General features: G+C 38.9%; 1 protein-coding gene across 5 annotated transcripts; it reads left to right on the top strand.

The window, feature by feature from the left end:
• Positions 1 to 35,292: 35,292 nt before the first annotated feature.
• On the top strand, positions 35,293 to 64,366 carry MDM1 (Mdm1 nuclear protein). Of its 5 annotated transcripts, XM_081060444.1 has the most exons (15): positions 35,303 to 35,482; positions 36,525 to 36,639; positions 40,043 to 40,413; positions 41,493 to 41,627; positions 45,942 to 46,109; positions 47,270 to 47,373; positions 47,455 to 47,554; positions 52,569 to 52,598; positions 52,935 to 53,110; positions 54,744 to 55,040; positions 55,828 to 55,940; positions 56,037 to 56,146; positions 60,296 to 60,545; positions 62,166 to 62,225; positions 63,506 to 64,366. In XM_081060444.1, the coding sequence occupies exons 1-15, from the start codon at positions 35,465 to 35,467 to the stop codon at positions 63,616 to 63,618; spliced, it is 2,160 nt and encodes a 719-aa protein (XP_080916570.1). In that variant the 5' UTR covers positions 35,303 to 35,464; the 3' UTR covers positions 63,619 to 64,366. The 5 variants fall into 5 exon arrangements, with proteins under 5 accessions (XP_080916572.1, XP_080916570.1, XP_080916571.1 ...); XM_081060446.1 differs by lacking the exon at positions 54,744 to 55,040 and having other exon boundaries at positions 35,293 to 35,482; positions 63,506 to 64,356; XM_081060445.1 differs by lacking the exon at positions 52,569 to 52,598 and having other exon boundaries at positions 63,506 to 64,356.
• Positions 64,367 to 72,089: the final 7,723 nt, after the last annotated feature.

Below are 72,089 nucleotides of genomic sequence, written 5' to 3'. Positions count from 1 at the left end.
CTACCTCCATCATTTCAGTTTGGGGATCTCCGTAAATTGCTCCTTGGGCAGGGAAACAGAATCCTTATAGATGGCTGGGGTGAGGTGCTACTCCAAACGGTTGCTCATGTAGCAGACATCATTGACGAGGCTGGAGTGCAAGAACGTAAGAAGCCTGTTTGTGAATACTCATGAGATTCCCTTGGATGCTTCCAAATATACATGGGGGGGAAAGATAACTGAGATTCCTCCTTATATGGCCAGGAGAACATATTAAATAAAATGTGAGTTGTTATTGTTAGTGTAAACCCATTTGTATCCACTGGCAGGGGAGGCATGGAGAAATCCGAGTTACATTTATAAATGTACATACATGAAATTGATATTGAAAGCACTGTTCTGTTCTAGGAGAGAGTTATGCAACCCATTCACAAACACTGTGGCAACATAGGTCTCTGTGAACAGGTGCCACGTTTAGTATGGATATGAAGCAGCAGATCTGCAATTATTTCTCAGTTCCCGAAGCCATTCTTGTCAATAAGTAGCAGTATGGCACAAGGCTTTTACCCATCACATGGGGAACACAGCTGGATTTTTATTTGTAGGTGATCTGTCTTGCCCCCTAGAATGTGTAATGGGACCTTACCATCTTGTTCTTCTGTATCCTCAGTGCCTAGAACAGTGCCTGACAAGTATTAGGTACTCAATCTTTGTGAATGAATGAGTGAATGAATGAATGAACACTTGGGTTTTATGTGAGATGGAAGCCATGTCTTTCCTTTCTCAGTTGCTGGTACTTCTGCCAAGTCTACCTTGAGTCCCTAGTCTATGGAAAATTCCACCCTCTCAGTGTAGAAACTGTGGGTGGTTCCCAGGGCATTATGGGTCAGCATGTGGGTGTGGATTCTTGTGCAAAGAGGCCCTGGGCTTAGCAGATAGTCCCAAAGTCTCAGAGGGACTTTCATGCTGAATACTATCAAGTTCATCTTCCTTAAAAAAAAATCTTATTTTTTTCCCATTATGAAAAAAACACATGCTCGTTAACTAAAGATCGAAAATGCTAGAAAAATATGAAGGTGGAAAAATTACCCATAATCCCTTTATCCCAACACAAAGCCATACTTCTCTTTCTCCCGGATTATCGAAACAGCTTTTAAATATACCCCCTTCCCTCCAGCCCTGCTAGTCCTCAAATCTAGTTTCAGGGCCAGGGAGAGAGCTTTATAAAACACAGACCTTAAAACACTTCAAAGGCTTCCCGTTGTCCTTAGTGTCCAAACTGCTCAACAGGGTTGGCTCTGTTTGTCTCTTCAACTTCCTATTCCTCTGAGCCCCTATCATATTACACTTGTGCCAAATGGAATTTCCTTCAATTCTTTAAACGAGCTGCACCTTCCCACACTGCCTCTGGTCTTTTTCACAAGCTGTTCACGCTGCTTGGAACACTATCCATCTTTCTTGATATTATTCTTTCTTTTCCTCTGTTTCCTTGTCTGTGTCTTTTCATCTTTTCTCTTTCTGATTCAGAATGTAGATACCACCTCCCCCAATAAACCTTCCCTGATGGTCTTTCCGCCTTTCTCTACCAAATCTGAGTGTGTAGGTCCTCCTGTTTGTTTCAAAAAATCCCACAGATTTCTCCCATCGTATAGCTTATTTCACAGTATTTTAGCTCTTGTCTGTGAGGGCATCTCTTTATCCTCAGTGCACAGCACAGTGCCTGGTGCACGTCACACAGCTTAGTAAATATGTGTAGAAGTGAATTTAAATTGAACCATTGTTTACATTTTAGAAACAGTCCTCTTAACTTTTGCTATAATCATATTGTGTTTTCCATTTTACATGAATTTATCATGTAAATTTTATGTTAAAGGCCATATCATATAAGCATTTTAATCCTTTTTTGATCTTATGGGTTTTTTAAACTTAATGTTATATGAAGTATTTTCATTTTCACTCAGTCTTCATAAACTTCATTTTTAATGACTGTGTACTATTCCATCAAGCAGATGTACACTGTTTAACATCTTCTACTGTAGGATGTTTAAGATTATTTGTCTGTCACAATTTGTTAATAATTTTGCTATAAATATCTTGGGGCATAAAGCTTTTTCATACGTTGAATTATTTCCTTGAAATACCCAAAGTAAAATTTTAAGGTCACTGGGCATTTAAATCTCTTAATACATGTTGCCTGATTGCCTTCACAGAGAGTTACAACTTATACAGAGGAAAAACTGAGGGTTGAGAGATGGGAGGAGAGGTGGGGATGAGGGGATTAGAAAGCACAGTCAGTAACCACAAGATGGCCACGGGGACACGAAAGACAGTTTGGGGAATGTAATCAATAATGTTGTAAAGGTTTTGTAGGGTATCCAATAGACACTTGTCTCATTAGGGAGACCGCCTCAGGGATGATGTAGATGCCTGATCACTGCACTGTACACCTGAAGCTGAAGCTGAACAATAATAAATGTCAACTACAAGTTTATATATATTCACAGGAAGTGGAGTACAGCATAAGGAATAGAGACAGTGGAAATGTAACGGCTGTGTGTGATGTCAGAGAAATAGTAGATTGGGGAAGGGGGATTATCACTGTGTGAAGGGTGTAAATGTCTGACTATTACATTGGTTTGTACACCTGAAGCTAACAACAAAAACCAAGCAAACAAAGGGTTATCAATTTATATTGCCACAAGCAATTTACATGCATGCTCATTTCATTCACCCTCACCAAAGTTACTTCCTTTTCATCCATTAAAAACTTCTAAAGAACGTGTACCTCCCAAAGACAACAGAACCGAGGACACAGGGCCAACATTTGTCCCTCTCCTGACTCCCTTCCCAGGGCAGTGTCTCAGCAACATTTGCAGAGTGCAGGCTTCCAGTTTTCACCCCACTAGGCCGTGCAGTTGCTCTGAACATCTCTTTCCTCTTCTCAGGGGGTGAGATAGCTTTCAGTTTGTTCCATTTATTCCATTTCAAACCCTTTAGATGAATCCAGGGCAACCTCTGCCCTCATTGCCCACCCTTCCATCGACACACATACAACACACACACACACACACACACACACACACACACACACACACACACACACCCCTGACACACAAAAAAGTTAAGGTTTACCTGAAGGCAATATCCACGGAGTCCACTTTCCCACTTACCTTATCTTTTTCCTGGCTCTCTGATTCCTTTGCATTTTCCCATATTTCCAACTTTTCCTCCCTCCCTTTTTTCCTTCCTTCCTTCCTTCCTTCCTTCCTTCCTTCCTTCCTTCCTTCCTTTCTTCCTTCCTTCCTTCCTTCCTTCCTTCCTTCCTTTCTCCATTTATTCAACAAATTTAGCATGCACCTACTAGGCCAAGCATAAGTGCTGGGATATGCAGAAAATAAAGTGGCAGTAGTTCCTAACTTCATGGAGTTTACATTCTAGATTAAAAACAACAAACAAACAAACAAGCCCATGCATGACAACGTTACACACTGAGCTGGACATTATGAAGGAAACCAAGGCTAAGAGAGAGAATCCTGGAAAAGGTCTTCAGATAGACTACTCCCTCCCTCTCCCATTCTTCCCCCTGACACCTAACTGTGCCTTTCTTCTCTGCATCGCTTAGCACACCTGACAGAATCTGTATAATATTTCCTGGTTTATATGTCTATCTGTCTCCCTCCACTGAAATGGAAGCTCCAGGAGGGCAGGGCTTCACAGTACTGCTGCCCCAGCCTAGTGCAGATGCTCAGGAAGTGTTTGCAGGATGGCTTCGTGAGTGGAAGGCCTTCAGGGAACGTGTGTGTGACACTGGGGCCTGAGGGTGAGAAAGAGCTGTTAGTGAACAGAGGTGACGTCAGAGGTCCAGGCGTAGGGAACAGCAGGTGCGGGGACTCTACCACAGGGAAAAGGAATGGAAAGCAGCCCAGCGTGGTTGAGTCAGGGTGAGCAAGGGGCAGCAACACCAAATGATGAGATTTGGCAGGCAGGCAGGGCCCCTGTAATAATACCAGGCTATGTAGGCCCTCCTTAGGGGTTTGGATTTCATTCCAAGGGCAATGGGCAGCCACTGAAAGCTTTGCTTTGACAGGACACCAGGATATGCCTCCCTGCACTGGCAGAGTATAACTAAACTATTTGTGGGAGTGGGGTGGGATGGGATGGGGGTAACTCACACGGTAATTTCTCATATATAGATTTGTTGTCACTCTGTGACCCATATTCTCCCTGGTGGCTGTGGACAACCAGACTCCTTCCAAGCCTGTTGTTTTAGGACACTATAATTATCAGGCAACACACATATAACTATATTCTCCTTGTTATCATGTTTCCTTATGTTTTGACATTCAGCCTCTTAATGGTTGACTCATATGGGAAACCTCATGTCTGAAGTGGGTCCAGAGCTGCCATTTTTAGGACGATAGTAGATCTAACTCAGATTTGGCAACTTGAGGAAACATCTTTTATATGTTGTGACCTTAACACGGAAAGTGGAGTCATGGCTATCCCTTGAACTCTTAACCTTTGGTCTGATGGCATGGAATTTTGTCCAGCCTGGTTTATGCTTTTCAGACAGTTTGGGGTCTGGTTCAGGGTCTTGCTGTGAGGATTCAGGTAAGAGCAGCAGAGGCTCCCAACAGGGAGAGCTCCAGAGAGCCGGGCTGATGGAAAGGACCACTGCTTCCTACCCCTTGTTATTGGTGGCCTTCTTTGGGGGACACCTTCCTCCTGCCTCTGATGCCTGCAGCTTTCTTTGGGGCTCATCCTTCAGCAATCCCCACAACTGGCCACAGCTTTGGGCTTATTTCACAGGAACCTCTTCCTGATCATTGCAGGTGCAAACAACCTCCTTCTCATCTCTCTATTTGCTGTCTAGGTCTCCTTTACTTTGCTTTTCCCACTAGGGAACACCAGCCATTCTGGTGCTGCATTTGTCAGCTCCTCTCAGTGGAGCCATGTCATTAGCTGTCCCTGAAGGACCTATTTCCCTTTACCCAAACCTGGGAACCAATGAGATCATTGGAGCTGGAAGGTGTGTGAGTAACAGAGTAAAACAGAAAGTGTGAGTGGACAGTAGGCAGCTGGCAGACTCAGGAGGCTACCACACGTGGCACATTAGAGATGCCATTTCCTTTCTTCCTAGAGAGGGCATGGAAGGGCCTTTTAGTTTTTTGATTGTGAGCAAACGGCCCTGCATGAATCCAATTATTGTAATTGAATTACATTTACAACAGACTTAGTTTAGCCCATGTTTAATAGAATATATGTAATTGTTACTGGGTTGCATGGCACTTAGGCACACCCTGTAAGCAATTTACTGATGTATTATTTCTTTTATTCAGCTAAACCACACTTTGTTTTTCTCCTGTCACTTTACTTCTCTTGCATCTATAATTGGCATCGATGGTATTCTGTGATAGCACTATATTAATACCACATGAGCCTATCACACTTTGTAGTGATTGTTATCCTGTAGGGAAAAGTAGACACAGAATCCATACCCACAAGTAACAGGTGGCAGGGGCCAGTACAGTGTTCTGATCCTGATTTTCTGACTTCAGCCCATCATTCTTTCAACAACATCATCAGTGGTTGCATAATCATTCATCCTGTACACCTGAAGGTCCTACGGTGTCATTTACCAGTAGCAGAGGGGAGTGGCTGTAGGAGGGTATGGACATTCTTGAAGCGAAGTGAAACAAAGCTTTGGATTCCAGAGACCATGGTCTTAGGGTAGAAAGGTAGTGTGGAGACAGAGTCCCAGAGAGCAGTTTCCAGGCTCTCAGCCTCACGTGGAAAGGTGCTGGCTCGGGTAGTAGATGGCCGTCAGCTGTAACTAGTTAGCCAATTAGCCTCAGATATAACTGCAGAGGCTGCACTGGTTGGTCAGTCGGTTGATTGGCAGGCAGAGAAGCGGACGGCAGATTGCAGGTCATGTGGATCCAGCCTCCAGTGAGACTATAGAGGTATGACTCCCCTACCTATGGCTCTGTGGGTGTTCCTTTTTGGCCTAGCCATATCCTGCGTTCTTATGTGGGGAGCGGAACCTGAGGCTCCGCAGGCCACCCTGCAGGACAGGTGGGAGGGGTGGAATGAGGTTTGAAGGAGGTGGGACTGACCTCCTTGACAGTGCAATCTAAGTGCTCTATTTCACCCCACCCCACTCCAGACCTGCACCTAAAAAATGCAGAACAAGTCTATACCAGGGTCAGTCTTATTATAACACCAGGAAGAAGAAATTTCCTGGCCAAAGAATGGCTTCCCTCACTTGCACATTGCTCAAAGAGATACAGCATTTTATTTCAAAACTACAGTAAACAGGCATAAAGTAAAGAATGTAAAGGATCTAGTCTTTCGGTATCTCATTGTGGGGATTGGGGAGAATGCCCTAGGAGGGTGGGGGGCAGGTGGAGCAGTTAATGAGAAGTGTGTGTGGGGCAAAGGAGCCGAAAAGGACATTAGAGAGACCACGAACTTCCCCACTCATCAATGTTGCCTCATGGTCCTGGCACCTTACAAAAAAATTAATCTCACAAGTCTATTCTGTTTTAGGGTGCCATGCCTATTCCGTAAGGAACAGAAATTTTCTCCACTTATTTCCTACTATGAGACTTCCATTAATTGGCTTGCCAAGGACAGAGGTTACTCTATTTCTAATGGCAATCAGAATTGCAGTGGCCTATAGAGTAAGCTGCTCATTTCAGACAGTTGAATAGCAGTGGGAATTTGTACCCTGCTTTGTGATGGTCATGTGAACGGTTTATTTTTCTTGGTCATTGAACCTCTGTACAACTGCAGAGAAGGTGACAAAAAAGTGTGAAAAGATGCTAAAGCCAATTGCGCAATCTGTTCTTTGTAGACTTGGGAGCTTCGCATAAAAAGCTACTTTAGAATAGGTCAAAGGTACCACAGCTGGCCAGTCATGGTTGCTATGGTAACCAACAAACATGTTTGGCTTCCTGAGGCCCTGCCCCTGAAGAGGATGATGGCTTTTGTTATGAAATTTGTGCACTTGATCTGCTTCTCCACTATTTGCTTTCAAAGTTGTTAATACTAATGAATTACTCACTACCCGCAGTCTATCTCTGCTCAGGTTTGGTGTTAACTACAGCCCCCTGCCTCCCTCTCCGCTGTGGTCAGTGTCTGGTGTGTGGTTCTGACCTCTTTCATGGCCTGCAGAGGTTTATGAGAACCAGTGAAAAGCACACAGGAGTTGGCGACGAGGAGACTAGAGCTCTGTTGTGTGACTTTAATCGCTATGGCCCTCTGTGGCATTAAAAGGTGTATAAAAATATCTGCCCTCCTTACCCTGTGGGGTTTTGTGAAGATATATGATAGTTTAGATGTAAAAATTATTTTAAATGTTTAGTGCATTATAGTCATTTAAGAGGGAGCATAATAATTTAACTTGTCAATCTTCAGATAGAATGCTTATTACATATGATTAATATGTTTCCTCTTAGGTATCAATCCTAATCGAATGATAGTGGCTGCCTCTGTGTTGAGAAGGATTCTGAGGCTGCATCTAAGCCCAGCAGGCAATGGTGGCCATTTGGTAATGCCTGCTATGCATACAGGAGGGAGAAGTGGTATCACAAGTGCTGTGTATTTGCTACCCTGGTTTAGGATGTTCCTCCATTGCTCCATCCTGCATTTAAAGGGTGAGCATTAATTACTCCTCTGAAGCTTGTTTGGTGCTGGTCTGCTAGAATCGATTCATGGGAGATAAACTCCTAATATTTCAAGTTGAAACCTGTAAAGACTTTGTTGTTTTAAAACAACATTTTGATTTCTCACTGGTAAAAGTGAAGTGTGTTTACTGTTGGAAATTTGACAAATAACAGAGAAGCAGACAGAGAAAATAAGAATGGTCCATGATTTCTGGATAATTTTTAACATTTTCATTATGGATTTCTTGCCTTTTGATCTGATTTTCTTTTTTTAAATGATCACTGGTTGTTGTGTGGAAAATTGTAGGTAGGCAATATGGGGGCAGAGAGATTGATTGGGAGGCTCTCATAGATGGTTTTGGGGGAGAGCTGCTGGTGGCTTGGGCTGTGGGCTGAATAGTAGAAATGGTGAGAAGTTGTTGGATTTGGTGTATATTTTCAGCAAAGAGACAATGGCACTTGCTAATGGATTGGATGTAAAGAAAGAAGGCATGAAAAGGATGATGTCCAGGTGTCTAGTTCCATTTCCGGTGAAATGGTAATCGTTTACAGAGATGGGAAGCAGCTGTGTGTAGGGAGGGGGACATGGTGGTAGAAATCAATAGGTTAATTTTTGTATATGAGGAGTTGGAGTGAAAATTTCACGCCCCAGTGAAGATTCTGAGTGGGCAGTTGGATATATGCTGGCAGTCCCAGGGAAGAGCATAGAGAGGATGGAAAAGAGATGGGACTGGTCTAGAGAGTTAAGTGCAGATGGAGAGGAAGTCTGAGGACTGAGACCTGAGGCCCTCTAGAATGGATCTGTTGGAAAAAGGAGGAGGATACCGCTCAGGAGACCAAAGGAGCATCTAGGCAGTATCTAGGAAGAAATCTAGGACAAAGCACACTGGCCCGTAGCCAAGGGCAGAGGGTAGCTCAAGAGAAAGGAAGTGCTTCCTCTTGCTTTGAACACACAAAAATACTTACATACATTTATGACATGTATGTATACATGCATATTTTGATATAGCATATGTACATTTTTACATTAATATAAGGGCTTCTTCATTTATCAAGAGCACTTCTTCATACCCTTTAAAAAACTTATTATTTTGGGAGCGAGGGGAGGGGAAAATTCTTATTATTTTGAATGACTTTAAAGTATTCCATGGACATCCTTGTATGTATATCTTGTGTTTCCTTAGATTATATTCCTGAAATAGAATTACTGGTGGATATAGCATCTTTAAGGCTTTTGATGTATGTTGTCAAATTACCTTTCAGAAAGGTTGTACCAAGGTTGTATACTCCAGCTGCCAACTGAAACCAAGTATTTGGCAACTACTTTTACCATTAATATATATATGTATGGTAATATAAAATCATATATGTAACTCTATCTAGTTTTTTTCCCATTTGCATGACTTGATTAATGGAGGTTTCGGCATAAGCCTTGTTGTATGCAGCCTGAGTGGTGAGCAAGTTCATCTCTGCACTCAAAACTTCTTAAGTATGAAAAGATGAGTATAAACATCACCCAAGTCAGCTATTCAGGCCAAGAGGGCTGGGGAGAAGGAGAAAAGCTGGTTCAGAGCCAGTTTCTAGGGCGAGGGGTGGAGTAGATCTTGGTCAGCAGCACAGGAGATTGTGTGGTTCCCACAACGCGCACCGCCTCCTCCCCTGCAGCCCTGACTTCCTGTGCGCCCCGCCTGGGAAAGGGCGTGGTCACTGAGAGGCAGTAGTAATTCTCATCAACTAGGCAGGGACAGCCCAGTTGTGAGGGGTGGTGGAGTCTCTGTTGCCCTGTGAACAACAATCCAACTAAATAACAAACATAAGACAGAGGGACCGAGGCAGACTGGCCCACATACAGTGTCCCTTGCTGACTGGGTGGAGCCACTTCAGTTCTGACAGGCCTGGTCTCTATGTAGCGATCTGAAGACTCCTCTGCTCGGCCTTTCTGGGCATCTGTCCAGCGGCAGTGGAAAGACCCTGTGTGTTTTGAAACTGCAGCAGGGCTCGGCAACTTGCTGTTTGTTGGTCCTCAGCATTGCAGAGGACAATTGCACCATGCTGTTATGCTACAGATGTGGAAATGGTAGATAGTGAGGTGATAGGAACCTGAAGCATGTGTGGAACATAAAGATAGGCTGAAAATGGGGACCGTGGCAATTTCGTATGTAATGTTTTCCATTTCATAACCATGCCAATTGGAACAAGAAATCTGAAAAAAAGAACAACAAAAAACTGCAACCCAAAGAAAAAAGAAAGCGTCACAATCCTTTGCTTTCTGGATGGCACCCGACACTTGTTTTATTTTCTATAGCAGCCAAGAAAGAATTCCTGAGAGAGTACAACCATGTAAATTAGCACAGGAAACCGTTCTGTGAGAAGTGAAAAATGAAAATGGAAAGTTTTCAATAGATATAAGACTGATAATTCAGTTTCTTCAGATGTTTTTCTTTTTAAATTGTAAAATAATACATTTTCATTTAAAATCATTCAACTAATAGAGAAACGTCTAAAGTAAAGCTAGGCTCCTCTTGCTTCCTTAAACCTCACTCCCACTTTCCAATAGTTTGGTGTGTATTTTTCAGAACTTTGATCATACAATTATGTTTAAATGAGTATATTACATGGCCTGTCCATATTATGTTTATCAAGCTGCTAGCATACAGTGTTCAATAACATATACCCAAACATACAATTTAAAAAGTGAGATTATACTATATGAATTCTGCAGCTTGTTTTAAATGCTATTTAAAGGTAATTTCTGTTTGCCTCTTGGCAGGTAGTTTAGTTTGATCTGCGCTTTATAAAAACAAAAATATTTTTTGAGCCAAAGACTACCAGACTCATACATTCAACCATTATTTGTTGCCTGCCAACTATGTATCAAGCTCTGTTGAAGATGCGGGGAGTGAAAGAAATGATAAAATTCCTTGCCCTTGTGGAACTGACAATGAATAAATATAACACATGGTATATCAGATGTTGCTAGTAGGGTATGATGGGGCTTCCTAAGGTTACGACAGGCCTCAGTAGAAAAGTGACATTTGAGCTGAGATCTGGAGGGGCTGGGTAACGCTAGGTGGAGATCTGGAGAAAGGGTATCCCAGGAATTAGATGGAGAAAGTGCTAGAATCCTGAGGAAGGAGGTACCTGTTTTGCTCAGACAGTGAAACGGCGAGTGTGGCTGGGGAATGGTGAAGGCAGAGAGGATTGAGGAGGTGGCTGGAAGGGATTGTGTGGGCCTTGTAGGCGTTTGGAAGCTTCTGGCTTTTACTCTGAGCGGAACAGTGTGCCACGGGGGTTTGGAGTAGAGCACTGTCATGATCTGATGTAGGTTATAACGTGATCTCTCTGGCTGTTGTGGAGAGCAGATTCTAGGAGCAAGGGCAGAGGTGGGGAGACCAGTGAGGAGGCTTCTGTAACAATGCAAGGGGAGTGAAGATGAGCTTTGAGCCGGGGAGGGGGGGGAGGGGGGTTGGCAGGGGGTTGTGACAATTATTGGATTCTGGGTGTATTTCCAAGGTAGAAAAAACAGGATTTGCTTATGGATCAGATGTGGGGTGTGAGACAAAGAGCAAAGTCGAGAATGATTTATAGGAAAAAGCAACACATGGAGTGTTCCTAACGAGAGATTTACTAATTAGTACAAGAAATAAAAACAACATGAGAGGATGAATAACAAGGGAGACTAGAGCAAGGAGACCTGCAGGAGTATTATGGACTCCGTTTTCCTTCACCCTTGCCTCCACAATATTGCATCCACAATTGGATGATGGGTCCCTGACATACACCAAGAATCCCTAAGGAGACACATATGGTTTTAAGACACTCAGGCCCATGACATTCCCAGTGTACACACAGGGGTACTGCCTCCTCCGAAGAGCTCACTTGTTCATAAACTGGCTGGTCCTTGAAACACCTACGTGCTCTCAAGACTGTGTTGTATACCTGTGCTGAGAAGAGCCGGTAGCATGGTCAGGTACAACACTCAGTGCTCTTCTCACCAGATTGGGCTTTTCAATCTCTATACAATAGTGGAAGCCCTTTCTTTTTTCTGTTTTTTTCTCTCTAAATTTATTGGGGTGACAATTGTTAGTGAAATTACATAGGTTTCAGGTGTACAATTGTGTATTACATCATCTATAAATCCCATTGTGTGTTCACCACCCAGAGTCAGTTCTCGGAAGCCCTTTCTTACAAATGGAAACATACCTTTCTTTCTTTAGTTTACAACATTCTACCCCCAGCCCCCCTTTTTTTTTTAACTCTTTTAAAGCTTTCCTTAAATTTCATCATCTATTCAAGATGTCTTATGTTACCATTAAAGTGGTAACTCACTCCAATGAATTCTCAAAGTGCTTATTTTCTATGGGGAGGTATGATACACCTCGGAAGAGTAAGGTTTTGGAGTCAGAGGAGCAGAGCCCTGGAATGAGACTTACTGAAGTTTTAATGCAGGCGTTGCTATTACCTGTGTGATTTTAGGCAACTTTCACCTCAGAGACTATAAAATGGAGTTAAAAGCAGGGCTGGCAGGATGACTGAAAACCATATGTGAAGAACCTATCGCAGTGTACAGACATTTGATAAACATTCGTCCTCTTTCTCCCTTCCCCTCTTCATTTGTTACTTTAGATATTCTACCTTTTAGGATTCTACCTTTTCAATTGTTACGTGTTCTATCTCTTGCACCAGACAAAAAGCTCTGAAGTTAGAAATTACGTCTTCTATTTCTCGACATCCCCCAAAGCATCCATCATGGTGCCTCGAACACGGAGATGATGAATGCATGTTTGCTGGTAGATTGATTGACGGATTTCTGGGCAAGGTGAAAGCTGAAGGACGTACTGCGCTCTGCAGTTAAGCACATAGCAATGAACTTCAAAAGAGGAAAATGAGCTTTAGCATTCACGGGGAAGGTCACTGCTTAGCGCCTCTGGGAGACAGGCTGCAGATGGATGAGGAGGCTGCTGGACGGCTCCGCTGTGTGGGCTGCAGACCCTGCTGGCTAGCGATGGAATGATTACCCAGCCAGACAGCAAGATCCTGATAACCTCACCAGGACCAAATTCATTTAGCAAGGCATTTCAACAGGCCGTCACTGTGGCACATGGATAGATTGATTGTACAGCTGTTACTTCGTGCTTACAAGGGAAATTAGGAGTAATTAATGGGCTGAGGCTCAATAGCAGTACTGTGTTGCAGTGAGGGATTTAATTTTCTTTCTGAGTTAAGAGAAAAGCACAAAGAGCTCACATATTTCGAATAGATGGATTGGTGATAGATATGCACTACTAATTTTTAAGTGTATGTAAAAGTTTTAGTTTCTAGTTTCTATTTGCTTTTTGAAAAGGTAATGAATGCATGCACATGATAACTCAAACAGAACAAAATAGAATAAAATGGTTGCTTCCCAGAGGCAACCACTATTGCTAATGTCTTGGGTGTTTTTCCAGAGAGGAGGCTGTGTGTGTGCGTGTGCGTGTGTGTGTGTGTGTGTGTGTGTGTGTGTTTGCGCGCTCTCCTTAGCTAGAAGTAGTTTTCAGAATCCCCCAACTTTTTGCGGTCTGCTATGTCTGTTTCGTTCATTTGTATGAGTATATCTCGGTGGCTGGTGCAGTGGCCAGCCCCTACACTCCAAAATTCATGGTCAGTTATTATTTGTTGATTGACTAGATTGATTTGTTTCAGTGACCAACTCGACTTATTTTAGCAGTTTTTTAAATGATTTCTATAAGCTTGGTACACCTTTATTGTGAGTTAACAAAAGATTATGCAATTTGACATGTCTAGAGGACAGAGCATCTTAATTAACTCTAATGTATTGGTACAATAATTTAAAACTACTGATGCAGAAACTGCCTGTTTGAATGTTGACTCCTCTACTGACTGGAGGAGCTTTAAATAAGATTGGCTAATAAGCACGGAAGATTAAAAAATACGTCAGAACACATGCAAATCAGTGTGGTTATTGAAAGTTGCTACTTTGGGAGACTATATATATTCACTTTTGCTTATATACACTTTTCTTAATTGCCTCTTTGAGTTCATAAGCCACATATTACTGTGGCGCTAGCTACTTTTATTGCATTGCCACTACTTCCAACATTACTATTTATTTAGTGAATAGTATGTACTAGCACCATGGAAGTATTTTATATGCATTATCTCATTAATCACATAGTAACATTATCAGGTAGATACTACTATCATCTGCATTCTATAGATGAGGAAACTAAGGCACAGAATGATTTCATTTCTTGCTTATATTCACAAAGCTAATAAAATAGTGGAATGGGGATTGGAGCCCAGCTTGATACCAGAGCATATACTTCTAACCAATATTTCAAAGTCACATCTCATTTTTGACCAGAAATCTAAATTCTTGTTGATTGTCCTTCCTATTTACCAAATTTAGCTTCAAATGACTTTTGGTTTTATCAACAAACAAAACCCATCTTAAAAAAGAATGATGTCATGTTAACACTGTGGTTTTTCAAAAGGTATGTATCAGTTGCTAAAATGAATTTAAAAAGAGGAACTCCTAAAATCGTTTACATCATTAAAATGAGCAATCAATCAGCTTTTTAAGGTTTCTACTTAGAAAGGGGTAGCATTTGTGTTTTTGCTTTAAAAAAAATTCTGTCCTTACATTTATTGTCACATCTCATATATGTACTTTATTTAAATGACAGGGAAATTCCTGTTAGGGTTATATAAATAGTAAATACCAAAGTGCCTATATTTCTTCACATTTTATCACTTAGGCTTTATAATCCAGATAGACTGAGGCAAATCTGAAAATTATGCAAAACGTGTCTTGCCACATCCCTTTATTTCAGCACTTCCTTTTAGTTATTTCTCCATCTCCTCTCTTCTCTCTTCACTCAAAAATGGCAAGAGTTCAGTGAGCCTCAGCAGCCTCATACAGAGCTCTCAAGTTCAAGGTTCCACCCTGTCTTATCCTGTCTGGATGCTCCTTTCATGGGTTCCAAAATTATCCCTCTCTTTAGCCATCTGACCCAAATCCTATTCTCACAGAATAACCAATAGCATGTAACTTTTAGGAGAAAAGATAGTAGAGAAAACTAATCCACAGAAAGGTGTAAATGGCTGATAGCCCTAGCTAAATATAGAGGTCTTGGCAGTAGCCCTGATATTTTGAAAGAGAAGCTTATTAGATCAAAAGGAGTATATTCATTCTGGGCTGAATACCACTGTAGTTCTTCCTCAACTATAACAGATTTGTACATGGGGATTTTTCTGGTCTTCTTCTACTACTGCTAATGTTACATCTATATTTTATGATGGCACCAGGGACCTATTTCCACTTTTGGAGTATTATATGGGCCACTTAATTTATTTTGGTTGGCAAAGAATGGGGTTGTTGGTTGGAAACACTGATGGAGTTGGGGGTAAGGGGAAAGTCAAATGTGTCTATGAGAAACACACTGAATTTATTCTTTTGGAGAGAAGTGTTTGTTGTGGCGGTGGTGATTGTTTTTATTTTTTAACAGAGAGAAACTGAAACCATAAATGGTCTTCGACATACCAACTTTTCTGTCAGTTTCCAAGTGAAATAGTATTTGGGGCATGCCACCTAGTGGTGATAGGTTTTGGTTTATTGCTCATGGGAAGAGAGTAAATCAAACCCTAGTAAAATCAAAGTCTCCTAAGCTTGAAAGCCACATGAGAGGCCATCGAGGTCATCTGATAGCTTTTAAGTACACAGGCAAGGACATCAGCCTTTCTGTGAACTCGAGACTGAAAGGACAGGGTGGTTCAAAGACGATGAAGCTCAGAAGCCGAGGGTCTCCCAGTTCCCCAGTGAACTTTGAACAGTGGTGGCCTGCCTGGCTGGGACACAGCTCTGTAACCCCACAGACTGTTTGGCAGTCCCAGCAACAAACGCTTAGAAGAAGACAATGCTCTTTCTGAGTCTTAGCCCCAACTTAACACATGTCCTCTCTCTGACCTCTTTGACTCCCTCTCCCTTCCCCCACCTCTTGGCTGTTCCTTCCTCTTTCCACATTCCCTGATACTTTTATTGCTTTTCTTCCATGGTTATGCTTTGTGTACCTATGAATCACCATATAATACTTTTTAAAAATTGCTACAGTTTCCTTTTTAAATTTCATTTTTGCTTTTTCTCCCTAAAAGGAAAAGGATTCATATTTAATGCAGAACACTTAGAAAACAGAGAAAAACCACACGCACGCACACACACACACACACACACACACAAGACCATCACCTACAGATAATCATTGTTTAACATTTTGGCAAAAATCCTTACAGATCACTTTTCCATGTGTGTGCTCGCGCTCGCGTGGTTTTTTAAAAAACAAAACCCAAAAATGACATAAAATACTTCTTTTCACTTAGTAATAGAGCATGAGCATTTTCTCATGTCAATAAGTGTTCACCTACTACGTGACTTTAGTAACTTCATCATAGGATATACCAGAATTTACTCAATTACTGTTAAATTTGAGGAAAGTGAGAATGGAGCGAATATTTTTGATTTGTAGTTATATCCAGTTCACACTTTATGGCATGTCTATTGTATGCTATACCATACAAGGCAATTTTCATATGAATCACCTTTAACTTTTGTAAGATACTTATGATCACCAATGAAGTAAGTATTACAATGCCATTTTACAGAAGAGGATACTGAAAGTCTGAGAAGTTAAATAGCTTGCCCAAGATCACATGATTGTAAGAGGGACACACAGAAAGAAAGCAAGCTTTGGTCTCTGGGTCTATAGTCCCTCAGCCACTTCCTGAGGTCCTAATAGATATTGAGCATGGCCATAGCTTTTCTGAGCATTCTTTCTCTTTGTCCTCAAGATATAAATAAAGAAAGAAATCTCCAAAAGGAGATTAGTGTCAAAAGGCTTTAGAGCTAAGGTGGGGAACATGAAAATAGAATACAGAAAGTGGCAGGGAAGCTACCTAGGGAGGGATTACTAGCTTTTCATAGCTCTGGGAATAACAATTACCAAATGCTCTACCCATAGATACAGAGAACAGATTGGTGGTTGCTAGAGGGGAGGGTGGGGGTGGAGGGTGGGCAAAATGGGTGGAGGGGTTCAAAAGATATAAATTTCTAGTTATAAGTCATAGGGATATAATGTACAGCATGGTGGTTATAGTCAATAATACCGTGTTGCATATTTGAAAGTTGCTAAGAGAGTAGATCTTAAAAGTTCTCATCACAAGAAAAAATTTTTTTTGTAACTATGCATGGTGAGAGATGTTTACTTATTGTTGTGATCGTTTCACAATGTACACAAATATTGAATTGTTATGTTGTACATCTGACCCTAATATAATGTTGTATGTCAAATATACCACAATAAAAAAAGTAAAAATTACTAAATGCTCTATATGCATTATCCCATTTTATCCTCAACAACCCTGTGAAGTATATACTAATATAATCTTCTTTTAAGGTTAGAGAGTAGTTGGTTCAAGGTCACTATGCTGGTAGGTGGCAGAGGCAGAATTAGAACTCAGTTTGACTGGTTCCAAAGCCTCTTTAACTGCCAAACTTCCTCTCCATGTAAATTAGATTCTATTAAGAACTTTATAGTGATACAGTCACAAGCCCACCCTTCGTTTTGAGGTTGTGTTTGAAGGGCCTTACTGGACAGATGAATGAAGAGGGTGGGGGGGAAAGAAGGAGACAGAAGACCAAAGTGAAACAAAGCCTAGAAAAAATGTAAAAAGCCTGAAAGAACGCCAGTTGCAATAAAAGTAACCTGTGGGGAAGATGGACCGGCAATCTGTGACACAAAAAGTTTGGCAAGTTATGCTGAGTTGTTGAAAAGTTTGAAATGCTGCTTTTTCTTGTATTGTAAGCGAAGGAGAAATATAAGAATAGTTGTTAGAAAGGGGTTTTCCTCCATACAATGCTAGTACATTTTCCAAAAATGATTAGCATGAAACCAATGAAACAGTCTTTCATATCAATTATTTCACAAGTTTATAATGTAGGGTAAAAGATTAGCAGCAATATACCTTTTCAGACTTTGTGTCCATTTAGACTGATCCTGTCGTGGTTTCTTAATCTCTGAAATAAAATGGATAATACTCTACTTCACAGGTGTTATGAAAATTAATGAGTAAATACTAAGAGCTTGGGGAGGGATTTAAAAGGGATATGTTAGTGCAGTATATGCTATTTTTTATACCCTCATTCCTATTCTGAAGACATAATGCTCTGATGGTGACACTGTTAGTCATCACCATGGAAACCAATGATATATGCCATCTTTTTCCTTTTTCTCCATCCTCAAGGCAGTTCCATAGGCTACCACAAAAATAAGATTAGTTCCCTTTTCTTACCATCTTTAATTTCCTTCTCTGGTTTGCAAATACCTTTACTGCCAAACTTTTCCTTGAATATGTCTCTATACCTCCACCTCTATACCTCCACTTACATCTTTCTTCTCTTGTTTTATTCCCCACCCCATTCTTACGGCTGTGATAATGGCCAGGGTATTTTACTGTTCTCTTCTACCTTGCTGTTCCTTTTCTCCTTGTATGTGGGAACAATCTTTGTTAATTCAACAAGTTATTCCATATCCCTATTAATGTCTGCATGGAGAAACCAAGCCAACTTAAAGTTATCAATTTTGTTATGGCTGCCAATTACTGAAATTTCAATGTCTATGTGTGTTTTGCTTCAAATAAGAAGATACCATAAATAGACAGCTGCAACTGTAATACTTAAAGACTAGTGAACTCAAATCAATAATACTAGGTATCAACTACAGGGTATCAGATGGATACTATACCAGGTTGTCTGTATTATTAATTAACGTTTTGTAAATGAGTTCAACTAGATTTTTGAAAATCTGATATTCTTTCTTTTCTTGAGAGATATTTGGCACATGAAGACAAGCTATCCTTGTTACAACACAATCTGGAGCGATGAATCATGCATTTCCCGGTGAATATTTTAAATAAGTATTTTCATGTTACCAAGTAGCTTTCAGTTATCAAACTAATACAGTGAGACCTGATCCTACAGTAACAGGAAACAGTTTCTTGCTTTGAAGAAGACATTCAGAACCACTCCTCTTGCAACTTTCTGCCAGTAAGTCATTTTTCAGTGTCTTTTCCCCCTCCCCTCGTTTTGAGTCACTTAATAAGAAAAACAGGAGAAGTATGCTGAGTTAATAGTTTTCTCAGCTTCCATATAATCCCCTTTAAAACACTCTCCTTCACTTTAGTTTCTCTTCCGCAGCAGGAGGCTAAGCATCTAAGCATCTGACATCTTGCTTCAGAGCAGCTGTGAGTGTGTGTGAAGCACCACAAAGCTGCAGGAGCAGCTTGGCTGAGCCCCTGACAGGGAGAAAGAATTGAAAGAATCGAAAGCTTGGCAGTGCAGTGGGTGCCCTGAGGACAGTATCCTTGTCTTTAAAATCTCTGTACCTAGTCTGGTTCTAACTCCAGTAAAAGTGGGTCTGAATGTCACCAAGTTCTCGTGGTCCCCAGTTCAGAAGACCGGTGGAGGGAGACAGGCATTACCTGAGGTGCCGTCTTTCGCTTAGCTTGCCATTCTGGTGCTGAAGTGAAAGCCTTGAGTTGACTTTTGTTTCTGGCTTACCTCTCCATGTCTGTATGTACCTTCTTTCTCCCCTCCTAAATGATCTTCTCATTGCTGGTTCTCATCCCAAACGCCAAGCTGAAGGTAGAATAAGTCAGTGCTTTGCTCTGCTAAATGGCAGTATTTGCAGGGGGCAGATGACCAGATGCTAGGCAGGCTGAAGCCTCGTTTAGTTCTTGTGGTTTTGTGGGCACAAAGGAACTAGAATGAGTTGAATTTCAAGTTAAACTAACCAGAGGACAGGAGGTCATTTGCTTGGTGGCCTCTCTGTGATATGGCCTTTTCGAACAGGGGACAGGCTCATAGTGGTCCATACTCTTTCCGCATTTCCTGCATTTCCCTTCCATCTCCCTCATTGGAATGAACCCTGCAGCACTCTGTGCCAGGCACTGTTATGAAGTGCTTTACACACTCGTGCATTCTTTCGTTGCATGTATATAACGACACTATTATTGTTGTGTTATTATTACTGTCTTTTTACAGATGATGAAATAGACATTCCATAATCATTCTCTAGCTCTGGTGCGGAGCTCAGGGTTTGGTACATATTGAGAGCTCAATAATGTTTGTTATTAAACTGAAATTTGACCAGTTTTAATGAGGTAATCTCCTCCTGACGGAGACCCTAGACTGGGATCAAGGTGAGTGTTTTCCTTAAGAGTATGGAGATATGGACTCATTACTCATCTCTAGGAGTTCTTTGGGGTTACTTTTATGTCTGATCCCACAACAGGATTGAAGGGGAGGACAAAGTTTTCCTTGACCCTCTTAGAGTCCCCTTGCTGGGTCTGAAAATTAAACTGAAAAAGACAGAGTAACGGGAGAGAAGCATACACACACTTATTGACTATAAGTTGTATGTGATACAGGAAACTTCATAAGGAAATGAAGACCCAAAGAAACAGTTTGACCTGTGTATTTTTATGCTTATGAAGAGTGGGCAGTTGTATAGCAATATGGGGTTAAGGAATATGAAGTAAGTGTAGTAAACTGGGGGAAACTTAGTAAGACCTGTTAGCATTCTTCTTTGTTTCTCTTTAGAGTGTAGGAAGCTCCTTTCCTCTGGGTATAGGAAGGGCTCCTCTCACATTAGGGGTTTATGACCTGTTTCAGGGAGAAGAGTGAGTGGGGGAGGGAGGGCCAACGTGAACTTCCTGTCATTTTCTCAGACGCCTTCAGCTTAAAATATTCAATATACCAAGGTGCCATATTTTGGGGTCACATGTCCTGAACTCCATCAGGGTCAGTCTTCCTTTCTTTGCTGCTGCTTGATTATAAAGTGGCTGGAAAAACCCCTTCTGATTATTCTGTAATGCTCAGATTTGTTAGGTTCTATCTGAACATATCCCAACACGTTGGTAGGCATGACTTATAAAGAGGGCTGTGTGGTCCGACATATTGGCTCCAATCAAGGAAGCTGGCTTCTTCACTGCAGGGCTTCCTCCCACTTTTAGTAGGCTAATGTGCACTGGGGATCTTCTAAAGGGGGCATAAATATTTCATCAATTCTAAGCAGTACTTGCCTCCCACATTTGATCATCTCTGAAACTAGCATGCTGCTTAAGGACAACGGTATCTTACAGCAGTTGTTGGCCAGGCAGCAGGTGTGCCCTGGTGGTCATTGCCTGGACTTGTATGAACTTAGTCACAGCTATTTCTGTTGTCATCTTGTCAACTGAGTTAGGTACATTCTTAGAACATAGGTGATGGTTAATTGCTCTTTAAATCATCTTCATAAAGATCACACCATGATTTGGCATTGAAACGAAAAGTTATCATATATGCCAAAGGTATGGAAACAGAGCAGTGGAGTATATGTAGGATGTTAGACCAGAAAAAAATTTATTATTGCAGGGTGAGTGACAATTCCATATTTTCTTGCAAAGCAATAACCGAGTGCTTGATAGAACTTAAGACAGACAGACACCGGTAGTTGAGACTATATTTTGTGACTGAGGTGGGTGCAAAAGAAATGCCAAGAGAGCAATGCAACTGAAATCAGGAGAACTGCCAAGTCTCTGGGACGATGTTGTGTCCTAGTTTGATTATCATTGCTTTTTCTTTCTTAATGGTAGTCAATCGATAGCTTTGTAGATTTGATGAAATATGTTAGTGTGAAGCATTTCCATCTTATTTGATTACAGACTTTTGTTTGTTTGCCCAAGAAAATCTCTTGAAATTACTGCTCTGTGGAATATATAAATATGATAATATCTGGCAGTTACAATTAGCCACTCACTATTTAAATATTTCACCTATATTAACTAAATGAATCCTCGACACCATCTCATGGTGTCGGCACTATTACTTCCATGTTGCAAATGAGGAAACTGAGGCACGTGGAGATTGAAAAACTTGCTTAAAAACATACAGCTAGTGTACTAGAGGTAGGATTCAAACCCAGGTAAGTGGATCCAGAATGTGTGTTCTTTACCACTATAGCTGATAATTTGGGAAACTCTGTCTGTCACAGACTAGGGGAGGAGAGTGCTGCCCATGTGACTCAGGGAAAAAATATGAATAAGTATCACAACCTCACTGACGCAAAATATTCAGCAGGGATCTACAGGCAAAAGTACAGATTTCTCTGCTCTTTGTTTATATCGTCAATGCATTATTACCTTTTGTATATGTCTAAATGATTTTCACCCCCTCCAATTTATGAAGATTGAGAAAGAAAGTCACTTTCAGTGGAGAAATGAAGCACTGCAAGTTTAACCTGAATAAAATACCAGGAGCAAGCGAGATAAATAGCCCCAATTTAGGCCATATCTGAATGCTCTGAAGGGATCCATTTCCTTACAGGTTGCTTCTGCAGTGAAGGGGAAGCTAGTGCTTTCTTTCACAAAGCTAGGGGGTACTCATAGAAATTAGACCACTTTGTGCCCCTCTTCCCATCTTTTGACTAGCTGCTATTTGTGAGATAAATTTCAGTGAACCAGATGGAGTCGCTGATAGATGTAACAATCTTTTATCAGCTCAGCCCCTAGGGAAGAGGCAGGTGACAGAAGGATTTAGGCAGTGAAATGAACTTGAGAACAAAAGATGGTCTCATTGCTTGGAGCCCCAGTGCTATTCAGGTCCCATTGGCTCAAGTTTCCCAGGCAGGTGACCATGAGGATGATTCTGCTTACTCCATCTCCTTAAGAGGTTTTGAACTGCAGTGGGATTTCTCCACATGTGGGCTGCTTCCTGAGATTAGTTTGGCCTTCCTGAGATATGTCTGGCTTTATAAAAGCCGCAAATGAATACAACAACTACTACCTTATGGTAATTTAAGGACATTATACTCTTCAGGACACAAAATGCTGTTCAGTCGCTATTTATCTGTGCCAGTTGGGTAAGAAAGGGAGATGATTCATAGGCCAGTCCAGTGGGACAAGTGAAAGGCTTGATTACATCTTGGTTCCAGGCTGTCTTGTGTAACAAATGCCTTGGCGTTCGTGGGTTCCAGAAGGACTGTAATGGTTACACAAAGTCCAAGATTTAACTTGGGATTGGCTTTTATAAGAGAGAACACACAGATGTTAGACCAATTGTGGATGGATCTTTTCTGTTCAGCACCCAAGGTGGATAAAAGATATGGATGCCAGTTTAGATGTGAATTGCAGCTCCAAAGAAAACAGATGGAAATGGCCATCTTTATGGCAGCTGGCTAAATGGCGACTATCTGAATATAAACAAAGGAGAACCTTATAATTCCCAGCGCTAAAAGAATGTTAACAAATGGGAAGTTCTGGTGCATGAACATAAGTCATCCGTGTATACAATAGCTGCTCCATACATATATTATAGTACAAACCAATCGGTAATAAAATTTTGACAGGGTTCATTACACTAAGTTTATAAATCAAGCTTCTGGGCTTAAGCATTAGAGATACTCTTTGTTCTGGGAAGCTGCAAACTAGAAGGCACTTGATAAGAAAGTGCTAGAAAGAGTCCAGCTGTTAGCTATTATCATGTTTCTTTTGAACGTACTACACAAGGCATGTATAGTTACAGAGAGAGTATCTAAGGAGATTAAAAACCATGGTTACGTTAACGCACACCTATCTCGGGGGATCTGGACGCACTTTCTCCTCACAATGTATGCTTCCTGCAGCTTTTCTGCTTCACCTGGCAGGTTGCCTTTGGAATATGTCATTCTTCAAGTTGCTCTCAGTAGTGTTGGAGGATAGAAGCTGAGGGGTTCAGAAAAAGTCTCCCCAGAATGTGGCCCTTTGGCATGTAGACTATTTTGAGCTGAAGACAATCAAAGCCCAAAAGATTTAGGAAGAACTTTTCCAGTAAGGCAAAAGAGACCCTAGAGGCAAGACAGCTACTAATTCACTCGAATGTCGGTCAGCAGTGTGTGTAGCAGCTGAAACAGCCGCATATGTTGAAACACAAATATGTTGCTGGAGGTAGAATGGCATATAGATAACTACTGTTTCAAATCGATGCTAATTGTCTTTAATAAAATTAAATATGAAGTCCTCCACCTATATGGAAATCATCTGAGCTTAGAAAAACATATTTATATACCAATGAGGTGTTATAAAATATCAATTATATTGCAAATTTTCTTAATTCATATTTCATGTTTCTAAAGCAAAGGTAATAACTATTTCGAGAACTTTTACACCAGGCTTGTAAAACCTTTTTGTGGGAACCAGGGCAGATACTCTAAAGGGCTAGCCTCTCACTGGGCATAGTCTTCTGAGGTAATAGGCCACTGTTTTCCTCTCTTTTTCTAAAGAAAAGCCAAGAGGTACAAGTTCCTACTTAGGCCACAGGAAAATGACTGATTTGTTTGACTCTTCAACTCACCACATTAGTCATGAGCTGGAGTCAAGCTACAGGCTTTCCTTCATACCCGGGAGGTGATGAGTGTTGGAGGGGCGAGCCCAGCTTTTGGGGCTGTTGCTTTCACTGTTAAGAGTGCAGCCTGTTCAGCCAGCCATCAAGCGATCACTCAGCGCTACGGTACTCACTTCTAAAGAGTGACTACGCTCGAGTTCAAGGTGGGTGTGGACGACCTGTTATTTGTGTGGAATACTTGACTGACTTTCAAACAGACACAAGTTAACACAGCACTTCATTATTTACGCATATCCCAGAGATCCTTGTGACAAGGCAAAGAAGAGAAGCATGTGACTTTCAGAGCATAACATGTCTCATGGATCTCCTTCTAGGTCAGGGCAGTTGCCAATTGACACAGATGCTTATTTCATAAAGAACTGCTGGTTGTGGTTGGGTGAGCTCTCCAAGCAATTCTAGTGACTTCATTTATAAAATGGAAGGGGGTGGAGGAGGTAGGACCAGATGTTTTTTTCAGGTCTCTTCTGTGATTCATTTACAATCAGAGAAATAAAGAAATGACAAATTGCACCTTATTTTTTTTAAAATGTGCTCCCTACTTACTCCTTTCCCTTCACAACCCAGAAAAACAGTTATTCTGTATCACTGAAATGCGGGTGAGTCCTAGGATTTCTTTTTCTTGGGTCTTTAATATATTTTTTACAATATAGTCTTCCTAGATTATATTTTACATTCCTTCATGTATCTTTATGTGGAGATTACTTTGGGTCAGTTATCAATCGTGGGCAAATTACTTAACCTCTCTGTGCCTCAGTTTCCTTAGTTGTAAAATGGGAATAATAATATTTCTGCTTTACAGAATTATTGTGAGCCCTAAATATATTAACATATATAAAGCTCTTTAGATTAGTACTTGGCATATAGCATGGTATGTGTTACTATTACTATTTTTATATTATCATCAAGGTTTTCAGAGCCTTTCCCTCTTACTTATGGCTTTCCTAGGCTCAGGGTAGGGAAGTAGTGGAGCAGAGATACTAAAGTTTAGAAAACACTACAACCTTCTAGGATCTTATAATCTAATACATATGCAAAAAATGGCGTATATTGGAAACTACATGGAGTAATATGTTACCATATGGAACTGGGATCAAATGCTGATTTCAGGTGCTGCCGTAATAGAAAGAATAAAATCAAATGGGTTTATACACCTCAGGGAGCAGACTGAGATTGAGCTGGGCTGACGAACAGGTAGAATTGGACTAGGTAGAGAAAGGTGAGGGGGGGCAATCCAGATGCAAGAAAGCAGAGAGGCCAGAAAGAGCATGACATGGTCTTGGGGCAGTGGGAAAACAGAGCTGGTAAAGCAGGTGAGTGGAAGGAAATAAGATTGCACAGAATGGAGCTGTATTATGTAAGTTCTAGAAAGTTCTCTCTACTTAAGAGGATTTTTCACCTGATGGGAATGGAAACGGGCAACTGAAAGTTTCTGAGTACGGGAGAGAACAACGGATGGGGACTTAGAGAGACTGGTTTTAAGGTTGGAGGCTGAGTCCAGGGAGACTAGTGAGGAGGTGATTGCTCTGGTTGTGTTAGTATGAGGAGATGGGAACTGGTCTGGAGCAAAGCAGAGGGATGAAGAGGAAAGAAAAAGGCCGAGTGGCACTTGAAGGAAAAATTAGTGGCAAAGTTAGCAAGACCTATCTGTCAGCTGACTGGATAAAGGAATTGAAGTAGAGAGTAAATTAAAGATTATCACAAATGTTCAAACCTGTGCGTCTTAGAATTAGAGATAGCAAAGAAAAACAAGGAGAACTGCTGAAAGGAGAGAGAAGCAAATGAGGAGTTTGGTGTTACATAAATTGTGTTTGCAGTGATAGTGTGATCTCCAGTAATGATAGCTAACATTTATTTCCTATATGCCTGGCATTATGTGTTTTACACATATAAACTCATTTAATCCTCATGGAAATTGTTTGAGAGAGGTACTATTATTATTCCCATTTTTTGAAGGATGAGAGGGAAAATATGACTCCCAATTTATATAGTTAAACTGAGATTTAAATTCATACCATCTGACTCCAGTGCTTATCCTAGATCATTCCTTTGCTTAGTTACTCTCAGGAAGACCACTCTGATAAGAAGTCAAGACTGAAAATGACAGTTGGGAGTCATCAGCACACAGGCGTTAACTGCAGTTATGGGGATGGATGAACTTTCTGAGGGAGAAAGCATGCAGGAAAGAGAGCAGATGGCTGAGAATGAATCCTGGGAGAGGTCCACACTGAGAAGTCAACCACAGGAAATGGTGCAGAGCCTCAGCTTATAAGGGTGAACAGATCAGCAAACAGGCTTAAGCCTTGCACTCCAAAGGACTGGTTTGGGGAGGGTTCTGGAGACAGATAAAAGGTTAAGGAGAGAAAGCTTCATCGGGCTGGAAGGGGAAGTGACTAAGTTTTGTCAGGGAAATGAAGAAGAAAGAACAGGATGGTCCAGAGAAGGGTTTGTTTTTCTTTTCATTTTTTTTTCAAAAATAAGACAGATCTCTACCTCAAGAAACTAGAGGAAAGAGGGAGAATGCAATGTGGAAAAGGAAAAGAATACACACGGGAAAGAAAATATCCTGTAGGAGTCATAAAAGGAGAGAATTACAGCTTTTACTCTAGTTGTGAGAAGAGGACTATTGGAATGTCAAGTCTCAGGGTTGGAAATACGCCTTAAAATCTGGTCACTTGTCTGGCCCTTGAGATAGATGCGCCGTATTGAGAAAAATAAACTTGAATATGTATTTCCGCCCTAAATTAATTTATCTAGCAAAGAAATACATGTGGCATCTCCACTTGTTTGTCTTTTAGGCATCTCAAAATTCATAAATGCAAAATATCCCATAATTTCTTACCCTTGCATCTGCACCTTGTATCTAACAGTTTTCCCCGCCATCTTTCTAGTTGTTTGGGCTAAAAACCTTGACTTCATCCTTAACTTTTCTGTTTCTCTCACAGGACATCTAATTCATCAGCAAGTCTCGTTCATCTTTCTTTAAGATTTATTGAGAATCAGACAATTTCTCACTGTCTCCACTGATACTACCCTTCTGTAAGGCACTAACATTTGCCTGGACTAGTGTGGTCTCCCTGCTCCCACCATGATCTCTTTATAGTCTATTTGCCTCGCAGAACAAGGGTACTTCTGCAACAATGTCAATTGTATCATGACACTCTGATGTCCAGAACTCTGCTATGGATTTTATCCACCGCAGAATAAAACCCAGAGTCCTTGCCATGGCATACAAGTCATTGCCTACCATTTCTCCCAAAGCTTCCTCGGCTCCATCTATATGGGTACTCTTGAACAAGCCAAGGGTGTTCTTATCTCAGGGCCTTTGCACATGCCTTGAGCCATTCACTCAACAAATGTTTATTGAGTGCCTACTATGTGTCAGGCACTATTCTAGGTAGTTGGGACATATCAGTACACAAGGTACACACGGAAACTTGTCTTTGCGGTACTTACATTTCCAGCACGACTGCATCTCTCGTTCCCTCTGCTCAATTGTCACCTATCAGAGAAGCTTTCCCTGACCACCTGACTTAAGATAGCAATCCCCCATTATAATACCCCATTATTCCATAGTCCTTTCTTCTGGTTTATTTTCCTTAATAACACCTATCACCATTTAACGTATTGTGTCATTATTTCTTTATTACCTGTCTCATTAAAGTAGGATGGAAGCTCCTTGGGAGGGACTTGGCTTGGTTTAGTCTTTGCTGTAGTTCTAGAATACGGCCTAGCACATAGAAGGTACTTTCAAATATTTGCTGAATGAATTAATGCACATGCTTGGTGAGCACTTTTAATTTGGAAACTCATGTTTTCAATTCAGGGATGATTTGCATTTTCTTTTTTTTTGTAACTTCTTTCTCTAGTTTTTTTTTTTCTTGTTTTCTCTTTCTCAAGGTCCTATTATAATGTCAGATTTTGGACCTCCTCAATGACTGTTGATTTTTATCTTTTATTTATTTTTATGGATTGATTCTTTTTGATCTAACTTCCAAGAGGTACCCTCAACTTTATTTTCTAGTGCTTATATGCCATTTTAAGATTCTGCTATAATGTTTATAGTTGCTAAGGGTTCTGTTATGTTCTCCCATTCTTCTTATTGTATTGGTATAATTATTTTTATTTACAAGCTGGACTGAGTAGAGTAAAGCAAAAATCAACTTAATTCTTTCCCATCTCTCCCTGTGAAATCTCATTCCTGGATGTAATCCCAGCTAGATCCCAAATTTTTTCAGTAACTATTAGACAGGAAAAAAAAAAATCCCTTGGTCACTTCTAGTCACAACAAGAGCCTCCTGGTGGTGATTTTTAAGTTCCCATGTAGTACAACACTCTGATCCAGTGCCTTTGTTCTTTCCTTTTGCCATCCTCTGCCCATCCCCCCAAACTGCCTCACTGGGGAGAAAAGCATAATAGACATCTCTACTTCCTTGTTTTACCTTGTCCTTCCATTCCTCCCTGTTTTCTAGGTGCCATTTCTGACCTTTCCAGGGCCAGGCTTAGAAGAAGAGGGGATTAATGAAAAAGACCTTTTGTGGGCTGTGCAGTCTGTAATCTGATGATTTCCTCTGAGGTGGCAGGTGCACAATTGCTGGCTCTTTCCCTAGAGGGATGTTTTGGAGGTGTGCCCACTGAAGACCTCTGACTGCAGCTCCCTTGGTGTGGGTGGGGCTGCAGCTCTGTAGCCACTATGACCCCACCCTCAGCACCTGGACTTCTGGCAAACCACCGGCAGGTCACATTTTCCTTTTGGGCAATGCTCTTAGGTAGGAGTGAACATGACTTCAAGTGGGCTCCGTCCCATCTGTCCAACTTGACCCACAAGGGAATTCAGACACTCACATCCTACTGTGGGCAGAAGTGTAGTTTGTTCTTACTGCACCTGTCTCTCTTCATTCTGCCATTAAAACAGCAACTCTAGCTGTAATCATTCACCATTGTCTTTCCTCAGGCAGGAATGAGACATAGCCTTTCTGTTTCACAAAGTCCAGGGAGCATGTGTCAAGCTCTCCAAATGTTCCCTCGAAGCTCTTCTCACTCAGCTTGAGGTAATGGAAATCATATTCTTCCCGTTCAAGAAAAGCAGTGTTCAAGGTAGTGCTGGGTAAGGAACAGTATGTGGAAAGACTATAGAACTGAGGAGTACAGATATTAATTTTTTGTCCACCCACAGGAAGAAAAGAGACTTTCTGATAATGTAGCTTTGTAAGCTGCCTAACTTTTCACCTGATACCACAGGCAGCAGAAATGTCCCAGCTTGGCCGCAAAGGAGACAGGCATCCCTGACATATCACTTGAGTTTGAGATCTGTATCTCATAACTACAATGTTCTAGGATAGTCAAAACATATGCCTCTGGTACTCACAAGGTCAGGAAATAATATTAAAAGAAATATTATGACAGATAACCAGTATTTATATAGATTTTGAAGGGCCATTAGAGAATACTTCTTAAAAGTATTCAGTATGACCATGGGCTTCAAACAGACTGGTGTTTGAGTTGTAGGTCTGCCACCTATTAGTGTGTGACCTCAGGCAAGTTATTGAACATCTCAGAATTTTTACTGCCAAAAAATATTGACAGTAACACCTCCTAGATATTAGAGTTGTCTGGGTGCCAGAACCATTCCTATATAGCATATAGTCTTAAGACATGTAGCAAGCACTCAACAAACATTAGACAATAACAAGAAAGATATTGTTCATAATAAATTTGAGACTAATAGATTAATAGTGTTAAGCTATGTGAGTTCCACTGTTTAAGAACAGCAAAGGTGAAGAGTGGTACCAATGGAGACCACTCTTAACTGCTCACATTTCTTTTCAATTCACAAAGTATTTGCACATACCTTACTGCATTTGGCTAAGATGAAGCATATAGTGGAAACAGACACTTGCTTTCTTAACAATAAAAGCCCATGTTTAAGAGAGCATCACACATCAAACAGCTTATACTATAAAGAGAATATTTATTTGAAACATGAATTTGTTCCATAGAATTTTCTCTCATCAGAGAATGAAGTTGACTTGTAGCTAGTGTGCTCTCTAGTGTTATGGGTAGAGCCTTGGATCACAAGGGAGAATTAACAAGCCCCGATGGCTGTCCATATAGTGCAGGGTTTAGATTTCCAATCGATTTATTAAACACACACTTTATAACATGTAAACTTCTTATCATGCTGTATGGTAATTAGACATAAATGGCAGTAGCTAGTTTATAAGTGACTATAATTACAATTAACTTTAGGGAGCCAATATCTTTTTCTCTTCTTGGTTCACGAAGATTAACAATTTTCCTTAATACTGTGTTTTACACACCCATGAGTAGAAAGACAAGTCCTGGACTCAGCTCCTCAGGTCCAGTTCTTTTCCCTTGCTCTCTCTATGGTTGGGGTTCCTGTGCTCTTCTCAGCTCCAATACCCGTCCTTCCTTTGCCTGTGGAATTCATCCAAAGAATGTCCTGCTGGCCCCTGCATCGGGCTTTTTAAATTGCTTCAATGGTACCAACACCAACAGAATTTCCGGAAGTCCACGGCTGTGGATAGTCTGCCATAGGGCAAAGCATAACACCGTGCCACATGATAAGGTAAAAGAGACAGCCTAAGGAAGGGCAAAGGGACAATGCGATTCAGGTCCAGTGTTTTGTGTCTGGGGTTTTGAGCCAGAACTGAGGGCACCGGTGCTGACAGGTACCTTCCTTCACTCCTGAAGGTTTGGGGACTAAGACACTAAGAGCTGCATTGAGACCAGCTCCCCATGGGAACAGAGGTATTTTTGTCTATGGCTTCGAATATGTGCTGCTTGGTAGGAACATGCTTACGATGTTGTACTGTGTATATGTATATGTACTGCCTCAGGGAAAGATAGTTGCTGCGGCTACTGGGAGTGTTCTGTGCTGTCAGCCCTTTAGGGGTTACCTCCACTGCAGAGAGCCACTGTCCCCAAGGCCATAATAATATGTTGTGCCTTTGCTGAACGAGACTCAGGGAACAAAATTTGGGGGACATAAAATTCCTTTCATTTTAATGCCTTAATTTTAACGCTAGTCTGGATGGTGCTCATGGAGTTCCAAGTGGGAGAGCAAAGTATGCAAGGCCTCTTGAGGATTAGGCTTAGAAATGACACACCATGGTCTCGGTAGCAATTGAAACACTGGATAATTTGTATTTGCTTCTAACTCTATTTAATTTTGTTTAACAAACAAAAACGTGTGTCTAGCATATTCCATTGGCCAAAGCAAGTCAAAAGGCCAGCCAAGATTCAAGGTGTAGGGAAATAGATTCAACGCCTGGATGGGAGGAGTTAGTACAAAGTCACATCATGAAGGACGAGTGTTAGATTTTTGAAGTGATTGAGTTCCTGTTTTTAATAGAATGAGTAGCATATTTATATTTCAAGTGCAAATTAAAGTTGTTTTGAAGGATTTATATATAAGCAAAACACTGTCAGACAACAAGGGTTGAAGAAAGAAGATACCAAGATGAGTTAAGGCAGCCCCTGCCTTCAAATCCGATTACAGTCAATTTGTGGGGGACAGACACGTACACAAAGACCACAGGAAATGAATAGAAAGAAGAAAACAGAGAAGGGGCTAAATGTGAGCACCTTTCTATTCTGAAGATGCTTTTAAATCTGGTGCCAGAAAGTTTGACCCAAAACAGGACTAAAGAGCAGACAGGATAAGGGAACTGCTTTTAAATTCCATCCTGGGAAACACCTGATCTGGAGGACCTTCCACTTTCTCTTTTGTTCTGTCCAAGGTAGCTGCATCCAGGCCAGACGATCCTGGGGAAGATTTAACTAACATTTGTTCAAGATTGGTTCCCAAAAAGGTAAATTACGTGCCGTCTGTTGTCTCTCTTTTATTTCCTTGTTGCTTCAGAAATCAGAGTAAAACAATTTTAGAAATGACTGTTTTCTCAACACAGAGATATTTCAGCCTGTGTTTGCATATATACAGAGGGTGCCAAAAAATGTATACACATTTTCAGAAAGGAAAAAACTGTATTAAAATTATAATACTCAATATATACCAATAACAAAAGATGAATACAAGTCATGCGTATACATTTTTTTTGGCACCCCTGGTATATAATTTTCTCTGAACTACCTTACAAGGTAACTTGAAATTCCAGTTTCCAGGCTTAGTAATGCTCTTGAGTGCTTCCTTTCAGGTCACACGTAATATTGGTTTTCCAATAAATCTTTAGCTCAGCCTTTGCCAAAAAGCAATCAGTTTGATAACTGCTTTCTTCGACGTTTTTCCATAGGTATTAACTGCTTTTTCCTTATAAGAATGAATTTCTGATTGCACAACTGGAAAAAAAATGACAAAATTAAATCAACGGATTCTGTCTCAGAAGCAAAACTGCTGATCCTGTACATTAATGTCAGTAAGAATAAACAGGGTCTATTATTAAGACTTACAAACAAGCCAAGCGCAATTTGCCCCTCAGACTTTTAGCCATGGGTTGCCTTTGTTGACAAAGAAGTGTCTGTCTTTTGAATCTGTGGGGCACCTTTTGGAGAGATTCCAGGTTCTCTTGACAGCATGGACTTCTTTTTTTGGGTGAGCCTGAGGGACTCCTAGCCATACAAAGCTATGGCTGAGGAAAGCAATTCTCAATAAGGCATAAACCACTGCAGGCTTTTGCTGCTATAGACAATAAACAACCTCAAATAAATATTTTTTCACACATGGGCAAGTATATCTCTAAGATAATGTTATAAAAGTAGAATTGCTGGGTCAAAAGGATTGCCCCATTAACCTTTATAGAGGTTGTACCAATTTGGTCTCTCGCAGGCAATAAACAGAAATTTATTTCCATGAGAAACAGAGAACTCAAAAAATGGAAGAGGCAGCTGGGTATGGCACCCTTGTCTCAGTAAGAGGGACAAGATAGAAGAGAGACACTCATCTAAGCACAGAATGAGATCGATCACTTGAGGAATTACTTTCTGGCCTAGACTCCATGGACTTCACTTTGAGCCCCTTGGAGAGAAGAAAAGCTAAAATACAAATGGAAAAGTTCTTTTCGGTATTTTGGTACTTGCTTAATGAAGGGTAACACAAAAAAAGGGGATAGAGGTCATTTGCCACAGATCACCAATAGGGTTGGGCTGTCTGAGGAGGCTTCATGCTGTGCCCGGTAGAGACTCAGTACCTAGTAAATGTGGCTGTGGTGGCCAGCAGCCAGAGTGATACCTACAGACGCATGGCTATTGGAATAGCACAGCTATTGGCAGTGCTGCTGGGCATACTCTATGTGGTAGCCATAAGCACATGGGAGACACCTCCTCGGGATTCCCCAAACACTTGGCTGGAACTTTGTAGGTACTGGGTCTGTTTCCTGTGGCAGTATCAGAGAGTGTAAGAGCTGGTGAAACACAGGCTACAAACGCTCACTTGCAAAGGCTGTCCCTTTTTTCATTATCACATCCTTTCCTCATAAACTAGGGTAGGTTTTAGTTTAAAATAACAAAGTGAAATATTCTTCTTCCTATTAACACATCTCGGCAAATTCAGATTGTGACTAAGTCATTTTTACCATCTGCTGTTTGGTTTTTCTTGTCATTTTTTCCCCGTCCAGCAGAGCTCTACTGCAGTTATCATTGCCCTTGTTTAGCAGATAGGCTACATTCCACATGCTTGCTTTTACTGATTTCACCATAGCATCACGTGGTCACAAAGCTGTGTTCAAACAGAGCTGTGTCTTTCCTACCCTGTAAGATCTGGGCTGACTTCCTGCAGAAGACGTTTGTTTTATGTTCCACTGTGTGTACCATCCTTAATTTACACGACAGAGATGCTGTCATCACCCATTAACATTTTTCAAGGGCCCCCTGGATGCATAGCATTGCGACTAATGTAGTACTCTCCTTGTTTCCGGTGTCAGGTGGTTCCTTCAAGGGAATTTTTCAGTATCTCAGTGATGATAGAGCAGAGACATCAATTAGAATTCAGGAAGACAAGCCTTTGCAGAACATGCTTAGAGGAGAGCCTCAAGGATTGGTATTAGTATTCGAAAGTTTCAAAGAGGGTGGACTTTTCTTCAGTCAACAAATGACGAAAGTAAAAGGCACTGCGTTTATTGTTCCTGGAAGAAGTTGGGCGGCATTCCATTCAGCCATCTGCCTTTTTTGATCGTCCCATTTTCCTCTTAACTTATTTCAGTCCTTCTAATCTTCAAGGCTGAGTCTGAATTATTTCTTCCCGAGGCTTTTTCTAATCATTTCTGCCCGCAGGGATGACTCCGTCCTCCAATTCTGATGGCCCTTATCATTTATACCGATCATTTGGAAATTTAGCACATGGTACAGTATACTACTATCGAATAAACGTCTGTTCATTCTCAAGTATATTAGAGAACCGTCTGGACAATTTATTTCTTCCCCATTCTCAGGATCAGCACAGTTTTCTGTCAATGGTAGAATCTCAAGAAATAATTAATAGCAACGGCATTACAATCGGATGGAATTTTGTTTTTAAACAAGCGTGGAGGAGAGAGAAGGCTGAAGCTTTGCAAGCTGAGACTCACAAGCACCCTTCATGTTTTTAATCTAAGAGTTGTATGTACGTACTTTTGGGGGAGGGTGTGGAAGACCAAAAACATCACCGGAAGCCAGCATTTTGTCTTTCAAGAGTCAATAAAGTTTTTTTTTTTTTTTTTTTTTGCCCTGTCTAGGCTATATTTATTTTTGGTCTATCCCTTTCGATGTGATTATTATTTTTTTTAAGTAGCGTTAACATGGCTGTCGGTTGTAGGAACCGATACTCAGGAGAATAGACCTCAACAATTTCACTTCATAAAAACAAACATTCGGTTCCATCATATATTTCGGAATTAAGAACAGTCCTTCATGTTCTATGACGTCAAGGACCTTGGCCCAGCGAGCCCGGCGACACACGACTCCCACCGGTAAGGAGGCCCATCGCTGCGCGGGAGCCGGCGACACCAGCAGCCCGCGCGCGCTGCTCAGGACGAAGCTCCCGCGGGGCCCCGCCCACCCCGGTTCCGGGAGCCTCATTGGCCGGCCTTCCGCCCGCCACCTCTAGTAATCCTGGGACTTCGCACAGAAGGCGGGCGTCCTCCCTTCGAGCATTGATTGGTCAAATGTCAATGAGGGCAAGCAGTTCTAAGAATTTCCTATTGGTTCTTAGGCTTTAGAATGGGCGGGGAAAGGCAGAGCGACAGGGCTCAAGGAGGGAAGCGCGGAATACGCCGGCGCGTAGTCGGGGACGCCAGGCCAAGGGTTTTGCTAGGGAACAGACTGTTGTTGCCCCGCCCCCTCGGGGCTTTTTGTCCCGTTAACTGTCGGAGTGGCGGGGGCTCCAGCGCCGGGCGACATGCCGGTGCGCTTCAAGGTGAGGCCGGGGTCCCCGGGCCCGAAGGCTGATGGGGGGCAGCCATGGCGGGGCGGGTGCGGGCCGCGGGGGCCTCGCTGGCTTTCTGCACCGCGCCCCTCGGCCCCGCGGAGCCTGTCAGCCCCCGAGCCTACCTGCCACGGTTCTGGAGGATGATTGTGCCTTCTTACCTAGCTCCCTCTCCGCTCACGCTCACTTCCGAGTTGCCGTGTGGAAGAATTAAATGGTGTTGAGACAGGTTTATTTTGGGAGGCGCAGGGAAGTAGAGATGGAGAGAGGGCACTTTACATCGGGAACTGAGACAGCTTCAGAGTGGGACACTTGTGGCCCATCTCACAGCTTGGCATTTACCCCCTGGCCCCCCCACCCTCCCTTTACAACTTTAAAGTGCGTCTGTCTATTAAAGGCTTGAGAAATGGGACCACAACAAGATAAAGACAAGGTATAGGAAATACATATTATTCATCGTTGTGCATTTGTTTAGGGTTCGTGTAAAGTTCCAGGTAGGTGGTAGCTGGGAGGACCAAGTACTCTTCAACGTACGAGTTGACCACAGCTTTCCAGGAGCCCTGACTGTCCTAACCTTTCATCTTAAGGGTTTGTATCTAGAATGGGAGGAGGATTTGTCTTTCTTCGGTTGACTCTACCAAGTTTCAAAAGGTACTAGGCATAATACATAATACTGTGTATTCAGTGAGAACTTAATTAGGATGATTATAGTGAGGAGGATTTAGCTTGTCACCGTTATTAGACAAGAGCCCAGGTTTTAGAATCAGACAACCAGCGCAAGGGTAGACGCTCTGAGCCTCAGATTCCTACTAGCATCTGCCTCAAGTGGTTGTGAGGATTAAAGGATATAACGGGTGAACTGCTTGGCACAGGGCTGGGTAAATATGAACTATTATTAAGGAACTCTTCTTTGTGTAATTATCAATCTAGTCTCGCAACCCTTTTTAGGGGTTCAGAAATCATTGTTACTGATGTCTGCTTTAAAGCATCGTTCATTCATTGCACTGTTCTCAAATTGCACTTTGCATTACAGGGGCTGAGTGAATACCAGAGGAACTTTCTGTGGAAAAAGTCCTATTTGTCAGAGTCCTGTAATTCCTCAGTGGGGCGAAGGTACCCATGGGCTGGACTTAGATCAGATCAATCAGGTAAGTTGGACAAACGAATAGTCATTATAACGTGAATAAACCTTGGGGTAAGTTTGCAACATGATTAAAAACTTGTGAAGTATTGCTCCTTTGGTGTGGTTGACTTCTTTATTTATTTGACAAATATCTATTGAGGGTTTACTATAGGCCAGGACTATTCCCAGCTTCTAGGGATAATAGCCTTGAACCAGACAAGGACCGTTAGCTGTGGGGAAGAGCAGTGAACAAGTAACTCGATAAATAAACTAGGGGATTTCAGGTTGTTATATCAATTTGTAGCAGGATAGATAACTTGGGGGAGGAATAGATTGGAGGAAATATGTTTTAGATTGGCTATTTGAGCTGAGACATGGAAGCGGAGAGTAGACAAGCCTAGGGAAGAGTACTGCCAAGGTGCTGAGGAATGGAAGCTTAAAGGAGGTTGCCCAAGGTTCACAGCTAGTAAATGACAGAAGCAGGATTTGAAATCAAGTCTGTGTGGTTCAAACCCTAGGAGTTCAGAGGCTGCATTCTTGGCATCATACATGTTTCCTCCCTGTATCCCAGGGAAATCAGAGCCTGGGCCAAGGTTTCCCAGAGCATGGGAGAGGGGAAAAGAGACAGACTGACTTTATTCTATCTGTTGCTTAATTCTCCCACTAGAGTGTAAGATCTCTGAGAACAGGGCTCTGTCTGTCTTTACCATCTTGCTCCCACCCAGTGCCTGACATTGGGCCTTGCCATACTCTGGTGCTTATTAAAACTAATTTTTGACTGAATGAATACATCTGAATTTGAATCCACATTAGCTGTGTGACCTTGGGCAAATTGGGCCTGTTTTACTCAGTGGGACTTAGGAGGCCCATTGCATGTGATGGCTGGGAGTGATTAAATGAGATGATGCCTGTTGAGGGCCAGGTGCATACATGGTGAATGCTGGGTACCTCATATGTGACATGTGTGACGGTGCCTGATGTGTGGTATGTACGTTCTCAAATGTTAGATGTTTGAAGCCAGGAAAAGAAAAGGCTTTTGAGTGGGGTGCCATGCCTGGGAAATTAGTAAAAGGAGAGTATTTGGCGAATAAAGGAAAGAGAGGTGGCTCCTTTAGGGCTCCTCGGAAGCATCAGGATCCTTTGCCCAGAGCCTGACTTCAGAAAGGCTGGGTGTCCCTGCCTCGTGGTCAGGCTGGTGCCCATAATCTTCTCCAAATGGCCAGAAATCCCACACCTTTGAGACTCCATTCGATTAAGAATCAAAAATAAATCTCTCTTAACGTGTAGATACCCCACCGAGGGCCTAGAGAGGGGGATGCTGATGCTAGGAAATTGGCTAATGTCAGGTAGTTGCCTCCATGACATTTCAGCTTAGATCAGCTATATTTGAGGGTAGAAGAGTGATTAAATGAGACCCTGGGAGCGAAGCCACTTTGGAGAATGGAACCTTACAAAAGGAGGAATTGTCTAGGGGAGGCATGTTCACGGAGAATAGTAGGTAATGGGGAGGACCTGAGGGAGGACGCTAGGATGTTCAGAAGGGGAGGAGGGAGGTTAGCCAGGAACCGCAGCAGTGTTACTACCTAGGGCTGGCCGGACTTCTAAGAGTGTGGTTTCCCTCACGGTGTCTTTTTGCTGGTGCTGGGAGACAAGGGCAGGTCACTTGAGAATCCTCCCCTTTCATTTCGCTCTTTTACCAGAAGCCTCTCTCTGTGTTAAAAGCAGAGAGAAGTCCAGGGCAGTGGTCTTTTATACTCCAGGGGTATAAAATTCTAGCTTTTATACCCCCTAAAAGAATTTAGAAAATCTTTGTATCCCTTCACATTTGTAAGTTGATATTTAATGTTTTAAATCATAAATGTAAAAAATAGTTTCTAAGGATGTGGTTTCTGGTATATTGAACATTATATATATATATATATATATATATATATATATATATATATATATTTTACATATCGTTTGTTAAAACTTCGGAGCTGCCAGTTTTGCTTATTTAGTTTATTCTAAATGTTTATCATAGATACACTAATTGATAAAGTCAGCCCTCCTTTGGTAAAACTAATCAAAATTATTTTCTGGGAGATAAAAGGTTTAACTTTTCAATCCAAATTAGTGTGTTAATATGCATATATGCATTTCACATGATGACACTCTTATATCTGAATTTTAATTCTAAGATAGGCAGATGGAAAAGGTGTGGAGCTGGATGAAGTAAGGTGCTGTTCCTTTGTTATTTCTAATTTCTGCCTTCGTGGCTTTGCTGTCAAATATGCTCCCTCAGGAGTTATGCCTTCATGAATTGTCCCTTTGTTTCTCCTCCCCACCTACGAGATTATTATTATTATTATTTTATTCCTGGGGCTGGTCAAGAGGTGTGTCTTTCTTTTGTGAAGTGGGAAAGGGGTGATAATGAAAGGGATGGTGGGAAATAAAACTGCAGATGGCAGATGCAGCTTGTAGGCAGATCAGTGTCAGGAAGTAGCACATATGGAAGTTAGGATCTGGAAAATGATTCCCTTAAGCCGTCCATTTCTGTTTACCACCTCCCACCCCAGATGTCTTTATGTGCCTCCAGACATATAGCCACCCAGTTTGAAGACCACTGGTCTAGCGAAGCCTTGTAAGGGTGGGGACTCTGCATTCAATGGCCGAAACATCCATCATAGGGGCTGAAGAGCTGGGTTTTACCTCATGCCCGATTTCCTGTCCACCTTCCCTCTTCTTCTCTTCCCTTCCAGTCTTAATCTTTCTTCCCCACTCTGCACAGTCTTCTTTCTATTTAAAGAATGTCCCCAAACTGGGGCAGTAGCTTAGTGGCTGTCATTCCTCAGTGCTCCTTTTACCTGGGTAGAAGGTTAAGTTTTTTGGACATTTGCTTGCCAGACAGAAATATAGAGAAATAGTATCTTAGCTTTTGTTAAAAAGGTTCATTCTCTTTAATTCTCAGGAAATCAAGGCAAATGTAGAACCAAGATCCAGAATAAGGACATCTCACCCCTTCTCATCTTGGTCTGCTCTGCATAAGAGAAGCTTTGTGAAAAGTTCCAAATTTTGACAGTACCAGGGTTCATTGTTCTTTTAAGTAGCACAGGAAAGTAATTAGAAACGGAGGCAGCATGTACCACTGGCTTGCCAGGCCCATCACGTTGCTGTTTTAGTGACTTGTGTGAGGATAACTTGAACATTGTGACCCCAATTAAAAGAATTTTTTTAATGTTAAACTTTTAATATTTCTTTAAAGCAAAATTAAAGATTTTATGTTGAAAAACTACTTATTTTTTTAAATCCTGTTACTTGAAGGATATTGTGTGTGTATACCTCAACTGAATTTTAAATTCCATTTCTCCTCTCATAGGTGTTATTAAAAGCTGTCTATGTAACTTTATGCTTTGGTAGATGCTGCTTTTGTATATTATGTTTTGTAGGAATCACGAAAGAGCCAAGTTTTATTTCAAAAAGAAGAGTCCCTTACCATGATGCACAGATTTCAAAATCTCTTGAGTGGAATGGAGCTATCTCAGAGAATGATGTGGTTATATCACCAGAACCCAAAGCCCCAGAAACACCAGAATCACAAGAGGCAGAACAAACAGATGTTAACCAAGAAAGAATTCTTGCACTAGAAGCCACCAGGGTTCCCAAGAGAACCAGATCTCACTCTGCAGACTCCAGAGCTGAAGGGGCTTCAGATATTGTGGAAAATAATAAGGATGTAATAGCAAACCATACACCAGTTAATGAAAATGGCGAACTGGAGCATCCTACCAAGCTTCTCTCAGAAAACGTAGATAACAGGGCAAGTATATTCACTGTATTTCCTTACAAAAGCATAGACTTCTTTGTGGAATTCATCATTTCAGTAATACTACATTTTGTGCTTAAAAATTTTCCGTTGTTTTCTTGTCTAATGCCTATAGAATAGTTAATAAGAGGCTATTGACTTTAGTTATTGTGAGTTAGTTCTAGTCTTAATAGTCACTTTGTACTAGTTATACTAAAGTATCCCTTCATTGGGTGGACAGCTTGCTTCTGGATTTTATTCGTCATAAATCAGCACCTGAGTCCTAAGGGAGAGATCAAGTTGAGACAGAGAAGGGGAGTAAGCAGTTACCTCTGGCAGGGATGGTGAGCTGACTTCTACCTAGGCTCTTTTCAATTTCTTATTGTATACGAGTAAGAAAAAAAACAGAATCTCAATTGATAAAATGCAAAAGAAAGGAGAGTTTTGGCTGGATCTCAAAGATCTTGCGGTTCTGCTCTTATGTCACAGCTGGCCTGCAGAAGGTCCCTGTGAGCACATAAGCAGAGGCTGCAGGGACCCGTGCACACATCTCACTGCCTTCCACATTTTTCTTCATTCCACGGTGCTTCTTCCCTATTTCATGTTCGCCGCTGACTGGAACCACAGAGCGGCATTTAGAAGTGCTGGAGAAGAACCCATGGCTTACTGGGAAAACCAGGGGACATAGGGGAAGCACAGAAGGTGAAGTGTAAGTCTGGTGGGCAGGGAAGGGGTGTCCCAGACGCAATGTGTGGATGAGGCAAGGTGCTGTTGTTTTTTGGTAATAGATTTAATTATGAATAATTGCTAGGAAGGAACTGAGAGATGTTAATCTTTTCTGGGATGCATACGAATGCCTTGACAGTATTAAGAAAAGAATTTTAAATAATTTGACAATTTAAAGGGGAGATTATTTATCAATTGAAAAACGTTAGCTATACAACAATGTGCTTATAGTTAATAATACTGTACTGTACACTTACACGTTTGTAAAGAGGGTGAATTTCATGTTGTTTCTTTACTGTAGTAAAAAAAAACTGTTTGAATAGAAATTTTTAATGACTTTGAGTGGGTTTTTTTTCCTTTCCTAACAGTTGGATAGACTTCTGCAGAAGAAAGCTGGATTGACTGTTGTTCCTTCACATAATGTCTTGAGAAATTCTGAATATCAAAGACAGTTTGTTTGGAAAACTCCTAAAGAAACTGCTCCAATTTTTGCAGCCAATCAGGTAGTTTAATGGATATAAGACATTTCTGAATATCACCGTCTAATCTAGTCATGCAGATTCACATAGAACTAATTGCTGAAAGAAATTAGATACTGAAGTAGGCCTAGAGGTAGGTTCTAGAAAAGTGAAAATGAGAGTCTTGCGAAAATCATCTTATTACTTGTGATTTATAGTAGTAATGTTGTATTGTCCTAGGCTAAAAAATGATGATCATTTTTGCCAGATTCATCACACATATTAAATATGAGACAGGGTAATGAAAACTTGGGAACAGGTAAGTTTTTGCATACTGTGAGTTTTTTTTATTTATTGAAAACTTACTAAATTGGTTTTATTTTAAAATGTGTTTAGTTGACTAATATGTTACATGTGTTCTGTCTTCTAAGAAAGGCATAACTGCTTTGGATATTTATTTTAATAAGTGCAAAATATGTTGCAAGTAATACAAGATATATAATTTTGTCCTTGTATTAAATGAATCGTAATAGGAATTGACAGTTTAACTGTGTTTATAAAATTCAAAAGTAATAATAACTAAAGGTGGTATTAGATTTCATTTTACCCTTGCACAATTTTAGTATTGGACTACCACTACTAATAAATACTCTGTTGTTTTACTACTATCGTCCTTTAGAAATTTCGTAAGGTCTTAACTCTCATTTATATTAAACATACTCCTAGGCCTAGGTAGGAAACACATCCATTTAAAATATCCTCAGAGGCCCATGATAGATTAGACTTTTGTTTCTCCTGGTCTTTGTGTTTTTCTTTATAAGCACACACACACGCACACATGTGCATACATGTACCTTCACATACCCTCACATTCATTTTTCTCCTGTGTCTTAACATTCACTATATACCCATGAGGACAGAGAGGGTAATTAGATTCAACAAGGTAAGAATATTGGTCGTCTTATACTGAGATAGTAATGCCAGTGATCCTATGAATCGTGGAAGCTTTGGGTTTGTTACTCAGTTTTTTAAAAACTGAAATTTATATAACATTTTAAGAACATACAAAATAATGTAAAGTGATATGTACCCTTTATGAACCTAGTAAATAGGATCAGTACTTCTTTTGCTGGATTACAAGTATTCTTGGATAGTAAGTGTGCCTACAAAATTATGATCTGAAAATTGTGAATTGTGCAGTTTTCATAGAGTATTTCACCTTTAAGATAGATTCAAATTAAAGCCCCATTGACAACTTTGACATATTTCAGTGAAAGTATTGTATAGAAATGTTCTTTTCATAGGATCAGAAGTATAATATGAAATAAATCACTAGCAATACCTTCACAGGTAGTTTTATTGCTTTCATTAGTGAAGGTTTCAAATAATTTTTTGGGGAAGCAAATGCTCTTTGTTAGTGCAAAGCATATCAGTTTCAGGGTCTGTGGACTGAAGAGCTCTGTGACAGAAATTTTGAATGCTTGTTGATGGGGACCCTCTAAAGGAGCTGTTTACTTCTATTTTACCAGACACCTGTTTTCTGAAAGGATGTCTTAATATTAATATGTAAAGGAGTTGGAGCAATTTTTGGCAGAAAAGTCCTTGAGGTTATGCTGTACTTAAGATATATTGTTTGGATTTTGTCTCTATGAAGATGTACTATTCAGAGTTATAAAGCAATAATGTACCTTATTTGAGCCCCATGTTTTTCACTTGCATTCCTTGTAATCGGTAGTAATATACATTAAAATGAAAATCATACTATAAAATATTAAGGATAAAAGGAAACATTTAAAAATAGAAACATAATTACCTGATTTTTACCTTGCCTTAACCTAAAAATAAGCAAAAAACAAAAACTGAACATACCAGATATTCCTTAACCATAATGTTAAGAATTTTCTGTTGTTGCACAAAGAAGAAAAAATCATATCAAGGAAGGAAAAAAGCTGTAGAGCTGACAACAGAGTTGCCTTGTAGAACTAATGTCTATGTTCATATTATTAAAATATGCCTATTCTACTTATCCCATTACCAAACTGGGAGGAGGTAGGGAACTGTGGGGAGAAAAGATAATGGTTTATTATTTCCTTTGCCTTAAGCATTATTTGACTACAGTTAACTGTTATTCAAAACATAATGGTAATTAATGAGTATAGAAAGTTGATCTTTGGATTTTTTTCCAGCTTTACTGGGGTATAATTGACAAACAAAAATTAGATGTTTATGTGTACAATGCAATGTTTTGCTATATGTCTACATTGTGAAATAATTACCACAGTCAAGCTAATTAACACATCTTTCACCTTACATTGTTACCTTTTTGTGTGTCTGTGTGGTGAGAACACTTAAAATTTATCTGCTTAGCAAATTTCAAGCATACAACACAGTATTAACTATGGTCACCATGCTGTTTTTTAGATTTCCAGAACTTACATATCCTGTGTCATTGAATCTTTGTACCTTTGACCAACATCTCCCCGTTTCCCCCACCCACTAAGCCCCTGGCAACCACCATTCTACCCTGCTTCTATGACTTTGACTTTTTTAGATTCCACATATAAGTGAAATCGTGCAGTATTTGTCTTTCTGTGCCTGGCTTATTTCACTTAGCATATGTTCTCCAGGTTCATCCATGTTGTTGCAAATGACAGGATTTTCTCCTTTTTTAATAAGGCTGAATAATATTCTATTATATATAAGTTATAATATATGTTATAACATATATATATAACATATATGCACGATATTATACATAAGTTATATATATATATATATATATATAAAACATGCAGTATATTTTCTTTATCCATTCATCTTAGATTCAATCCCTATCTTAACTATTATGAATAATGCTGCAATGTCCATGGAGTGCAGATATCACTTTGAGATACTGATTTCATTTCTTTTGGAACTATATCCAGAAGTGGGATTGCTCAATCATATAGTTCTGTTTTTAACTTTTTGAGGAACCTTTATACTGTTTTCCATAGTGGTTCACCAATTTACATTCCCACCAACAGTGTACAGGGGTTCCCTTTTCTCCACAGCCTCGCCAACACTTACCTTTTGTATTTTTGATAATTATAACAGGTGTGAGGTGATTATCCCATTGTGGATTTGATTTACATTTCCCTGATGATTAATGATGTTGATTACCTGTTCGTGTACTCATTGGCCATTTGTATGTCTTTGGAAAAGTGTCTGTCCAGTTCCTCTGCTTATTTTTTTTTAACCTATTTTAGTTGACATTAATTTTTAATGCTATGAGATTTTTTTTTTAAACTTTTATTTATTTTAAGTGTGTTTTTCCAGGACCCATCAGCTCCAAGTCAAGTAGTTGTTTCAGTCTAGTTGTGGACGGTGCAGCTCACAGTGGCCCATGTGGGGAATTGAACCGGCAACCTTGTTGTTAAGAGCACCACGCTCGAACCAACTGAGCTAACTGGCCACCCCTCCTCTGCTTATTTTTAATTATGTTTTTTTTCTTTTGTATGAGTTCATTATTATTTTGGATATAAATTCCTTATTGGATATATGATTTGCAAATATTTTCTTGCATTTCATAGGTTGCGTTTTCATTTTATTGATGGTTTCCTTTCTGTACAGAAGCTTTTTAGTTTAATGTAGTTCCACTTGTTTATTTTTGCTTTAGTTGCCTTGTCAAATCCAAAAAATCATTGCAAAGACGGATGTCAAGGAGCTTACCCCTTATGTTTTCTTCTAGGAATTTTATGGTTTCAGGTCTTACATTCAAGTTTTTAATCCATTTTGAGTTGATTTTTGTGTATGGTATAAGACTGTGGCTCAGTTTCATTCTTTTGCATGTGGCTGTGCAGTCTTCCCAACACCATTTATTGCAGAGACTATCCTCTCCCCATTGTATATTCTTGGCTCCTTTGTTGTAAATTAATTGATCATATATGTGTGGGCTTATATCTGGACTCCGTATTCTGTTCTTTTGATCTATGTCTGTTTTTATGTCTCTGCCCATTTTTAAATTGGGTTATTTTCTGCTATTGAGTTGTTTGAGTTCCTCATATATTTTGAATATTGACACCTGATGAGATCTATGGTTTGCATATATTTTCTCCTCTTCCAGAGGTTGTCTCTTCACTCTGTTGATTGTTTACTTTGCTGTACAGGAGCTTTTTAGTTTGATGCAATCCCATTTGTTTATTTTTGCTTTTGTTGCCCTGTGGATGTTAATTAGACATGTGAAATTAAAAACAGTCATACATCTGCCTTTTTTGTATCCTATGATTCAACTTTATATGTGACATTTTTTAAACAATTGAAAAGGTAAGTTATATATGTTTAACCCACAAAAAACTAAATTAAGATAATTTTTGTTTTAAGGTTTTCCACAATAAAAGCAAATTTGTCCCACAATTCAAAGGTAACTCAATCATCCATGAAACTGAATACAAAAGAAATTTCAAGGGTTTATCTCCAGTGAAAGAACCAAGATTAAGAAATGATTTGAAAGAGAACGGACCTTTTGAAACAGTATCTCCTGAAAAGAAGGTATTCGTCAACTCTTTAAACAAAACAAAATCCTCAGTTTAGACTTTATCTTTCACTTACCACCACTTGAGATTCTGGTTTTTAGCTAGTTCATTAATTTGTTTGTTTGTTCATTAAATGCCAAATGTTCATTGAGCACTCAGTAGGAGCTGGGCACTGGATCGGTACTGAGAAGCAATGATAACCGTGCTAAGCCCTAAGTAGCTCTTGGACTAGTGGGGAGACAGAGATGTAGATAACTAAATAGAAATCCAGTGTGATGAATGCTTAGCAAATATAGCAGGTATGTCTGCTATATCTAATATCCTATGAGTGGTCTTACAGTAATGTGAGCTCCAGGGGAAACAGTAGTGACAGAAACACATACTTTAAATAATGGAAATCAAACACAAATGTACATACACACTTGTATTTTAAATCAAAGTTTTAGCGTCCCAAATTATAGCCAGTATAATTCACATGATTTACCTCAAGATATACAAACACCTGCTTCTGTGTGAAATTATAGCAATTTAAGTTACAGCATCAGGTTAAAATTATTGTAAATTATAGGTAAACATAAATCCTATTTCCTAATCTCCTGGAATGTTATATGTGATATTTTATGGGTTCTAAAAATAGAAATTATATGACTAAGAGTAAAATGTTACAACTATATAATAATGTATTTTGGACCTGTGATATTTTGGAAAGAAAAAAGCGTTATTTAGTAAAGCAATGTGGTAACTTATTCATTGGAACCTTATATTTAATTACTGTAACACAATTAAATGTAAATTTAGAATATCAAATGCAAATGTAAGATCACTATTCAATATGTAGTAACATTGAGTTTATTTATTTAGTTGTTTATTTGTTAATTAAAAAAATTTTTTTTCTAGCCAAGGATCTAAAATTTTTATTGTTAGAAAATGAAACTATATCCTGAGCAGGTATACTTCAAAAAGAAACTATATCCTGAGCAGGTATACTTCAAAAAACTATACTAGTTTCAAAACTTGTTTGTTGATTTCTTATGATTTCCATGTTATCTTTAGTTGTTAAAGCTTCTAAAAACAGAATTGTAATATAGTATCAAAGTATACTTGATAACATTTATGCTTTCACTTTAATGTATAAAATATTTTAAGCATAAAAACTTTAAATTATTTTCATTTTAGTGTAGTAATACAGACGATCCTTTAAAAATAGAAGCAAAGATGGAATCAAAAGAGTTAAACCAGCCTAAAAAGAAGCTCATTCCTTGGAGACATCAAAGACTTGGGTATGTATTTTATAAGATAAATAGCATAGTATTTAGATGATTAACATGGTGAAATATTTACTTTCATTTCATTTCTGTTAGGAAGGTGAATTCTGAATATAGAGCAAAATTTCTGAGCCCAGCTCAGTATTTATATAAAGCTGGGGCATGGACACGTGTGAAGGAAAACATACCAAATCAGGTGAGTATATATAAGCTCAATAAGCCCACATTTTCTTTGAGCCTATATCAGTTTGATTTCACAATGAGTTTAACTTATAATAGAGACTACAATTTAAAGATGTGTAATACAATAATAGCATTAAGAGTATCAGACACTTAAAGTTGTATGTATTAGGCTATAATTTATCAGTGTGTTTCCTTTTTTTGTTACCAGCTAGCTCCTTAGAGATTATTATTATAAGGCCTTTAAAGTTAACAGTTTTTTATAATCAATATTTGATTGTGTTAATAAAGTCAGTTTATAGCATTGTAGCATGATAGATTTGATTACTTTATAACATCCAGACCTCCACCCTCACCACTGAAGATTAATTAATTTTCAAGATTAGTTTGTCTAACAGTGGTACCCCCTGTCAGCGTGTGCCAGGAAGGAGTGCTGATAGAGGTTTGAGTTCCAGTGTTGGGATATCCTGATATTTGGGGGAAATTCTGAGCATCCTAAAGAGAGGTTTGAGGTTAAAGGGTAATTCTTGAGTTGGTTTAGTGCTAACTTCGTATAATCAAAGGATAAACAGTGGAGCTTTTTTAGTTATTGTACAATTAACATCTTTTAAACCACATCGTGGTAGTTTTCAGCCTTTTCTGAGTGAATTAGCTAAGTTAAAACAGTTTAGATTAGACATCAGTAAACACGCCCTCCCCCATCATTGTAAAGAGAGGGATAATTTGGGTGGGGAATAAATCTTTTATTTAGCTCCATATGTAAAACCATGGCTGAAAATTAAGTGTAATCAGTTTCTGGGGGAAGTTGTTAGCACTTTGAGCTGCTGGCTCTTTGCATTGGCAGATCCCAAACCCATGTCCTGGTGACTCCTTACTTCAAATGTTGTTTCAGAAGGTTCCTTGATTCCTTCCACCATGCCACCATGGCTGCTCTTGGCATTCTCTACTTCCTTACTTGAGCATGGCTCAGAGGCAGTACAGGCAAAGTAAGAGACAAAACTCGAAGCTGTCCCAGATATTACTGGGGACAAAATTCATATATTCACGCTGGTGAGACCACATTATAAATATGAATGCTGAAAGCAGCCATGATGGCAGAAAGGAATAGAGTCAGCTAAACTTCTGTGCAGTTTGTTGCCATGTCAGACCTTCTCAAGAAGCTCTGTGTCTGAGGAGTCTGATGGGGAATGAGGAAAAGCTGGGGTCAAAGGCAGGACAGAGTGTGGCCATACTCATAGAGGGCTGGTGTGGCCAATAAATAGGGTTAGGTGCTTCACTAAGTTGGTTCATGAAAAGCTTCTTGTTTTAGAAAAATTACCTTAGTCTCTGAGACTTCCTTAGGGTTTGTACTTAGATCTCAGATCTAAACATTTAATGGACTGAGAGGATTGTTACATTTGAAATCATGATAAGATGACAGTCCTTATCCTGCCCTGATAGAAGAGAACATTTTTGTTGTTGTTAATTTAAAATCTGTCTTTTCAGGGTTTCCTATTACATTATCTTGGTCATGTGACTTTTGAGCGGGGAGTTTGTTTTATTAATTGCTATTGGTGACTGTAAATATTTAAATTAGTGGTGGTATAGTTTGCCTTGATCTCTATTGGCAAAATAATTCAAAAAGTAAATTGAATTATTTACTAATAGTTATTGATACAAGCGTTAGGAAAGAGTAAGAATTTTTAGTAAAGAGGTGAGTGATCACTGATGGCGATAACAGTTTTAGTTGACATTAATTTAGGCCATATTTTATTTAAGTCTTAGATTTTTTTTTAAAGTGGAAGACATTTATTGTATGTGGCTGCTTATGAAGTATCTAAACATAAGGTACTCCCCCATTTTCCCATTCCTAACATTCCATGAAGGAATATTATTCATGTTCTTCAAATGCACTTGGACATCAATGACTTCGTTATCATTAGAAAGTTAACTCATTTTTTGAGTCATGTTACAGTTTTCTAGCTTATATATCATCTTAATTTCCTTTTATGTTATTTGAGATGTTGTACTTTTAAAATCTATAGTGTAGTCACTTCGTATTTTATCCTGAGTACCAAGTACCTATTCGTATAACATTTGGATGGTGGTTTTTATTTGTCCAGTGGTTGTATAGTTCTTATTTCCATAATATAACCACGGCACTATTGCTTTTTAAAATGCTCACTTAAACTATTGTTTTTAATAATAGCCAGCAATTATAATTGTTATGTCCCATTCTCAGAATAACTTCTAAATCTGTGTTAAATTTCTTTTTTTCTTAATTGTCAGGTAATCTAATCATCCAAACTACATTGATTGGGGTAATTTAAAAAAAAAACAAACTTTTCAATTGCATTTGACAATACAGTATTATATTGGTTTCAGTTCAACATAGTGATTTCAGTGCAACATAGTGATTAGACATTTATATACCTTATAAAATGATCACCCAATAAGCCTAGTAACCATCTGAAAGTAACCATCTATAAAGTATAAAGATGACTCCTTATTTGGGGAGGGATGATTTTTGGGAAAAAAGTTTTTATCCTCCCTTTTCCAGTTTTCTGAGTTTGAATTTTCTGCACATACATTTTAAATGATTTAGTTGAGTTCTTAATTTTGGAAAAGAAATTCAGAAATGAAAACATTCTACTAGTAGTGCTTACTATATCATATAATCTGATGACATTAACTGGAAAGAGGTGTGTGTGTGTTGTTTTAATTGAGTTGGGAATGGTTTATTTATATCCTTTCTAGTCTCTGGTTGTTAGCTCTAGGGATTATTCTTAATACTGAGTTCACACCATTGATTTTTAAACTCTTTCTAGTAGAACACCTTACTTTGGGAGTAATCAACCTCCTAATTTTTCATCTTAGTTTAGGATTGTAGAAGTCTAAAATTATGTATTTGTAAAACATTATAACATTAGCAGCAAGATTATTAATAAAGATTGCTGATAAATTTAAAACATTGTTTTGAATGTCAGTTACAAGTAGAACTGAGTAAACCAAAATTTTACAATACTTCTGTAAGTATCTCCTCTCCCTCCTCCTTCAAAAGTTCATGTCAAATAAAACTAGATCACTATGTAAGTGAAGGGTATATTCGTCCATCCTCTCATTTATCAAACGGTAAGGTCCTCCCTCGTGGATAGAATGTAGCGTCCTTCACTGCTCCTTTCCACTCCTCCCTACACACAGCACAGGACTGATAGGCCTCCCTTTTGAACCAACTTATATCTCATTTGTTTAATATGGCATAAATGGTACCGATTTATAATTTATCATAGAGGAGATCCTCTTCCTCTACCAAACTGTGAGCACATTGAGTCAGGGACTTTTTTGCTTATTTTGGCTACTGGCCTTTTAGCTCAGACCTAGCACTTAGCCTACACGCAAAACAAGGTTTAAATGCTACATTCTTCCTCACCTCAAGGAGATCATAGGTTAATGGGGAAGAATGACATGAGCAATTAATATCAGTCGGATGCAAAAAGTACTAATGGGGATATGCACGAAGGGCTTTAAGAACACAGAGGAAGAAGCAATGCTAAACTAAGGCTTATAGATTTTATCATGTGGGTGCTGGAATGGCCATGAAGCATGTGAAACATGGTGGTACATACTAGAAATAAAACCTGGATTATATCAAGGCACTTTAAACACGGTTCCTGTGCATTCAGTACGTTGGTTAGTAGTTCTGCTCAACCCATGTATCTCAGTTCTACCTGTTAAATTCAAAAACTACTACAATAAATCCCCACTTAACATCATCAGTAGGTTCTGTGACTTTAAGCCAATGACATATAAAGAAACCAGTTTTACCATAGACTAATTGATATGAACAAGAGTTACATTCCTATGGCTTCTCATCAATGTTTTAATGAAATGACATTGAATGAAACAACATTATTTGAGGACCTCCTGTACTCATAATTTTCTTTAAAGAATAGGAGTTGACAGAAATAATAAATGAATATGGCTCAATTTTTTTGGCGGTGAAGAAAACAATATTTTGAATTCTCCTTTAGGAATGTTTCGCGTTTGGTTCATTAGAGAAGTTTATATGGTTTCTTATGCTTGGTGGATGCTATCCTTTGCCTTGGCTTATTCCCTAGAGTTGTAGCACTTTTTCTTTGCATTCAATAGTGTCTCCTTAAGGAGCTGAGACCATGTTTCTCCAATTCCTTTTGCAATGCCAACTTTCATTATTTGCTTTTCTGCCTTTAAGTGAAAGAAAAGCAATTTTAGTAGATAGTATCCAAATATCCTTTTAATGCTAATATTCCATCTTTATGATAGAAAAATTGTAGTCTTTTGAGAATAAAGATTATTTTACTTTATTTATTTTAATTTTATTGAGGTAACTGGTTTATAACAGATTATTTTAGACGGGATTTTAAGGTGCAACGTAAGTTTTTTACATTATGGAATTGTATTTAAGGAAGCCAGCAGGTGGCAGTATAATATATAAAATGAAAGGGTTTTAAATGAGTTACAAAAGGCTCCATTTCACATGAAAATACGTTATTTGCAAATTAGGCAATTCGCATCACCTTTTTTGTTTGTTTGTCTCTGTCGAATATATTACAATTATTTTGTGGGATTAAAAAATTACTGTATATTTAATACATTTTTAAAAAGTTGAGGTTTTGCTGATTCCAAGGAAACATTGAGGAATTTGGAGGGGGAAGCCTCATGACTCTCTCAGTGGGAGCTTCTATACTAGTAGCAGCTGTCTATAAAATAAGGAAATTAAGACCGGGGCATGAGGTGTCTGGCCTATCAGTAATCTTCCAGAGGTGGGGAAATTGGAATAGTAATTAGGTTACCTGTCATGGACACCATCCCAGCTATGCAATAATGTAGCTGGTTTTCAAGTTAATATTAAGATATCTTAGTTACTGAATTAAATATTACTAAAAATACTTAACAATTTGATTGACAAGTTTGATATATATTTAGAATAATAAGGTATTTCACTGATTCCCATTAATATTCATTTATGGCATTAACCTGTCATTAAGTATGTTTCTGTATTCCTCCCCTAGGGTTCTGTAAATGCCATGTGGTATGCGGAGGTTGGTTGCTTTTGAGTTTTTAAAAAACTGTAGTAATGCATAGAGTACTTGTATAATTTCAGTTGAAATAAGAAGTAGGTGTCAGTATTTTTTCTTAGCTGCTACAAATTTCTCCCTGCCTGCTGGCCTGAGACAAAATAACTGCATTGTGCTTTAGCTTGTTGTTTTAATTTCTGCTTAAAAATGTGCATAGATTAATGAATGTATGTGGCTATTTTTGCTTTAATTTCTTCTTGGTCTCTGGCTGTATGTGTGCAATGTCTTTGATATGCTACTTGGTGATATTGGCAAAGGAGCATTTACAGTAATTCATGATGTCTTAACTCTCCTGTGTAGGTTAAAGAACTCCGAGAGATGGCTGAATTTTATAGGAAACGACTTCAGGGAACACATTTTTCTCGGGACCATCTGAATCAGATTCTGTCTGATAACAACTGCTGTTGGGATGTCTCCTCAACCACGAGCTCAGAAGGAACCATTAGTAGTAACATTAGAGCATTAGATCTTGCTGGGTGAGATGTTCTTTGTGTATGGTGAAAAAGTATGTTGTAGCTGATGTACAGCATGGAATTATATAGGAAATGATGTGAATATTCAAAATTCATCTTCTGATCAAATGGAGATATGCCAGCCATTTATTATATTTTATTATTTTTAGTTTATTTTCTGAAAAATAAAACTACATACTTGCTTTACACACTTGTGTATAAATAATAATGTAAATCTGGAAGATGGGATTTTATAATATTCCTTGTTAATAAGTAAAAGTAGAATCGGGATGATTATACAGTAGCTGTAAAAGAACTTTAAAAGTAAACTATTAGTACTTATCCATTATTATTCAATAATAAAGTTTCATGGTTAATATGGAACTCAGGTTCTGCTCTTATGGATGAATTCTCTGTTGTTTTGGATTTTGAAGTGAACAGGATTTAACTATTTATAAGAGAACTAGCACAATGATTTGTAGCAAATAAAATAGTTTTTAGTTGTCACAGTATATTAATATAGTCATACATACCAAATTGAACTGTAAATTCTAATTATATGGCATCTGATTTAAAAAGTTAAAAATTTCATCACAAAATCTAATAAACAATATCTGGAAAAGAATTATCTATCTAACGTATAAAATTTGAATCAGCTTACCAGATCCACAGTCCATTTGAGTTTGCGCACAAACTCTAATTTGAGTAACTGAATAAGTTAGACTAGGTGGGGTCCTGGTTTATGTGTATAAATGCCAATTTAGGAGATATATCTGAGTTTTGTCAGTGGTAGTACAAGCATGTATGTGTGAAGGTAAGAGGAGATAAAAATATTTTTGAATATTTTAATAGGAACTCCAGATCACAACTTTATTGTACTGTAAAATGAACTCTTTTTTATAACTTTTTTTTATTAGTTTCAGGTGCACAGAACATTGTAATAGTTAGGTACTTATCATTTATATCCCTCACACAGTGACAAACCCCCTCCCCTCATCTACTACCCCTCTGACATCGCACAGAGCCATTACATCTCCACTGTCTCTATTCCTAATGCTGTACTCCGCTTCTTGTAAATATATACATACATATATATATATACATATATATATGTATGTATATATAAAGTTGTAGTTGACATTCATTATTGTTCAGCTTCACCTTCAGGTGTACAATGCAGTGATCAGGCATCTACATCTTCCCTGACGTGGTCTCCCTAACGAGACAAGTGTCCATCGGATACCCTACAAAATCTTTACAACATTATTGATTACATCCCCTAAATTGACTTTTGTAACCCCATGGCAATTTTGTGGTTACTGACTGTGCTTTCTAATCCCCTCACTTTCCCCCTTATCCCCACCCCCCTCCCATCTAGCAACACTCAGTTTTTCCTCTTTGTCTCTGAGACTGTTTCTGATTAGTTCATTCATTTATTCTTTTCTTTAGATTCCACATATAAGTGAGATCGTATGGTATTTGTCTTTCTCTATCTGATTTATTATTAGATTTCTTTCTTCCATGCCTGGCAAAGGCGGTATCTATGGGAAACATATAGCTGTGAACAGTGGAAGGGAATGATGGACTCATTAAAATTAATATCAACTAGAATCCTCAAACTATGCAAGCTTAAAGTAAAACTTATTTTGTTATGCAGAGATCCTATAAGCCATAAGACTTTGCAGAAATGTCCTTCTACAAAGCTAGAAGAAAAAAGACCTGTCTTGGAAGAACAGCCCCAGAAAAATACCATGGAGAAATTGGGTGTGTCAGGTGCTCCCACCATACCTGTTAGGAGGCGTCTGGCTTGGGATGCAGAGAACACCAATGAAGACATACAGAAACCGCGGAGAAAGGAGCAGGAGGAAAGGGAAAGGGACAAGCAGGTTTATATGGGAGAGTTAGACAAGTTGGAAGTACATGAAAAATCTAAGGCAGACAAGAAAGAAGAAGGGTGAGAGTTTTAAATTAATCAGTATATAGCAGCATTATTGTGCATGGTTAATACGTATTTTGTTTTGTCACTAAGTATTGAGGTTTACGCTTTTGGTTTTATGACTAATAAAGAGCAGATTTTACTTTAATGTCATGAAGTCGGCATTCTGTATGGTTTATAATTTGATTCAGTCAGGTATTTGAGTCACCACAAATTGATAATTGAACAATTGAACACTGAGCTACTTGGGGAGGAAGTAGTTGGTGTTATTTTCATTTGTGTCCTGCTAATTATGATTTGCCTGATTTGTAAATATATGTCTGGAAGAATGGTTTTCTTTATGACTTAAGGAAAATAACTGATTTTCTTCAGTATCAGATGATTATACCAAAAAAGAAAGAAAAGATAATGTTTTATAATACTAAAATAAGTGATTTCAGTAAATAACTAATTCCTGTTGATTTATATGCAGATTTCTTTGGGGAGTGGTTCTCTACCATTGATAATGGTGCTTTTTGTTCATAGTCCAGATCCCTTATCATTCATTCATGAGTTTTGCAGATAATATGGGACTTAGGCCCTGATTTAACCGGATAATTCTCTGCTCTATTGTTGCTGACTTGCAGTGATACGTTCCTCTTTTCCAATATTCAGTCACTCTTACCGGCATGTAGATTTATATTTTTCAGGAACAGAATAGCCTTATCTTAAAAGTTTGATACTTTGTTATTGCATAATGATGGCAAAGTATTTTTGATCATATTTCCTGGAAGAATGCTTCATGATAGATTGTTTCAATTTGTAGGTCAGATTCTTCTTCTGTATCCTCAGTAAAAGGAGGCAGGCTTCCTACTCCTAAGCTGAGAGAACTTGGTGGAATCCAAAGGACTCATCATGATCTTACCACTCCAGCTGTTGGTAATAGACAAGCATCGTGCAGTCCTTACTTTTCTACTTGCCTTTTCTACTTGAAAATGTAGTTTCATTGACACTTAATTGTCTGCATGTTTCCAGGTGGTGCTGTTTTGGTGTCTCCCTCTAAAGTGAAGCCTCCAGCTCCGGAACAGAGGAAAAGAATGCCCTCTCAAGACGTCTTAGAAACTTCGAAGGGTGATTTTAAGAAGGTAAATATTTATATTTTGGGTAAAAACATCTCTTCTCGGAGTGGTTATTTTAATCACATTTAATAAATGAATGATAGGTTTAGATTTTAGAAAATTTTGTGTATCATATGTGGAGACAATGCTGTTAATGTATTTTTAGTCAGGCAAAAGCACTGGGTTGTTTTTTTCTGGTATTGGCATTGTATTTCTGCTTGATAGACTTTCAAATCTTGTCTGTAGTGACTCAACCGGAAGAGAGAAGAAAAACAGTTCTATTTATTGAGCGTCTACTTTTGTGGCAATTGTAGTCAGCTATGTTCCAGGCACTGTTTTAGCACTGGAGATACAGCAGTGAAAGAAACAGACAAAAATCCTACCCTTATTGAATTACGTTCGAGTGCAAGAAAGAGACAATAAACAGGAAAACATAGTGTGATAAGTACTAAGAGAAAAATAAAGCGGGGCAGTGGCCAAGAAAACTTTTCCTAAGAGGGTGGCCCTTGAGCTGAATCTGAAGTGGGTGAAAGAGTCACCCACATGCATATCTAGGAAGGTATTCTAGACAAGAGAACAAGTGCCAAGCCCCCGAGCTGGCAAGGTAGCTCATTCTTGGAGGAACAGTCAGGAAGTCAGTGTGGCTGGAGCAGAGAGCAAGGGAGGGAGAATAAGATGGGCAATGAGTTCAGGGATATAGTGGGCAGCTCAGTTGTGTAGGGCCTACAGGTCATAACAAAGGCTTTGAATTTTGTTCTGAATGAAATGGGAAGCTCTGGAGGGGCAGAGGAGTGATGGGAGTCAATTCCAACGTCCAGGCAAGAGTGATGGTCGTTTGGTCATGGGATAAAGTCTGATTCTGGATATACATCGAAGATATAGCTGGTAAGATTTGCTGATGTGTAAGATACGCAGTGGGAGAAAGGGAAAATTCAAGGATGACTCAGGATTTTTGGCCTGAGCAGTACAGGTGGATAATGTGAGGAAAATATTTGTCAGGGAAAAGCAAGAGTTCTGTATTTCACATTTTAAATTTGAGAAGCTTATTAGATATACAAGTAGACAGGTGGAGTAGGGAATTGATTGGGTTTGGAGTGTAGAGGAGAAGTTGGGCTGCAGGTGGCGATTTAGGCTCTTTATCAAATGGGTGGTAGAGGTGTGTAAGGTCTTGAGATTGGGGGAGAGCATCAGACAGAAAAGAGGAAGAGTAGGCAGGTCTGAGTCCCAGGGTTTTGATCTTGGGAAGCTGAGGAGTAACCGGCAGAGAGACAGAAGAGGAAGCATCAGTGAGGTGGTGGGAAACAGGAGACTGCGGTGTCCTGGAGGAGGGAGCCGCAATGCTGCTGCTAGGTCAGGAAGGGAGAGAATCAATGATTGGAGGTACTGTGTGGCGTGGTTGGGGACGTTGACAAAGGGGGGGAACGAAATCCTAAATGCACGTGAGTTCAAGAGAACGGAGAGGAGAGGAGTTGGCAGCAGCATCAGCGGCGGTGCGGTCAAGGCTTTCTCTGCAGGGAGCAGAGTAGTGGAGAGGGAGATAGAAAATGTGAGCTCAAAAGAGAAGGTAACAGCACGGTTGTACGTTGATGAGAACAATTTTAAAGACAGAAAAGATGATGCAGGGGGAAATTGTTGGAAAGATGTTCTTGAATAGGAGAAAGGGTGTAGGATTTGGGGGAGATGTGGCAGGGTTAGTTAGCCTTAGCACTGGGAGAGTTAAAAGAGGGAAGGCAGATTATATGGGCACTGCTGAGGAATTACAGAAAAATGTGGGACGTTTGGGAAAGTCTCTTCTGATTGCTTTTGGCAGATTATGAAGAAAGATCCTTGTTGGGAATGAAGCTGGGGAAGAAAATGTTGGAGGTTTGAGGAAAGAATAAAGCATGAAATAGTCTTTCAGACAGTGCGAAAGGGAGTGGGCCAGGGGAATGTGAGGTACTACAGAGCAACATTGAGGGGCTATTTTAGGTTAGTGAGCACAGATTTGAAGTAAAACCAGTCAGGATAGGTCGTGTATTTTTCTCCAGGCACGTTTGGATGCAGAGGTGCTGGGCAGGTAGAGAATTGGTTTTAACTGAAGTTCATATTTTGTCAAGGGAGTAAGTGATAATAGTGACTACCCATGGACGTTGAGTTGGTTAGGGAGGGAAAATAGGACCCAATAAAGTAAGGTACAGTGCAAAGGTGACAGGATCAATGGATGGGAGGTCCTGTCAGACTTAAGGACTTGTTGGAATTAAGGGTACCTGTGGGGATTAGTTTTAAAGATAGGAGGCGGTGGTTAGAAATTGAGATTATGGAGAGGTTGCTGAAGTCGGTTAGAGAACATTCACAGACCAGTGCTTAGAACCCGGCTCATGGCTGGTACCCATGAAAATGTGCTGAAAGATTTATTGGAGTGACAGAATATGTAAACTATTTCCTGTTGCTTATGTGTATATATATAGGTTTACTAAAGGAAATGTGGCAGCAGGAATTCAGGAGATTGATCAGAATCAGATGTAAAGTAAAACTTAACAGGGATTTTTAGGATAGTGATACATTATCATTGTAGATAATAAAAAATACTTACAAAAATAAAATAGATAATAAATGATGTCACACCTACTATTTAGAGACAGCCACTGTTAAATTTTTGAGTTAATTAGGTATATAGTGTATTCCTTTATTAGACTGTAGATAAGCCTTTATAATCCATTTTCTCACTTAGCGATGTATTGTGCACATATTTCCATATCATTAAATATAATTTCAAATTTTTAATAACATATGCAATCTATAGTTATATTGTGGTTGTTTTAACCAGATGCTTATGGTTGAAATCTATTTTTTAAAACTAGATGCCTATTGTTATTTCTTAATTTTCCTATTTTAAAATCCATCCTTTAGCTACATTTTTGTTCATATTGCTATTATCTCCTTTTTTGAAAATACTCCCCAAGTATTTTATGTGGTCAAAGAATACAAAATTTTAAGGCCTTTGCTATGTTTTGCCAGCTCCCCCAAAACATTGTGCTCCCAGCAATACTGTAGTGCCAGTGTTTCTACATCCTTGCCAGCTCTAGTATTACACTTGTTTTTTAAGTAATCTTTGTAATTTGGGAAGTGAAAAATTGATACCGCATGGCTTTTATTTTGAAATTATTTGATTATAAGTGAGATAGAATATGTTTCCCATTTGTATTTTTGGTGTATATGCGTTACTTTTACATATCCTTATCTTTTTAATTAGGTTTATCATTTTCTTGTTATTTTTAAAGAAATACTTATGTGACAATGATAATTCACCATCAATCATATAAGTTATATATTTTCCTCAAGTTTTCTTTTTAATTTTTAAAAATGTATATATATGGTATATACCTGGGGTGCCAAAAGAAATGTATACACCTTTTAAGAGATGTCATCTATGTATTGCTTTTTGAAGTTTAATTGAATTGAATTATGGTAGCAATGTGTAGTATGACGTTCGCTCAAAAGATGGCATTAATCAAATGACTGTTAGCATCACCAAGGGACAGGGAGGACAGACAAAGAAAATGGCGGAAGCACGGTTGTCGCTCGAGGAGCACAAGACCATCTGGAAGTGGTATTTGAAATTCGAGGACGCTGTGGAAGTACAACGACAAGGGAAGGGTGGGTATGTAACAGAGCCTCCAACACCCAAACAAGTGCACGCATCCGCGGTAAGTCTGAGAGGCAGGGCGCCGTGTGTGATGTGCACAAGGGAAGATCCGGGAGGCCTCGCGCAGCAACAAGTCCTGCTGCTTCTGCTGTGGTGCTGGAGCAGTTTCCACGCTCGCCGCGGAAGTCTCCCGAACAGTGCTCCCCATGACCAGGAGTGTCTGGACGCTGACGGTAACCACTCTGAGCACCTCGCGTGATGGCAGAAGTCAATTGTGACTTGATTCATCTGTTGTTATCAGTATATATTATTATAATTTTAATACAGTTTTTTCCTTTCTAAAAATGTGTGTACATTTTTTTGGCACCCTGTGTATATATTTTATATAATTAAATGTTTATCCATATTTGGTTTTTAGACTTATAAAATCTTCCCCACATAGAAGTTATATAGTTTCCTCATATTTTCTCTACTGATTTTATGATGAGTTTTTTGTATTTATATGTTTATTTATACAAGTACGACACATAAGTATCTTTTTTTTCATTTAGAAAGAAGGTCGTGCAGTAGCCCTCCTGACGTCTCCAGCTGCTGGTATAAAAACACTGGACCCCCTGCCTTTGAGAGAAGATTCTGATATCAATATCTCCAGATTTGCTCAGGCAAATCCAGGGTCACAAAGTCCAGAACATCCAGCAAACAGTCCTGGCCAGTCTCCTCCTCCACCCTCTGCTCCGTCCTACGGGCGTCCCTCTCGTCGAATTCAGGGCTCTCTGAAAGACCCAGAATTTCAGCATAATGGTAATTATTTTGTTTTTAATTTTCTGTCTTTTAAAATGAAAGCATTAAACTGACACAAAGGCTATAAGTATGTACTATATGTTAATAAATGATGTTATTTAGGTTTTTAGTTAATGTAATAAATTTCTTTAAATGGGAAAGTTCTCATCTTTGGAACAGTTAATTGTGCTGTAGCCAAGCTCACTTGTGTATAAATGTGAGGTATCTCTCAAGTTCTTTCCCGTACACATTTAGGCAACGCACTGGATGCCAATAGCACCCCTTCCTTAAGTGTGACAACCAAAAGTGTCTTCAGACACTGCCAGATGTGGCCTGCATGTAGAATTCAAGGTCATAAGTTATTTTCCTTTAGTTTTATCAGGCATTGTTCTGCTCTTTTCTAGCTTCCACTATTACTGTTGAGAAGTCTGATGCTCTTAATTTTTGATCTTTTGTATGTGGCTTTTTTTCCGGACAGCTTTTGGGTTCTTTTCTTTATACTCAATGCTCTAAAATTTTACAATGGGTCTCTTTTCATTCATTTTGCTAGTACTCAGTATACCTTTTCAGCCTAGAAACTCAGTTCCTCACTTCCGGGAAATTTTCTTGAATTATTTAGTCAGTAATTTCTTTCCCTCCATTTTCTGTTTCCTTTTCTTCTGGCACTCCCATTAATCAGACGTTGGACATGTGGACCATGATTTTATTTTATTTTGTTACCTCTTCCATTTGCCATCTCTGTCTTCTTATTTTAATTTGAAAGGGTTACTAATTTTTATCTTCTGCCTCTTCCAGTTTTTTAAAATAATTTTACTATATTTTTAATTTCTAAGAATTTTTTTTAGCCCTGCATATTCCTTTTATACAGCATCATGTTCTCATTTCATGGATTGCATGTTTTATCTCTTTCAGAAGATAGATGATACATATATAATCTCCCTGGTTTGAATATGGTACCCTTGCCCTGAGTTGAACCTAGTATCCTTTAGTTAGAGTAGCTTTAATAAACCTTTAGAGATGAAACCTCCGTTACTCTTTTGGGAGAGGGGCAGTTACCTACCTGTGCAAATTTAAAGGACCTGGCAGTCTGTTTGTAAAAAGATTTTAAACCAGTTTCTTTGTTCAGTCTTATGTTCACTCCAACTTTCAGTGCTACTCAGTCCTCCCAAACACTGACACGTTAGGGGAACAAAGTGGTTGCTTCTTGATTCCCCTCCTCTGCTTGAGGAGTCAACTTGCTTGAGTATAACAACACACTCACTGCCCTTTTATTTGCTTTCCACTTTCCAAAATTTTGTTGCTGTGTTTTTGTCTCCATTTCTTTCCTGTGGGTTTATGTCATTTTTGTAAATGTGTGTATTCCATCTACTATCTTTAAACAGAAACCTACTACGTTCTTTTAAAGTTACAATAGCTCAACATTATCATTGAGAAGAATTCTAGTATGTTACCCCATTGTTTGTTTACCTGTTTGTTCCTAATAAGCACATTATAAATTAATGAATGGCCCTTTGATAGTAATTTCTATTAAAGATTTAAAATTAATAAAATTTTGTCAGCCTGTTTTCACTAAGCATTTACATAAATAAGATATACTGTTGGGTAGCTTTGAAAGATAATTTCTTCTGCCTTTTTTTTAAGTGGGAAAAGCAAAGAAGAACAATTTCCAGTTACCTCAGCATGAAGCCTTTCATGATGAAGGTATTTCCATAGTCAAATAGCATAAGATAAAAGTATGAGGTTTTATTTTATGGTAGTTTATAATAGTATAATGATCTTAAAATTGACTAGCATTATATACTCTACAAAGTACTTTCACAGATGTTTCATTGGATCTTTGAAATCTTGTGAAGGAGGTAAAATTATCCCCATTTTACAAATGAGTAAACTGGGACCTAAAGCCTTGGAAAATCTTCTCTAGGGCAAACAAATGGTAAGAGATTGTGCCTCACATCACACTGAGGTCAGAACTCTTTCTGTTTTTCCACCCTGGCTAGGTGGGGGCTTAGGAAGTTGACCTAGCGTTATATAGCCAGCATTTTCTCCAAATGCCTATGCTTACCAATTTTCAATTCTCAAAAAAAATATGATTACAGAAAATGAACTTTTTTCTTCTGTGTAGTTTTCATTCTGACAAATCAATTTGCTTCTAATAGTAGCAGGAGGAATTTTGACTTGTTGATGCGAACCACTGAAATTACAATTTTTATTTATTCTTAGAAGTATAAAATTACTGAATTACAAATTTTGGATTTGAAATAAAATTTGAACTAATATTTTATATTTTAAGTTCACACACATTAAAGGTTTTCTCTCCTCTAAGCAAATTTGGGACTTTGTTTTCAGACTTCAGTGAGCTAGAAATCAAGTTACTATATTTTAAAGTGGAATTATCTGGACAATTTGAATCCAGTTCTGATTTCTCTTTAATGAAAGAACAATATTTACAAATAGTCTTATAATAGATTTGCTCACTCAGGATGAGGAATTTCAGTAATAATGAAAGGGCAGCACATTGAAGTCAAATATTGTTTCTACATTAAGTGAGATTATTTTAGAAATGTTATGTAAGTACCATGTTAAGCTATGGCATTTTGTTTTTACAAACTTTTGAGAAGCTTTTCGCTCAGAACAGCTGTGCTTTTTAAAGTAGGACAAGAAAGTACGATGATGAATTGTTTCCAGGTAATACTGAAATCATAAGCCGTGTGTTAAGGTAATGACATTGTGGGATTTCAGGAAGGAAACAGAATGCTCATTTAACATTAAAATGTTTGATTTCTGAATTTGGTTAACTTGGAAAATTACTATGAACTATTCTGAAAACATTACTCTCTTATGTTTCTATAGATTTTTTTTTTTTTTCTGTCAGAATCAATGTTGACATTACAAAGCTTGGTGCTTTACTTTTCTGTCAGTATTACAAAACAGTATTTTTGTATGAGTTATTTTTAGCACTGACTATAATTCTTTCATTGCAGATGTGGACAGATTATCTGAGATTTCGGCTCGCTCTGCAGCTTCAAGTCTCCAGGCTTTTCAAACTCTGGCACGAGCTCAGAAAAGGAAGGAGAATTTCTGGGGCAAAACATAATTAAACATGCACCTGGTTGAGTTACTTTTATCTAGGGAACCACTGGCACAGTTTTTCTTTATTGCTTTACTATGTTAAGACTTTTCAAGTGTTTCGATTTTTTTCTAACATTTTCTGCTTACAAAGAATTATTTGATTTTTCAATAGCCAATCAGTTTACTTGGAAAATTTTAACACAGGTTCATACAAATTTAACTTTTAAAGAATTCTTTTTACATGGATTCCAAAGTAGAAAGACATATGAGTAGATTATATAGTTCTTCACCTGTTCTAACTTTTGTAATAGGTGTCAAAGATAGCTGGTAGAATTGTGCATTTCACTTATCCAGAGAATATTGTAAAAAAGTGAACAAAGTGAAGTAAAAACTAAGATCCAAGCGTGAAGTATATATTTCCCTAAAATTGGTTCTATGTATCTTTATAATTATAGATGTCATAAAATGAATTTTTTTGTTCCTTTAACTTTTTCTGTAGTGGTATTTTTTTAGTACCTTCTGTATGTGGTTACAATGTTAAGATAATTTTATTTTAGATTGAAGAATAACAGCTGTATATATTTTTCCTATTTATGTAACAAAGTTTGCTGAGAGTATATGTATATTTTTGATCTTTGTGTGCATTCTAATTGTACAAGGACTGGCTTACATTTGAATAATGTCTGAATTTTAAAAAATTATTTGTATAATGGGGGACTAAAAATTTGTAGACGTTTCAAAATAAAAATTGATCAAGTATTTCAATTCTGTTTATTTCAAGTGTTTGACTTCTCCAGAATGTTGTTACATGGGACAAATAATTATCTTTTAGAAACATTCTACTCATAGCAGATTAAACAACTGTTATACTTCTTTTGCAGCAATCCAAATGCATTGAAACCAAGTCCACAATATTTTGCACGAATGTGAAAAGCATAGAATTTCCAAGGGAGGATAATTTTTAAAAAATTTAACACATGCTTTTTGACTATTTCACTCATAAGACATGTTCTGTTATCTTACTCTTTATCTTGCAAATCATGATAAATTTAATTTTTTAAAAATACGGATTTCATAAAATTACATAAAATCTTTATAATAATTCATAGAAGGTACTGGAGATAAACTATACAGAATATTCAAGCTTATTGCTTAGAAAACAAATGAACAGTGTCCTAAAGTGCTTAATTTGGTTAAAAGTGCTTGTACAAATCATCAGTTCACAATGTTAGTTTTCATTATAAAAGATTTTTATGTTATGAGATTATAAGGCGTACAATTGTGAGTGTACAATTATTTGCTTACAAATACTGACCTTTTAAAATTGATTGATTAAAAAAGTTACTACATAACTAAAGATGGAAATAAAAGTTAGAAATTAGGATATAATTGGATTTTAGAACACAAATTGTCTTGGCTTCTGTACAAATGTGTACTGAGGCATATTGTAAAATAAATTTGGAACTGAAAGTTGGTTTAGTTGGTTAGGCAAAATTTTTAATGGCTGACCACCGATCTACAGTGAAGAAAGGAATTCTAGCTAGCTTGCAAGGAACTGCATAACTCAGTCTATCTTACCTAAGCTTAGAATGTAAAGTCTGAGTTCATCCATTGGAGTAAGTCACTCCACTTGATCTGTCTATCGGGTAGTAGATGGATTAGGGTATGGTTCTCAGGAGGTTGAGGATATTACTGCAGTCTGTGTGTGATAGTTTGTCCTTGCAGCACACTACTGACTGTCTCTTAAAAGCCCTACTCAGTGGCCCAGGGGACAGAATAGTGTTGAGGGATCAGTACTGTTCCATCACTCACACTAAAAGAGCAACTCGAAAGACATATGCTTGAATTGGGGGGTAAGTAGTTTACTTGAGAAATGTTCCATAAGAGTTGTGGGCATGTAGGAGCTGGGATTGTTAACTCAAAATGTTTTAATCAATTTTATTAAGGTATACTTTCATATACAAAAACCTACAATCATTAAAAATTTTATAGCTCCATGAGTTTGGAAAGAATGTATATACATCTGTGAAACCAACACCACAACCAGATTCACTACATTTCCATTATCTTCAAAGCTTCCTCATTTCCTTTTGCAGTTCATTCTATCTATCCCTCCATACAGTGTACACTCAAATCAATATTATAAACTGGTGGTTTGGTCTTTTTGTCGAAATTGGTATCTCAAAAGCTGGACTGGGAGAGGCTATCAAAATCACAATGGAAGGTTTTTCTAAAATGCACACCTACTGCCTCTTCTTCCTTTCCCACAATCTTCACCCTAGATGCTGAGACTCCCATGTGTCCCTGGTTGAGAACCCAGATAAAAGTGCACAAATACGCATATATGGAGGCTTTGCATGTTCATTTTTGCTCTCCTCTGTGGGTCGCTGTGGGAATCAACTCTTAAGAACCCTTGGAGGATGATTTTGAGAATTAAGAATAAAGAACATGATAAATTGCTTAGCACATGGTAGGAAATGTTACCGTGAGATTGAAGCGCAAATATCCTCATTTTACAGATGGGCAAACACTCTTAGACTAAATGACTGGACCAAGATCTCATAGCTGGTAATTAATCCTAGGTCTTTTTTCTCGAAATCTACCCACGCTGCCTACTCTGGAGTGCCAAAATTGTGAGTCTTAACTGTGATTCAGTTCTCCAGTTGATTCATTTGGGAGTTATGTTTTTAACTTTGCTTTTTTGAGGATAAATGAACCACGTACTTTTCTAGTCAGGAAAAAAGGGTATATGGACACATACATTGTACAAATGGATTCAACTAGACGGAAAGAGAGTCAATATTGAAAACAAGTTTGTTCTTACATGCAGCTGGGTTGCGGTTGGCTACCCAGGGTGCTCAAGGATGGATTTTACCTTTGTTGTAGTTGTAGACACCCAGAAAACTTCCCGACTTCTGGAAGCTTACCAAAGGAGCACATAATCTAAAATGCATGTGATCCTAGAATCATTTACTTTTTCTTTTTGGTACTTTTATATGTGGTGGTATCAGGCTTTGTCACACTGCCATCGTCACTCGGATTCCCTAGCTGAGTTGGCTGCATAAAGGCTACTCCAGGATAAAGAAGAGTCTCTATCACTGGACTAGCTACGGTTGTGCCCCGCTGGGCCTGGGCATGGGGAGCTCTGAGAAGCCAGTCTGTCCCTCTAGCTTGACTCATGGATGAACACCAGGGCAGTGGTATCTTCAGCCCTTTGCTGCTCAACTTCATGCTACTGTTGATCCTGCACTCTGCTTTGGCTGTGTGTCTTTCTCCTATGGTTAGAGGAGATACGGAAAGACTCAGCCCTTTTTTCCCCTCTCAGGTTAAGAGCCAAGCTTCCTTAAACTTTAGTACATGTCTCATTCCTGCCCTGGTCCTGCAAGGACCTATCAAGGATAGCAACCTCCCTCAAGCAGAGGGCAGCTCTTCCATAGTACTACCCCTGCTAGAAGGCAGGTAAGAGGGGAAGAGTAGTCATCCTAAAGATGACATCCACTTCTCCACTAAATGCTCCATCTACTAGTCCCATCCATTACCTTCATTATGCCCCAGACTTCTAGCATGTCCTTGGAAACTGAGTGAGAGATGAGGACTGGGGGGCATTTGGAAGTCAGAGCATGAAGTCAACAGATGTTTGGGGAGTTCACAACCAATTTGAACCACCTAATGGACCATTTAGGTGATGTTGGGAAATTGTTCAGTTTCTCTCCAATATATTCTACACCCAATAGTATGCTGGAGCTAGTTTTTGGGCCAATTGTTAAATATTCAGAAATTTTGTGAGCAGGTTGTTACCCCATCGGTAGTTTGAAATTGGCCATGGTGGGTATTTATAACGTGGACATCAGCAAATGCTATAAATCAGTTCTTCCTCCCCAGTTACCTCCCCTCCCCAGGGCAGTTTACAAGCCCACCACTGCAGCCGCTACACAAGTCTTTACTTTCCATATCATTTCTGATAAAATCTACTTCAGGAAAGAGAAAAGAAGCAACTCAAGATAAACTACTATAAATACATTATATCATTTGCACCTTCCTTGGCTTATAAAAATAAAGTCCTTTGGTTTAGTTTCCTTTTTTGGCTGGAGTCCACCAGAAAATAAAAACTAGCCGCAAATAGCAGATAATAGACTATAGAGGGTGACTACCGGTGACCCACCCACCCATGGAACTGGCCAGAGAAGGGGTCTGGGAACCATTGTGTAATTCCAGGTGATGCTGATATTCAAAGAGTTTGGAAACCACTGGCTTTGGAGTTATAATAAGCTTGAGCAAACTGGTTAAACTTCTTTGAGCTTGTGTCTCTCACCTACCAACTTTAAGATTCAGTGTAAAGGTGTTTCATATAGTCTGTAAAGGTCTGTAAAGGTGTTTCATATAGTCAATGTTATTTAATTCAAAATGTTAGTTCTACTGTGCTAAAGGCCAATTTTCATTAAAACAATGGGAGAAAAAGGCATATTTTAAAGAGGTGAAAGTTAAATATGGAAAGCAAAAGGCTGTATATCCTGAAATTGTGGCAGCTTGCCTCATAGCTCGATCTCAGATGACCTACATTTATTCAGATTATACTGAGGCAGTTTGGGGCAGGGCTGCTGAAATGATTTGTCTACTTCCGTTATGTGGTAAAGCAAAGAAGTCTGTGACTACAGTGTTGTGACTCAGCGACTCTCGAAGGTGGAATCAATTACCTGATATATGCAAACTGCCTTAGTGTAACCATGAATTGGAGATGTTATCAGGTATGAGTCAGGCAAAGGACTCACGACACTTACTGATGAAAGGAAAGAGTAAGGTTGGTCCCCTTATGAATGTACAGCCAATATCAAAGATTTCCTATCTGCTTCAAGTTATGTTTTTTTTAATGAAGTAAAACTCGGAGTTTTATAATTTCAAGAAGAAAAGGTAAAATGTAAAATGCCACACATTATGGGACAATATAGAATCTTTATATTCATAAATTCAATTAGAGTTTGGGCATGTCAGGCACGAAAATTTGGCCCACAATGAGTATCTTAGCATTTGATATTCCCATTAAAAATTATTCAGGTAAAACAGGTAAGGTTCTAGAGAAACCAAAGAAAATTGGAAATAGGTTTGTATGACAATACTCACACTTTTTTTCATAAAGAGTTAATAATGTTATTAACATTAACTCGTAATTTTGCAAAGATGAAACATCTGAAGTACTTTACTAATTAGAGAGCATAACCTGGCATAATCACCTCAGCCTGATCACTTAAATTAATTACTGTGAATTGTAGCTGCCAAGACTTTAAGAACATCACAGATCCATGCTCTAAGAACACGCCAGTTTCTTTCATCATTCAGAATCAAAATGTGGGGACCAAGAAAACAAATTTCACTTGGATTTGTTTTTATAATTTGAAGATCTATAAAAATACAGAATAGTAGAGACTAACATATCAATATGTACAGTTCTTTAGCCACCACTTAAATAATATAATAAAAATAAAACTTAGAGGCTGGATTCCTTTGATTAAAGAAGGTCCTAGAAAAACATCTAATAACCTTCATTTTACAAATTTAGTGATTATGTTCATTCATTCACTCACTCACTCATTCATTTATTCTTTCATTAAGAGGGCATGCAAAGCTTATACCGATATTTTCTGCTACATACAACACATTAATCTTAGTGTCTCTTCAGGTAATAGTCCACTTAATCTTAAACAAGTCAGTCACAAGTTACAAAATGATTTTTTGGACATTTAGCTATTGTTTTTTGTTAATTCCATATAAGGAGAAAGATAATTTTCCACTCATTCGTGGATTTTGAAATTCTCTGTGATGACTAATTTCCATTTCTTCTCTTTAAAGGGCAACATAGCGAGCCAGTGCATCTTGCTTTTTCCAATGTCTGGTTCCCTTTGTTAAATTCCTAGTCTCTAATAATGAGAAAGTCACAGTAAAAAGTGGCTATTTGTGGTTTGTGTGTGTGCATGTGCACATGTTTGTATGTGTGTTAACAACAACACATGGCTATGTGTCACTGCAATTCCTTTATTCATATTAATTAAAATAAAAATATAACGAATCTTGTATGTTTCTCCCTCTGCCAAACCAACCTGTTTCCAAGAACATTGACCCTGTCTTTGCCTTCTGGTTTTCAGTGGGTCCAAGGCACTGGTTCACTCGAGCACTCATCTTTTCCGTGGCCTCTGCAGGGCATGTCAAATGCAGACTTGGCGATGACACAAGGTCAAACTTGTTAGATTATTTTATTATATTTTCCTCTGGCTGAATGAGACAATATCCACAAGTCTTTCTACAATAGATTTTCTTTAACAATCTTAACAAGACCACAGAGAAGCTTAGAGGAACACCTGTAAGTGTTCATTTTAAACAGAGCTTACACTCTTGGGTCAGACAAGAGAATGTTTGAATCTTGATTCTGCCACTTACTAGCTGTGTGATCCTGGGCCATTTACCTAACTTTTCTGAGCTCCAATTGAGGAATATGTAAAACAAGGATAGTAATTGTAAGTTGTCTCCAATAATTATTGTAAGAATGAAATAATTTTAAGCATGTGAAACACTCAATGGTGGCACACAGAGCTCAATAATTGTACCTATTATTGTTTTCCATCTTATTTCCTAAAATTGCTCTATTGCAAAGAAGGTAAGGGATGCTGGGAGGAATGAAAAATTATTTTAACTTAGTATTTTAAGAAATTTTTGCAACAACATGGATGGATCTTGAGAGTATGATGCTAAGCGAAATAAGTCAGACAGAAAAAACAGAGAACCCTATGATTTCACTGATATGTGGTATATAAACCAAAAACAACAAAAGAACAAGACAAACAAATGAGGAACAAAAACTCATAGACACAGACAATAGTTTAGTGGTTACCAGAGGGTAAGGAGGGTGGAGGGAGGGAGACGAGGGTAAAGGGGATCAAATATATGGTGATGGAAGGAGAACTGACTCTGGGTGGTGAACACACAATGGGATTCATAGATGATGTAATACAGAATTGTACACCTGAAATCTATGTAAATTTACTAACAATTGTCACCCCAATAAACTTTAATTAAAAAGAAAAAGTTCACAGAGTAGTAGGGGAGTCAGATATACATAAATACAATACAAGGTACTCAGTGTTATCAGAGGGATGATAAATTAAGTAAAAAAAAAGGAAAATTTTAACTAGCAAGTGAGACAGAAATTTAGGGCAGTGGCTTAAGGACCAGGAGGGCCAATCCTCTCAGGTGTATCCCAGCCCATTAGCATCTTTCTGTCCAGACCTCAAGCAGTAGAGAGACCTCAAGCAGTCTCTCTACTGACTCCATTGTACTGCCCACCTGATTGGGACTTGAAAGAGAAGTTAGAAACAGAGAGAGAAGATGCTTTTTGTATCGACATCAACTACAGCAGTTACAGTAATGCATCCACTCTGGAGATTAATCAGAGAAATATCCAGTAAAGAGGTGTATTATTAAACCAGCTACCATGTTGACTAACTGAAGCTTAGTACAGCTGGGAAAGCTCTGCGTGCTTGTATCTCAGCGTTGAGGGCTGTGGGTGCTCCCACATTTTACTGGCTGGAGGATGCTGGGCTGGGGATGGAAGTGACTAAGCATCATTAGCATCAATACCCTGGCAACTTCTGCCATGAGAAAGCCCGTAGGCCAAGGAGAGCCAGTGTTGCAGTTGGACATCAGTGGGGGTAACTAAAAAGGTTGGGGGGCAGGTAGAAGGGCACTCCTAGAGTTGCTGTACTGTGATTCCTCAAAGTCAAGTTCTCAAAGTCTGAGTACTTTCCCACAACTACCTGCCTTGTAAAAATATGCAAGTATTTTTTTTTAAAAGAATGTTGTGTTACTCTGTTTCCCCAAAAATAAGACCTAGCTGGACAATCAGTTCTAACGCGTCTTTTGGAGCAAAAATTAATATAAGACCCAGTACTACATTAGATTAGATTAGATTAGATTAGATTAGATTAGATTGATTATATTAAAGACCTGGTCTTATAGTAAAATAAAACCAGGTCTTATATTAATTTTTGCTCCAAAAGATGCATTAGAGCTGATTGTCTGGCTAGGTCTTATTTTTGGGGAAACACGGTAGCTAGGGCTGCTAGAACAAAGTACCACAGACTGAGTGGTTTAAAAACAAAAATTTATTTTCTCACTGTTCTGGAGGCTAGAAGTCTGAGAACAAGGTGTTGGCAGGGTTGGTTTCTTCTGAGGCTTTTCTCCTTGGCTTGTGGATGGCTGTCTTCTCCCTGTGTCTTTACATGGTCTTCATTCTATGTGTGTCTGTGTCCTAATCATCTCTTCTTATGGTGACACCAGTTGTGGGGACAGAGCCCCAGAAAGCAGTTTCCAGGCTCTCGGCCTCATGTGGAGAGGTGCTGGCTCAGATAGTGGATAGCCGTCAGCTGTGGCTGGTTGGCCATCAGCTGTAGCCATTAAGCCATTGGCCACTGATATAACTGCCGCGGCTACGGAGGGGAGCCGAGGAGA

This window comes from Rhinolophus hipposideros, assembly GCF_964194185.1.
Source record: "Rhinolophus hipposideros genome assembly, chromosome: 9".
Taxonomy (NCBI): domain Eukaryota; kingdom Metazoa; phylum Chordata; class Mammalia; order Chiroptera; family Rhinolophidae; genus Rhinolophus; species Rhinolophus hipposideros.
This window is presented reverse-complemented; position numbering and strand designations above follow the sequence as displayed.

Excerpts from the sequence above, each read along its gene's own strand:
- MDM1 (XM_081060444.1), top strand. Across the intron at positions 40,414-41,492 it reads CAGAAAACGTAGATAACAGG|TTGGATAGACTTCTGCAGAA; the intron begins GCAAGTATATTC and ends CTTTCCTAACAG. Across the intron at positions 46,110-47,269 it reads CAGTATCTCCTGAAAAGAAG|TGTAGTAATACAGACGATCC; the intron begins GTATTCGTCAAC and ends TTTTCATTTTAG.